The sequence below is a fragment of the Cygnus atratus genome, chromosome 2, assembly GCF_013377495.2.
Source record: "Cygnus atratus isolate AKBS03 ecotype Queensland, Australia chromosome 2, CAtr_DNAZoo_HiC_assembly, whole genome shotgun sequence".
NCBI classification, from domain to species: domain Eukaryota; kingdom Metazoa; phylum Chordata; class Aves; order Anseriformes; family Anatidae; genus Cygnus; species Cygnus atratus.
The window spans coordinates 121,491,582-121,563,670 of NC_066363.1; the positions used below are offsets into that span (position 1 = coordinate 121,491,582).

Here is a 72,089-nt window from a genome sequence, read left to right on the forward strand (position 1 = left end):
CCATAGACGCAAAAAAAACTTTTTTCACTATTTACAGTTCTCATTTTTTCCTCTTGCTTTTTGATGTTGTATAATTCATCAGTGAAAAGAGCAATAGACTGAAAGAGTGACAAGCATTTTAGCTAAGAGCACTCAGACATTGCTGGTTCAACAGACTGTTGAATACTTTTCTGTACTTGATCCTTCTGTTTTCAGCACAGGTTCCACGCTAACCCTCAGAAACTTTTTCTTACTAAAGTCTGACTCTTCTCCAACACAGAAATTTTAATCTGTTGAATGTACGATTTCTAGCAGAAATAAATAAACATTCATAGATTCCAAAAGTTGCAGTTCCAAAAAGTACAGTTAAGAAGAGGCCTGATTTGACTCTAGTCATTAGTATTGTATGTGCACCAAGCAGTAGGGAAGCATACAGTGAGATGTAGAGCCCTTTCCAAGGCTCCTGTTGTTATTTAGGTTTGCAAAAGATATCAAGGATATCTAGAGTAGAAACACAGGAGCACTTCCTAGTTTTAAAATCCAGGTTTCTTCTCCCCGGTTTCATCTTGACTTCACAGGAGAAATATCACCATATGCCTGTATTTTCTTCAAAAGAAAATTTAGTTGTGTAAATGGGGCAGGAATCAAGGTGTTATTGCAATGGTGCCTAGCCTGCATTATTCCAGGACTTCAAAATTGATTAGAAAAGGCTGTAGAAGCCTGTTCAGAGCTACTTGTGTTAGAAATTTTTGTATGTTTTCATTAGCTTGTGGCGCATCATAGAGGATATTGGTTATTAGAGACTTGCATACTGGGGATCTTCTTGTAACTGTAAACATTTTGTGCCCACAGATTCTGTGGGACCTATCCGTCCAGAAGGTTCACTGGATCCCTCCACAACAAAAGAAAGAATAAGAAAATCAGTGTGAATGCTGGAGTTGTCTCTCAAAAGTTGGCAAGAGATTATCTTTGGAAACAAGTATTATCTGAAGAGGTCTCTTTGCTTGCAGTAACCACTACATCATGTTAATAGCACATCATTAGGTTATATAATTTGTGTTTCAGTCATCTGCAAGGGTTTAAGATGATGCCCCTCTGTCCCAGAATGACAGAAACACAAACTGTATCAATTGTGCCAGCAAGAAGCTGTCAGTTTTGTGTTTCTACGAACATCCTGGACTCAAGCCCTTACATCTGCTTATCATCCTTATGTCCTACTTCATTTCATAATTTAATGTCTCTTTACAGAGTGTTTAATCTATATAAAGGCACAGATTTTACACCAGAATTTGATGTGCCAGTCTTTTCTGTATGCCCCTCCTTTTCCTTTGATTTAAAATCTACTTGATTTGACTTTTCTCTACAAAGTGATTATTTTTTTCTCAAAAACAATACAAAATAAAACAAAAACAGAAAACAGAAAATTGACCCACTAAAAAGAATCTTCTCTGAATAGATCCTGCTAGGAGAAGGAAGCTGAGTTAATTTGAGCGTTACTTGATAGTAGCCCTACAGTTTGGCTACAATAACACTCTCTCAGTATACAATGCCAATTCCAGGCTGTTCTTCTTTGAATAAGCACTGAAGTAGATCTCTGGGTTCTGTGCATTGCTTCTACCCTTCACTTTTGATTAGAAATGCAGTAGTAATTTAGGCTGCTATGACTGTTATTCAAGCACACAGATTATCTTCACTTCTCTCTGGATGAATGTACATAATCACTTTTCTCTTTGACTGTGCTTCCAGATTGTACTTCTGTTACTCACCAGTCATATTAAACCAGTAAACCCACAACAAGGTGTGATGTCTGTCATTCCTTTTCACCCAGGCAAAGGAAGCTACTAGAGCAAGCCTGATTCCCTAGAATTAGCTTATTCTCTCTCACCGAAATACATGGAATTCTGAGAATAAAATATATATAGAAAAAAACACTTGTGCACGTATCACTTTAGTATACTACTCCTTGGCTTGATAAGTAGCCTCTGCTTACCTCAAGTCCCCTTCAGTCTGTTGCCAAGTGAGAAAAGACTGCACCATTTCCTTCATTTAGGGCTTGCTTGTAAGAATCTGTGTTAATAGATTTGAGCTGTTCCTATAAGCCTGAGCTAGCTTGAACCTACTCTGTTTGCAGAAGACAAATCTAATGAACATCACAACATTAAAAGTATTAGAGGTAGACGTGAGGTGAAACCCCATGTTAGGGATAGTTTCATGCAAGATTAATATTTGTGCATGTCTATACAACCAGATACAAAAAGGAAAGAAGAGAAGAAAGAAGGAAGGAAGGCAAGAAGGAAGGCAGGAAGGCAGGGAAGGAAGGAAGGAAGGAAGGAAGGAAGGAAGGAAGGAAGGAAGGAAGGAAGGAAGGAAGGAAGGAAGGAAGGAAGAATGAACCACACACACAGGTCTCTCTTTCCTTTTTCCCCAAGCTATCTTCCAGTAGATCCTTTCATCTATGTCACAATGCAGTCTGTCTTACTATGTACTGGTATTTTTACTAATAAATCTTTATGCACCACACAGACTGTATTTCATGTTTTCAGTTCGTGTTCATAACTTTATACATAATCTGTGAAATGTTAGCCAAGTTAGCCAGTGTGGTACAATTCAGCTGTTACACTATTTGTAAAGAATATGCAATCAAAGAACACCAACAAACTAATTGACGTTATCCATTTCATCTCATCGAATCAAGAATAATCCTCTCTGATTGATGCAGGGTGATCTGCAATCACTTGTAATTGACTGGAATTCATTCGGTATAGAATGACATGTTGGGTAATTGCTACCAAGAAATAATGACTAATTAAAGCTAGTAGGACAAGCTTCAGCCAGTCCATATATTTTGGACATTTTAGTTAATTCAAACATATATGAACATTATAGGTTTTGTGTTACAGCTTACTGTTTGTATACACTGGAATTCAAATTTTGTACACAAGCATAGCCTTATATTTCCATTAAAAAATAGATAAGTATTATAAATTGAGGTCAGTAAAGGAAAAACTGGATGTGATGTTTTTCGAAATACTTTGAACCTTGGACAAACAGGCAGCATAAAACATTGATACATGCCCATAATAAACCCTTTTTCTTTTGGTGTTCACAATGAATTAAAGTAAGATTTTCTAATAGGCATACATAGCATACATTTAACACAAGCATTTTCTGCTTGTTTTTTAGTAGAAAAAGATGAATTCACTGAAGTTGATGAGCTCACTCTTTTCTAAGGTAATATTTTGGAGCACCCAGAGTTTCAGGGATTGTTTAGGAAAGATAGATACCATAGATCAGCAATGCAGGGCTAAACTCTCTTGTCAGTGTCTCTGGTGAATTCATGTTCTATTCATATGACTTGTAGCACTCAGATCTCAAATCTCAACAGGTTTCAGACAGCATATGGCAAAGTACTAAGCCAAAAGTTTGAAACTGAATTTGTTTTATCTTCATTTTACATAATATATTGCAACATATATATTCTTATTTACTTCTTTTATTTTTGACCATAAATAATTCATAACAAACTTTCATTTAAGATACCTTTACTGTATGTGTGCATGAGGTGATTTCCCCACAAAATCTCACATAACTACTTTATTGCATTTTCATTAATGTATGTTTAGACCACACAGCATATATCAGCCCAATACTGTCTTCTGTTGATTCCTAATATATTCAGCACCCTATAATAACATTACTATGTATGAAAAGTTGCATGATAGAGATTTCATTTATTTTCAATAGAACTAAGCCTTGAAAAATAACATCCAGCCAAACAGCAAAAATCCTGCACTTTTAATATTTATAAAAATTCCAAATCCACTCTGCTTGCAAGTGCCTCGCCTTCCATCTTCTGAGCATGTGGTTTACAATGGGACATTCACCTGAAACACACCATTCTGACAAGAAAACTCCATCAGAGTCACAAATTGCTTACCTTTTTGCCATTTTCCCTATTACAAGGCAATGTAATGGGGAAATTCCCTATTACTATTCTCTCTTTGTGTACAGGCAATGAACATATGGATTCTAACAATCTCAAAATTGTAACATAATGTCAGCAGTAAAATTACACACGTCCAAATTAGTAGACAGTACAGGGAATGAGATCATGAGATAACGCTGAGAAACAAATAAGACTGTGCTGTAATCTCATCCTGAACAGGTTTTGCACATGTGAATCACTTCAAAATTTGCCTGGAACAGATAGCTTGAATGGTCCAGAGGAAGAATGTGAAGCTGAGTGCCCAGAGTGTGCTTAGCTTCCTTGGCTGTCTCCTATTCCTCCCCAAGAGATGAGTTTGATATGGGCTGATACAGAAAACAAAGGGCCAAACTGATCAGTTCTGCCTTAAAAATCACAGAAAGGAAGATGTAGGGCCAAAACAGGATGAACTGTGGAAAAGAAATTATTTAGTCAAGAAAATTTAGAATGCCTGTGAGAGGCAGGCAGGTGACAGTAACAGAAGCACACCTGAACTCATAGAAGAGTATGGCATGTTGAAACACTCCAAATGAAACAGGCACAGAAAAGTGGCAGCAGTAAATGGTATTTTTGCAGGTAAAGATATCAGTCTCATGCTCCATCATGAGTTTCAGGCATACCTGTTCTACGCTTCCCTTTTGTGCTCCAAACCCCTCCTAAAAAGGTCTCTTCCCCTGCCTAAGTTGCTCACTTCTATGCAGTGGAAATGTCCTTTATAGCCGGCAGCTCCAAACTCACCTGTCGCCATTTTAACTTACATTATGGTGGTATTTTGCATTTGAACTCTAAGCTTTCTAGGGAAGAATTACTTTCCTATATGTAAGATACGGTTGGCTGGAGTACCAAGCAACAAGGAGGTCAGGGGACACAGAGAGGACACCTTTGAAAGGTGCTTTTGGGAGGTTCTGCAGTCCTTCAAAGACTGGTGCAAGAAAAGAGCCTGCCAACATTTCCTGCACTTTACTGAGTTATGGACTAGTCAGCTGCACTGAAACTAAATTTATAACAGTGTAGTAATTTTTCTACCCTTTCCATCCCCAAAACAATTCTTCTTTAAAGAGCAGAAGGACATTTAAGCTGATATTTTTACTGTATTTCTTACAGTACATCTCTATTTTATGGGGCCTGTGGTTTGCTATTGCCAGTGAATGATGACTTGCAGGTGCTAAATGGAGTTCAATGTTTCTTAATATTACATTTGGATATTTTTGGCTACTACTGGGATTTCTAGTCAACTCACTTATGTAATATTTTTATCTATAGGTGGATTTTTTTGTTTGCTTGTTTGTTTTTAAACTGAAGGGGTTAATGATACTTACTTTGAGATCTTGTGGAACGTTTCCAGCATAAAGCAGTGAGGTCTTTACTGTGATTTATAAAACTGTGTGGAAAAGTTTGAGCCAGTGTGATATAACAATATCAGTCTTCAGTTGATGTGAAACAAAACAAAACAAAACAAAACAAAACAAAACAAACAATACCTATAATTTATGCTACAGTATAAACACGCATGGTTTTCTAGTTGATGGTATACTGTATACAACAGCAGGGGTAATAATAGATGATTTCTGTCACCTTATGAAGATGATAAGGTACAGTAGATTTTGCCTATGTGAAGAACTCCTTGTGTTCCTGAAGCCTGTGGTATGTTTGCAGCAAAATCTGCTATCCCAAAGGAAGATTCATTAATGAAGCCAAGACTGTGACAGCTGTGAGACATTCAAGTTCAAAAGTTTTATAAAGTGGAGAGAAACAATTGCCTATACTTAGAGCTGAGATTTTCAGTTCATCTGTGATTAGACACACTAAGCATTTCTAAAGAAATGCTGCCTATTATAATACTTTAATACTATATACTAGATATGTATATTTTTCTAGGATATATTTTAAATCTCTGAAAGTGCTGGGAGAAAGGATATTTTGGGTTTTGATTGCTACTTCTAAATATCACTCAGTGCTAATTTCAGATTATGGGATAGTTTCTTTGGCATTTATGTAATGTAAGCACGAGAGTGAAAAGAATATTGTATAAAACAAAGAAACCTACTGGTACAGTTTATCAGTGTTTTATAAACTGAAGATCCTCTGGACTTTATAAAAATGTTATGACATCTTGTGTATTTCTGAAAGTGATTTTCAGTTCATAAGTATAACTTTGAATATTGATTTATATTGTTTTATATATTTAATACCTGTAGTTATTTATTTTTCTCATTTGGTTGCTTTCGTCTTGTATGCATGGATGTCTAAGCATAGTTTTTAAAATATTCTCAATGTTGATTTGATTTAAAAGTTTATATGGCTTCAAGAAGAGAATGAAGGAATTTAAGGTTAAAGAATTATATTGAGTTCTGAAAGCCCTAAGTTTAAAAATTTTAAAGTGTGTTAGCGAATCTATCATTGCCTACATTGGAAACAGGATGTGGGACTAAAAGTAGTTTTGATCTGACCTACTCTGTCCAGTCCCATGTATATTTAGACCGCATTCTCCCTCACCCAATCAGTTTTATAGACTACAGAAACATTGTTGCTTTTCTTACCAGGTCAAAATTGACAAGATGTAAAGTAAGAAAAGACTTTAAGAAAATAAGTTGGGATATATGAGGAGAGAATGGGTGTAGAAGTATTTGTATACATAAAAGTACATAGAAGTATTTGTAATACACATAGCTAGTTCAGAAAGGAATTTTTCTAAAGATATACTATATTGGCAGTCCAAAGAGAAGAAAGGAAAAGGAAGTACTGTGAAAGTAAAGAAGCATAACAAATAAGTAGTACTAAAACCAAAGATTGCCCTCAGCCTCTTCCATTCTCTACAAATCTCTTAAGGATCTTCAGACTCTTTAAATTCCACTTTAGTTGTCTGTATTGCACGTACGTAGGAAAAGAAGAATATCTGTAAAGTGGGAAATGTGTACTTTACTGTGGCCATACCCTTCTTCTTTTTTTAAGATTAAGATAGTGCATGCTATGCTACACTGAAAGTAGCCATCCTAATTGAAAAGTATGTTAAAATTAACAGAATGTTGTTAATTTGATGCAATGTACTAAAAAAAAAAAATACAGCTGTGTACTGAGTCAATAACTGTTATCTCCTCACAAGTCATTTCTTTCCTTATATGTTATGACTAGCTTGTTGAGGCACTGAGCAAACAAATGGTTAGCATGCAACTCCCATAGATCTGAACCACTTCAAGAAAAGTTTTCCTCTTACTTGTGTAAAAGGCTCTCCCTCCCTGTAGAGCTAATGCCTGTTGCAGCAGAAACTGCTTTGTTATGAGAGCTCAGGATGACAGTGGAGGATGGAGACAAGGAGGATGGGAGCCTTTTCTCAGTGTGTATATACATATATAGTGCACAGATATAGAGATATAGCAAGCATAGAATTCCTTAACTGGTTTAGGACCTTATACCAGTGACTACTACACCTGCTTGCTGCATCATCCTGTCATGGGATGCAGTGCAGCCTTCACTGAAGCTGGTGCCCCCCCAAAATGAGTCCTTGACTACCAGCTCCGACTGATGGCCTTAATTTAATATGAGTTATAAAAATAAAGAAGCAGTAGTCAAATTTATATGAAGCTCTTATTGCTGAGTTCACTTTATTTATTTTATTTATTTTATTTATTTTACTTTATTTTATTTATTTTTAATTTATTATATTTTATTTTATTTATTTATTTTTTTTAATCACATTTGGGGCAGGAAGCCCGGGGGTGAGAGAAAACATAGTGAGAGAAACCTTAGGTACAGAAGAAGTCAAAGGGATTGGTGCAAGGCTACATGACTAGCAAGGCCACTAGTGGCCTATGACATGAATATAATTTAGAAAGATAAAACGGTTAAACATTGTCTGTTGTTGAGAGAATGTTATATACAGATATGCAAGACCATGCAGAAGCTAGAGATTGTGAGGCACTGGCACATTTAGGCGCCAAGCAATAGGCCACGGACCTGGCATGTCACCAGGTGGGGAGAGGGTCCTGCTCCCCTGGGTATCAGCTGTACTAGTCTAAATGGAATGGAGGTGCAGAAGCTCTGGTTCATGTAGACATTTAGTATATGTTGTAGAATAAAAATTGCTATCCACCTGTCATATTTGTCCTGATAAATAAATACACTCCAGATTATTTATCTGTGGGTGTTGTGGGTCTATTCTTGAAGCCATCCCACCCCACTGAATTTCCTGGGGACTCTCCAAAATCAAATACATCACTGCCTAGGTGCTCTCTTGTTCAGTGGGGATGTGCAATCTTGCTGGATGTTCCTTCTCAAATATTCTCTCTCTTTCTGTTTCTGCTTATCTTTTCAAAATGTTAGTGGTTTACTACCTATATATGCATTAATTCTGTTTGCCTCCACATATGGTGGTGTACAGTGATGTATGTTTTTTATAACCAGTGTACAAAAATTTGGAAAGATGAAGAACTTATCCTAGTTTTAGATCAAAACTTTATATCAATCAACAGTGTTATATCAACAAGCTAGTTGCATATGCTGAAATTCTATATATCAAAAAAATATATATATATATATCTGCAATTCTCAGAAAAGCAAAGATAAATATTTACAGTTTATGCTGCAGATGGGTGAGCAATGAGGAAGCCCTTTTGTTTCAGAGATTTGCTGAGACATTTCTTGAAGCAGTTAAGATAACTACAGTTTATGTACTTTATGCTGGAAAAATAAAAGAAACAGAACCAAGGAAGGAAAGGACCTGTGATCAGCTACAAATATTATTGCTTGTCTTTCAGGAAAAATAATAATAATAAAAAGTCTGGCATTTTTTTATTTGATTTTTATTTTTGCTAAGCTGTGAATGATGATATAAAAATTACTCCTGGGCACATTGAGCAGAAATCATTATGCATTATGTTAAAGGAAGATATTGCATTAAAAGAAAAGAAAAAATTCATTTTAAATTACCAAACAAGTTTCATCACCGAGAGACAATTTACACATTTAAACATTTTTAAATGTAATGCTCATTTCTAATCTTAAACTCAATTACTAGATTTTTCCTCTGGCTCAGATCAAGGCTGAAAACACACTTTCTTCAAAGTGTGTTTGAAGTTCCCTGAAAAGTTGACTCCACTGACTTTTTCTGTTCAGATTTTTATAGTAATTATCATAAGATATCTGAAGTTGTTTCTAGTTGTAACATATCTATTTTCTGACAAAACCAGATGTTTAGCATTTCAATTATTTTCCTTAATGTTGGTTAGCTGTTCATATTTTCTCTTCATTGTTCCCCAACTTTCTAAAGATTTTAAGTTCAAAGTAAAAAGTTTCTTCCCCAGAAATGTGCAAAATATTTAATCTTTCATTTATCAGATAATACAGAAAAAAAAGGTCTCAGAAAATGACTCTAATTACGAGCTTTTTGGAGTGCAGTAGGGACAGTCTCTGAATGTGTGTACAATAAGCTTGTGTGTAGTTAAGAGCTAGTCAAGATTTATAAGCTGCAAGTCTAGTGCAGTCTGTTTAAGTGAGGACATTGTGCCAAAAATGAAGTTGAAAAGAAAACTACCCCTGTTTGCTCAAGGCTATAACATGAACATTCACCAGGCAGGAAAACATTTTTCAGTTTGCTTTCACTACTGTATATGTAAAATCAATTAGTTTCAGAAAAGTATGTTAGTTGCCATTTCTGAGATTCCATTGGACAGTGATATATTAATACAGATATTCTGAAGATGAAAAAATATGGTGTAACTATGAAATATCAGTTATTCTAGAACATTGCCTATTATATTTCTGGTTATTTTCCACATTTGTTGTCCATAATTGTGAGGAAAACAGCATGCTACAAAAAATGTCTGGTCTTTAAACTATATCAAACCAAAATAGTTTAATTTTTATCACTATATTGACCCAGTTTTGGCCAGAAAATACAATGACATCTTCTGACAAAAGGCTACACATGGTTGTTGATACCAAGTGTAAATTAAACCATGCCAAATGGACAAGCAGAGCTGGCCTACACAAAGGTTCAAGGCTTACCTCAATGTCATGTTTTCTGGCACAGAACATAACTGACATGACCAGCAGGATGTATAGGATCATAATCAACAGGGAAATTCCTCTTTCTAAGGTGGAGTTCCATTTTCTAAGCAGATTAGAGAAAGTGAATTTATAATAATGACACATAACAGCAGACCATAACAGCAACATCAGCTTCACTTTATTGACAGACGTTGCTTCAAATTATTCTTTGAAGAGTGAGCTCTTTCCAAAGCAGCAAACATTTGAAAAAATGCATATGAAGAAGCCACAGTACAATTTTGGGAGCTAAACATTTTTCTGTGTTCTCCCTGTCTCAATGAAACATATGCAAGGAAGTGTATGGCCACTAGAAGAGAGGTTGGGCAACATGAAAGGACTGCAGAGATGCTGTTTGCCATTGTAGGAAGAAAATTCATGTGGCAAAGGCACAATTAGAGTTTAATCAGGACAGTACCATGGGGAATGATATTTTATTTTATTTTTTTCTAAATATGTTAGCAGCAAAAGGAGGACCAGAGATAACACCGGTTCGCTACTTGATGAGGATGGTTGCCTCACAAATAGGGATATAGACAAAGCAGAGACATTTAATGCCTTCTTCACCTCTGTTTTCTCAACACCAGTGGTGGTGAGCTGGTGGACCATGACTGCTGTAATGATAAACTCCCAGGCAACACCAAACTTGTGTGAGATTAGCTGCTCCAACTGAATGCATGCAGGTCTACTGGGCCCAATGGGTTTCATCTCAGGTTACTCAGAGAGACAGCTGATGTCATCGCAATAACTCCCTGAATTATTTTTCAACAGTCTTGGCAATCTGGAGAGGTCCCAGTTGACTCGAAGTTATCAAATGTCATTCCAGTTTCCAAGAAGGGCAAGAAGAAGACCCTGGCCTGTCAGTCTCACTTCAGTGCCTGGTAAAATTATGGAGAAGATTATTCTGGAAGTTATTGAAAAACACATGAAAGATAAGGCAGTCATTGGTCACAGACAACATGGGTTCAAAAAGAGAAAGTCATTCTTAATGAACTTAATTCCCTCTTATGACAAGGTCACCCACCTAGCTGACCAAGGGAAGCTAGTTGTTGTAATATTGTTGGATTTCAACAAAACTTTCAATATTGTTTCTCACAGTATTCTTCTGGACAAAATTTCCAGCACACAGCTAGATAAATAAATAATATTATTGGTGAACAATTGGCTGATGGGTTGGGCTCAAAGGGTTCTAGTAAATGGGATTACACCAAGCTGGCAGCCAGTCTCTAATGGGGTTCTGTAGACCTCCATTTAGGGCCAGTTCTCCTTAATGTTTTCATAAATTACTTGGATGCAGGACTTGAAGGTAACTAAGTAAGTTTGCAGATGACACTTGGGAGGAACTGTTAACTGTGTTGAGGGCAGAGAGGTATTGCAGAGAGATCTTGATAAATTAGAGGGCTGGGCCATCATCAATAATATGAAGTTTAACAAGAGCAAGTGCCACGTTCTGCACCTTGCAAAAGGCAACCCTGGATATATGTACAGACTGGGGAAAGAGAGGCAGCCCTGTGAAAAGCAATCTGGAGCTTTTGGTCAATGGCAATTTGAATATGAGTCAACAGTATGCCAACCATATCCTGGGGTGCATCAAGCATGGCATTGCTAGCCAGTCAAGGGAAGAGATTGTCGTGCTCTATTCTGTGCTGGTGCAGCCCCACCTGGAGTAGCGTGTGCAGTCTTGGGCACCACAGTATAAAAAGGACACAAAACCATCCTTTGAGTGCCCAAAGGAGGGTAACAAAGATGGTGAAGGGTCTGGAGGGCAAGATGTATGGGGAATGTCTGAGGTAACTTGGTTTGTTCAGCCTAGAGGAGACTGAGGGGAGGCCTCATAGTGGCCTACAGCTTCCTCATGAGGGGAGTGGAGGGGCAGGCACAGATCTCTTTGGTGACCAGGGACAGAACATGAAGGAGCGGCATGAAGCTGCATCAGAGGAGGTTCAGGCTGGATATTAGGAAAAGGTTCTTTACCAAGGGGGTGGTTAAGCACTTAGAACAGGTTCCCCAGGCAATTGGTCACATCACTAAGCCTGTCAGAATTCAAGCAACATTTGGACAATGTTCTCAGGCATGTGGTTTGATTGTTGGATGGTCCTGTGTGGGGCCAGGTGTTAGACTCAATGATCCTTGTGCATCCCTTCAACGTGGGATATTCTATGATTTTATGATTCTGTGATTCTAAGATTCAATGTGTTAACCCTCCTGAAGTATGCTTAAGGTATGACTGCACTCTTGCTTAACTCTCAGCATTGCCCACTGTTAATACTTTGTGGGTAGGTACTGAATTTGTTTGTGTGCTCTTCTAGGAAAAGCATTTAAAATCTATTCTGGATTTTGCACTGTGAAGGAAGGAAAAGTAGATGTACAACAGTCTTGTGTTGTGTTTCTCACAGTTTCTTGCTATACATTCACTCTTCAAATACCAAAAATTTATGGTTTGCTTCAGTGTTCCTCATCATATAACTTTACACATGTGTTGAGGTGTTGCAACAGCGTGGAAAATGCCCACCACCAAATGTGTTGCTGTCTGGAAGGTGAGACACCACCCTCCAATGTCATAACACTAACAGATGCTCTGCTTAAACTCAAATGATTTACAACAGACCTGTAGTGGCCTGGGGTAAGCAGCAAGCAGAAGACAGATTCAGACTGCAAACACTTTGAAATAACTTCTCATATCTTAATTTTCAAATGCAGGAAATTCAAGAAAAGCTTCCCTTGCACATCCATGTATGTCCACTGGCAGATCCGTGAATGTCAACCTGCTGTCAAGGAAATTCTGGAACCTCTAATAGCCAGTTCTGTTCTCACAGTCAGTGTGATTATATGTAGGAAGCACTGAATTTTACAGCATGTGCTTATCCATCTTTGTTTCGGGTAGTTTTGTGTAGCATAAATAAATTTACGCACCCGTTCTACATGACCTAATTCTTCTAGGTCAGTACTGTACTGTGTTTATTTGCACTTCACTGAGCATACTGGAGTCCTCAGTCCTCTCTGGGTTTGTTAGACAATAATAACTATCATTATCATTATTATCTATCACCATAAAGAATATATGAAATTCGTCATTCTAACCAAAAATATAAAAACTTCGGGCAAATCAATTAAACAAACAAACAAACAAAAACACTACTGTGCAGCAAGGAGGCTTTTGATGATGTTGGATATAAATATTCTTCTCCAAAGTTCTCTGTCCCTTCATTCCAAAGCCCTCCACTGGAAAGAGTCAACAATGCTGGCTACATTAATAATATCCAATGGGAGAACAAGCATCACTAAAAGCTCAAAGTGAAAACCAACCTCAGAGGTCCTTTCTATGGTGCTTTATTTTCTACTTTATTTTACCTCTAGCAAAACACTTTCTTTTTGGATGAAATAGAAGTCTTAGCAAAAATACTAGGTATAGAGGCAGTTTCTTTCCCATTTTGCATGAAGCTAGCAATGAGGCAGAATTACAGGTGGTTTCATAAAAAGCTTATGTTAGAGGTACTTGAAAAGAATTTGATACATGAAGTAGGTACGCAGCAAAGAGTTGTCAGAGTCACAGACTTTTTGATCTCTGACTCTCCTGTGGGTATTATAATTTGGATTTATTTTGGCACTGTCAAAGATCTATGGAAATTCTGAGCTTCATATTATAAACACCAAAGTAGTCAGAATTCTTGTTTTATTACAACTTTTTAAAAAAATGTTTATAGGGAAAGAATGGAAAGTTTATTAAAAATCTCCTCTTGATGCAATCGCTGGCACGTTGGAAAGTAAATGAATGAATAATGATTAATAAAAGTACTGTTCAAGAGTAATGGAAACATACTCTATGCAATAATATTTATACTTAACATTATACTGCCTGTCACTTGTATAGAAATGTCTGTGGTAAAGAGTTCCTTCAGAATGAACTTCATTCCTTTGTCAAGACAGAGAAAATGTAGGCATGGCCCAAGCTTAAGGGTCCCTGGTGAGTAACTGATTTAAGTAAGCCTTCATGTGTTATATAAATTTTTGGATTAAATCTGCTCCTAAGCACCTGAACATTTAGATGTTCAAGGAAGTTACTTAAGTTCCCTGTGGGAAAGGCAAGCTGGGAGCATTTTCTTGTTCCCAAGTGTGTATATATGCATGTGATTGTGGGCTTTGACAGTATTTTGATATCATGTTGAAATGAATAGGTGCACAGCGTAACTCCCACCTCCCTGTCCTCACACCACAATATTCAACAAGTCCTGAAGGTGCTGTCTATTACTTTTCTTAATTCCCATTTGAGCTTACTGACACATTCTGCTTCCACAACATAGTGCTGGAATAGTACCTTCCACACCTTCTATGTTAGAATGCTCTTTTATAAACTCTTTTAAGTAGATCTTCAGCTGGTTTAATCATGTTCTCTTGTTCTCCTATTGCAGGACTTCAAGAACAACAATTCCACATTATTATCCACTGCTTTTAAGATTTTGTGAACCTCATTCATTTTGTCAACCTATCCCTGCACTACCATTTTGTCTTGAAACTGGAGAGCCCTGGCCTCCGCTCATAACATGAGCTCCTTTGCCCTCTAGGACATTCTAGTTGCCACATTCCGTACCTTCCTAAACCCTGCTTCCTTCCTGAGATGCAAGAACCAGAAGTACACATTGAACTCAAGATATGAGTTCATCATATTTTCATACAGTAGCAAAAAGATGTTCTCTCTTCTCAAGATCCTTCTAGATGATGGTAAACACTTTGTTGACTCCTACCCGTTAAATCAATGATTTCAAGAACCTGTCAGGGGCGACTATAAGATCTCTTTCCCAAGTTGCAGTTCTGAGTTCAGCACTGCAGTAGGAATGTTTTAGATTATTTTAAGTGTTTTATCCACACTGAAGCTCATCTGCCACATTTTTGCTCAGTCACTCAGTTTTATGGTGTCCTTCTGGAATTGCTTGACATTATCACATTTGAGTTCCCAGAAGAACTTAGTTTTGTCTGGAAACTTTGAGATTTCACATTCATAGGCTCTTTTCTTTTGGTGTCTTGGGAAAAATGATGTCAGGTAAAAACTGTGCTGGCATTGATCCATGGGGAACCCCCTTGACTCTTCTTCATCCGGGAAAGTGGCAGTAAGTCCAGCCTTTTGCTTCCTGTCCTTAACCAACCTTCCATCTCAAGTAGAAATTTTTTCTTGTCTCTTGCAATCTTGATTCTTAAATAACCTTTGAAGTGTAATCTTTTTGATGTGCATACTGACATCCTTGTGGATCTCCAGCAGGTTAGGGAGACAGTATTTGCCCTCAAAGAAACCACACAGATTCTTTCCCAGCTGGGGCCAGCCTGCTCTGTTCTTTGATACAGCCTCCACCATTTTCTGTGCAATGGCTACCATGCCAGTTTGTAGTGCCCAGGATCCTCTCTTGGGCCCTCCTTCTATAAGGGACTTATGCTGGCACTCCACCTGCCACCTGGGTGTTTGTAACCCTATGTCACATGGGTGACATATGGGTCACTATGTCGGGGGTGTCACTTCTGAAGTTTCACATGAATTTCATACTTGGGTGAATCCTACACAGACAAGGTGACTTGCAGACTTCCAGCCTACCCATTCAGTTTAATACTTTGTGTTATAGGTATTTCAAATGGATTTAGCTCCTCTGACATCTACTGCAAAGAGTACTTCAGATGTGAGACTGTTCCCAGTATCTTCATCAAGGAATTCACTGAGCTTTTCTGCTGTGGGTTTTTTTGTTTTGTTTTGTTTTGTTTTGTTTTGTTTTTCACCCAAGAGTTGTTTTACACAGTTGTCACAGATATTCCCACCAATTCTCCAGACACTGAAGTGCTGAAAGAACTTGTTTTTATCATCTAGAATATTTTTTGCAAGGTATATTTCAAATTATTTTTAGACCTCTTATTCTCTTCTTATGACCTATCATTTTCTTATAGAGTTCTCCCAATTTAGGCAAAGATTTCATTTTTTAAATGCTAAGATTTTTCTCTGTGATAAGCTTGTAAGATTTCCCGTTGATCCCATTATCCCCTTGCAGGTTTTTTGGTCTGCTTTTCTTTCCTTTTTCACACATTCTACCCTTCTTCCACTAGTGTTTTAGGCAGACTCTAGTCTGGAATGTTCCCTTTTGGATTTTGGCTTTTGGTTTTTTATTGTCTCCTCCTTTTTTTTTTTTTTTTATCCTTCTTTCTTTAAATTTCATAGCCACATGCTGTACTTATTTATATTTCTCTATCCCCTGCAATGTTAAAGCTAATTGTACTGTCATTTCTGTTACAAAAAGGCTCTCCCACTAGTACTTTCTGAGCTATGTTGTGTGCAATACTGACAACCAAATTCGGAACAATGCCTTTTCTTGGATTCTGAGACTAATATTTCTTGGAATTAGCCACTTTCTACATTCAAAAATGTTATTTCTGCATCTCATCCTAATGAAGCTTTGATCCAATCAATATTTAGGTAATTGAAATTTTCCACAATTAATGCCTAATCTGATACCAGTCATAATATCCCTTAATATATTAAGTATAGACCACAGGGCAAACTGTTATTCACATTTACACACACAAAAAAAAGGTGACTTCCACACTTACAGACAGGTAGAAATGTAAATACTTTCCTGTACTAAGGCCAAAGAGGACTACAGTAAGGACAGCTGTTGTGGTTTAACCCAGCCAGCAGATAAGCACCACACAGCAATTCACTCATCCTTATACACAACAGCCTATCACATGCTTAAAGATTTTAACCCAAGAAATAATATTCTTTTTTTTTTGAAGGTATTTCTGTATTTGAACTATGTTTTGGTAGTAGATCATGTTTTCTGGTGTGATTAATTATGCATTTTCAGTGGAGGACAAAGGCTTGCACGTTGTTTGAAATTGCCAAACTACTTTGTCATATTTTTTTCTTCTGTAGCATACTGAAACAATTCATTATTTATAGCTCTGAGATGACACGCTTTCAGAATATTTTTGAAACTGAATTCTCCATCTCTTTTGTGTTATATTAAGCCTTTTGTTGTAAGGGTTGTAAACAGGATTTATTCTCTTTCACTATTAGAGCTCAAATTCTAGCTTTACCCTCTTGTATTTTCTAATTACATGAAGAGGATGGCTTTTTATAAAAGTATTTTATTTAGGATTAAAGTTATTTGTGTAGCATCAGTGGGCAAGTTATATTGTTTCTGACATCAGGCAGCAACAAATTAGCTTCCAATTTGCTCTCATTCTTGTCAACGTAAGATTTACTTAGTCAACATCTCTAAAATCAGAACAAAAATAAGTCTCTGTGAGCTTGAGTAATTTAATACCTGAAACACTGGACTGGGCTTTTAGTGTCTTTTTACATCCTGCAGCTGTTGTTTACATATTCCGGATGTACAAGAGTCCACTAGAGGAGACAAAGAGATGACTGCAGCTCTAGGCTTTGTGTTGTTGGATGTAACCATTTCTATCACCATCTCTTCAGATCTTCTGGATGCTACAGCTAGATTTGATTTCACCCTAAGTAAAAAGGGAAAAGATGAGGATTTTGATTTGTTTCAGGTGAACTACCTGAAACTTAGTCTGACATATTCCATAGATAATATGGGCTTTGTAAGCTCGTAGGGCGCGTGGAATAAGAAGAAATTTCTATCCCATGATTTGGAGGAGCTTATCTATCTGCATCCCATTTGCTTCTTGAGGAACTCATTGACTTCTCTGTATCTTTTTAAACGTCCATGTGGTGGCAGTCTCAAAGTATATTTCATCTCTACTTGCCAGGAAGTTTTCAATTCTTTTTCTAATAAGGATTTGATTCCTTATCAGTTTATGAATGGACAAAATAGCCCTCTGAGAAAAGAAATTACTCTTGGAGAAGATGAGAAAACTTCAACATGCATGACTTCATAGCTGTTGGTCAATAGGATAGACAAAGAACACCCTATCCCTGTGGCAGAGGACAGACTCATGGCATTGCAGAAAACACTTTCTTGGGGAGTAGGAGCTGGCAAAATCTAAATGCATGCCAGGAGGTATGTTAACATCCAAATGCTTAGGAAACCTGTAAGACTAGTTGAAACAGTGTGCACATCTTCACTGGGACTGAACAGCCATCTCCATGTTTGATAAGTGGATGTTGATCTTACTGTTTGTTAGTATACTGAAGAGGAAAATCCCAGCAAAGTACATGAATTCCCAGTAGAGTTCTAAGAGACAGGATCCACTTGCTTTGTCCTTCACATCCTTAATGCATGCTTGCTATTTGAGTGATTGTCGTGATTATAGTATGATGACTGGGATGATTAAAATTTCCAGGCTTTCTGTGAAGTTGTGAGAAGAACATAGGTGTAAAGGCATTTTCTCAAACATTGGGCAGATTTTATAGTTTTGGAATTCAATTTGCTGCTTATTTTTCAGAGTCCTGTAGAGCAGTGAAACCCCTCTGTAGTTATGTTATTGTTTTTTGTTTGTTTGTTTGTTTTGTTTTGTTGTTGTTGGTTTGTTGGCTTGTGGTTTGCTTTTTTTTTTTTTTTCCTAAAAAATGTGTAGTTTGAAGTGGGACATAGATAAAGAAAATATTAGTTGTTAAATTTGAGAATTATTGTGTAATTATTTTCTAGTTATTGATACAAGATAATGTATTTTTAAGGACAGTTTTGGGGGCCTACAATGCTAGATGTATGCTTCTTATAATAGAAATAACCAAACAATTTAAACAAATTTTAGGAGGTGAAATCTTTCCTGTATTTTTTTCCCTGTATCTGAAAGACTGTTTTCACCTCATTCAGGCAGATGTAGATAAATCACGTGTCTGTTCACTCTGCTCTATTTGACCAGTAAGAGCTTTAAGTGATTTTCTGGAGCACTCAAAATGTTCTAGTGGAGACTGGAAACTGAGAAAAACCAATCCCACTTCCTAAGGTAAGTGGAAAAATAACCATAGAAACAAAACAAACAAATATAAAACCCTATGAATAGTATTACTACACAGGGAAGAATCTTGATGAAGTGTAAAGTATGATACAAGGCAGCTTGCTTGGGGTTTTACTGGTATGATTGGTATGCCTCTTAGTTTATTAGCCAGGAGTAAAAATAAAAAAAAACCTCTGAGGTGAACTACAGGGAATTCAAGCCACACTTTAAATATAGTCACTGAAATAAGGATTTAATTTAAACGTGTTAAAAGTAACTAGGATTTAGAAAAAAGAAAAAAAAAGTTTTGAGAATCTCTCTAATGAAATTTATCACCTATTTAATGTATATAAGGCATATAGTAAACATTTACTGAAACTTAGTGGATATGTCATTTGACAAATAATATTTTGTATAACTAAAACTGTCATCATATGTTTAATTACATGGTAAATCCATATTACTATAAGTGACAAGGGAAAAATTTCCAGCAAATTATTCAGCAAAGTTAGAGAAAATTAAAACCATCACAATAACATGCTCATACATGCAGATAAATACGCATATGTGCACATGGCCAAAATTTACAATAGTGACTAATGATTTTGTGTATCTCAGTTTATGGAAGACTGAAAGTTGATCTCATTTCACAGGATAAATATTTAATTTATTCAAAGCCTCTTTCAGACACCTTAGAATAGGCATCCTGAAATGTGTATGGCCAACATAGTTTACCATTTGTTCTTTAGTCCTGATAATAATTGACTTATTTTGCTGAAGTCTCTATTCAAAATCAAGCCAAGAATTGGAGAAATATGCAGTGGAATATTTTAAGAAAAAATAATAAGGAAAATAAATTATATAACCTTCCTGAAGAGAATTTGCTACTTGAAAAGCACTGGATAATGCCCCCAAATACCATATCATCAGTAATAGAAAAAGATTAAGGACATGTATTGCTATTTCACATTTTACTCTCTTTTGCAGACTCAGCCTTGACCATTACTATCTGCAGTTCTGCATATTTAATCATCTTCTGACTTTCTTCTGCAATTCAGCAAAGGCATCACATTTGAAATAGAATCTGACCTACTGGGAATCAGACCAGAAACTTTTCAAAGACTAAGTGAAAAAAAAAAAACAAAACATGAAACCACTACCGTCATCTCTGATAAATATTTTTAAAATATTTTTAATTTAAATTGCCAAAGCATAACATTCCTGATTATGAAAACTCTCAGTAATTTCAGTTTGAGTTTTTTTGAATTTAAAGTGAACTAAAATAATAATAATAATAAAGTTATTTTTGTCTCTATCTGTCAGAATCAATATTAGATACAGAGTCACACTAAGCATGCTTTAATGGAAAAATACTAAAATGACACACTAATTGTGCACTACTAGTAAATTTGACCAGTGTTTTGTTGTTGTCATGGTCCTGCCTCTCCAAAGGAATTCAGGAGATACCCCCCTGCCCCCTCCTCCAGACTGCTGTAAAAACAGCATGTTGTGCTTGGCAGCCTGGAGGGGGGAAGAGGGATGCTTTCTGCTAAATGAACCTTGGCAAAAACTAGCTGATTCACCCTGTCTCTGAAAACCGTGTCCAGTTTTTAATGTCCTATGGACGTCTATGTTCCTACAGAAATCAGTATGCTGCCTCTGTAGTCTTGGTTATGAATTCCATTGGAGATAGGTGCCAAAATACTTGTATTTTTATATACTTATCCCCAGTTGGTTTAGGTAAATTGCAATCTAGTCTAATATTTAAATTTTTAGTCCTTTCTGGATCTTAACTTTTTGGCAGCATTGAAGAAAGATGAGCAAGAGATCACAGTAGAGCAACAGATTATTAAGAGTAACAACAGTTCAGGATTGTCATGTAATCCACAGAAGTCCAGTGAAGGTTACTCAACAGAATCCACAGGCATTATGGAAAACACAACATCTGTCTCAGTGCCCTTTAGGGAAAGGAAAAAGAAGCTCCTGTAGATATTGCAGCAATATTTAGAGAAATAAAATGGACCTGTACAGTCATTCTTCACAGCATGGGAGAGACTTAAATGAAAGGGAGATGCAGTGGATGCTAAATTGGATAAATTAACCAAACGTGCGCATGCAACAGAGGAAGGAATAAGCAACACTGAAGAAAGGGAAGCTGAAACAAAGATCTATGAACGGAGAAAGAGTGTTGATTTTTTATGTTGAACAAAGCAGGGAAATAACAAAACAGAAACCATTGTACTCTTGCTGGAATAAAAGGTATAAAGCTGGACAGTATGGTGCTTATTGTGCAAAACTTATTCAATTAGTTTTTGAACATAACAGAAAAGCCCCAATCTGAGCTCCTCTGAATCTGACAGAAATGTTGAGATTCTGAGATAAAGATTATGTATTAGTCAAATCAAGTAATACTGGCATGGGGCAAGAATTACAAAAGTCTGGAAATCAAGATAAGCAAGTGCTGTATCCAAAGCCGAGTACTAAAATCTTACAAAAACAGAAAGAATAGAACTTGGTCAGAGGCTTATTGGTAAGAAAGAGAATGGAGCTTGAAGTGAGGTAATAAACTATCTGAAGACAAGAGAACCTCTCTTGATTCTTCTCAAGATTTATGAAATTCCAGTGTAACAGATTCTTTCATTTATTGTTAGGGGGGTTAGTATGTGTTAGCTTACAGAGCAATGGCTTGTGGTAGTCTGCAGTCTAATTGGACACCCAGTCTTGGACCAGTAAAGACAATCTTTCAGGATCCAGTTGCATGTTCAGTACAACCCATTTGAATATAATGCCCCCAATGCCTATATCAGTCAGTGTCCACTTGGATATACTGCAGCACAACTGTGGGTGGCTCTGCGTAATCTAAAGGATCTTCAGGATTGGTGTCTCTGCTTTTCCAGAGTCCATTTTTTAAAATTCAGAATCTTAATATCTTTCTGTATTCTTTGTCCATATTATTCCTAATAAATTCTACCAAAAAAAAAAAAAAAGACTTAATCATCCCTTAGCTTATGTCCTTGTCCTTATATTACTAATTTTGTTCTAACAAAGTAGTTCTAACTTTGTTAGAATACTTTACTAGAATATAACATTCAAAATAAATTGAATTCCCAAATTCTCTGCAGCTATGGTTGGATTCAAGATGTGATTTACCAAATAGAATGAATAGAAATTTGTTTTGTGAGTTTCCCACTTCAAAGGTGAGTTTGACACAGATTCAATGTATAGTTCAACAGTTTTCTAGCCTGCTATTGCTCATATCAGGCTGGAAAGGATCACATTGTAGTTCCAGGGGACTACCTTTGGCAAAGTGAACCACCTCCCCTCACTTGCCATTCTTGTTGCAAGTGTGTCAAAAGAGACTATGGCATTCAATGGCATTCAATCCCTAAAGCTAATGTTTTATTTAAAGAACAACTACCAAGCTAAAGCAAGGTAACTTGCTGAATAGGGGAGGCCTTAGAAGCACTGGACAAGAGGGATTAAACAAGATTCTTGGAAACAAGTCAGCTTCCTAATCCCTGTGTCTTTGCAGTGTTTATGTCTTCTTTCATATGGAGTTGCAAGCCCAAACCTCAATGTCTTATCAGTTCAAGGAAAATTCCACTCTCCCTGCAGCCCTTCCATATGGCTTCTCAGGAAATTCTCTTTTTTGACACTTCAAAGAATTAATTTGGGACTTCCCTTGCTGAACAGGCTACTTTTTCAGAGTCTCCAACTTTCTTTCTGTCACTGTCTGCTCTACTCAACACACCAGAAAGTTTTCCAGAACCAATTGTACTGCACTACTGCCGGAACAATCTTTCTGTTTCATGCTTTCCAGGAGTAAAGAATATTTCATGAAGTGTAGTAGCTAAGACAAAGATAATTATAAAGCTTTCCTGATCCCCTACATGACCTTTTTAACAGAATATAACATAAACCAATAGATGGGTAGAGACAGCTCTTTCCATCTGTAATAATATACAAAGTGCAAATAATTTAATTATAAAATAATTGCCTGACACACTTTTGAAATTTCTGTGTCTCAGGAATCTGGATCACCTAAAGTCAAATGGTAGACTTTCTCCTTGTTGGAAAGTTCTTCTGTGCAGACATGCATGTTTTTCTCTTTTTCCATCTTGAGTAACTGTAGCGCTGGGACTACAGATCTGTTTCTTACACATCTCATGCTTTTTGTCTGTTTTTCATGACTATGTGTACTGAGCCATTTGTTGTCAGCTTGCCTTCATTCAATTTCTGGCTTTCGTTGACATTATCCTGTTCACTTTAGTCCATCATGGCTACCTTCATGGTGATCATTCTCTTGGGAAACTGAGACTGCTGTTGTTCCACTAGACGTGCCTCTGTCTTTTGCTCAACCACCCTCCTAAGAAGTGAGAACTGTCTGTCCCTTGTGTGAAACTCCCTTTCAGACAAGTCTTTTTGAAATCTTTAGAGTTGCACATTGATGCCAGAAATCTGAACGTTGCAATACAAATATTTGCTTCAAGACCTATGTTGTACTCACACCTGCAAAAGTTGACAAAAGTTATGACCAGCTCAGTATAGTTCTACTGTAGTTATGCGTTATGAAAACCAGGTCATTTAAAAATTTGTTAAAAACGTACGTAAAACTGTCGACTTTAATTTTGTGTGCCTCAAATTCCCCATCTATAAACTGCTTGTTGCATAACTTCTCTCTTCTGAACAGGGCTTTTGTGCAGATAAATGAATTAATATTTGTGAGTTATTTCAATAGTACGGGAAGGATTGCTATGGTAGTGCTCCCAAGGGAAAAGATAATTATTTCTTCAGTGCTTGGTTTGTTCAGTAGATATTTAGCCTAGGGTTATGCCATGAAAAATGAGAAACAAACAGACAAATAAACAGAAACCGAATGCCTACTCATTAAAAGAGCACTGTCCAGCCTATGCACCGAAGGGGGCAAGGGTCTTGTTGGAAGTTCAGATAGTGGTTGGTCATGGAATGAAATATGGGATATGTTAATAAAGACAAATAATAACACCAGCAACTGAACTGAGGCTACCCAGGCCACAGTAACTGTGGCATTTCCTAATGGAAAACGTCGTGACTTAAAACCTAGGCAAAGTTTTTTTAACATAGATTTTGTGCAAAGTATCAAAAATGGATAAATGGCATGAAGAGGTCTGGTATTACTCAAGCAGAGTTGATCTGTTAATAACCCATGATGACACTAATAAAAAAACATCCCATGGTAGACCATAAAAACAATGTTAAACTAACTTCTTTTAATATTGTAATTGAAGCTAATACCTCTTGAACAAATTGATTCAAGCTGTATTGCCATTGTGACAGTGACTTGCTTGCCCCTGTTCTACTATCCAACTGTTTATGAGTTAATCAAATTTTTATAATCAAATTATACATATTATGGTATTTCAGTTGTTATTATGTGTAGTAATTGGTGACATATATCAACTTGTAAACAGTAGATATTGCATTGCATTTTGAAACCAAAAAAATATATATGATCAACGAATTAAATCCTTCCTAAGCTCCATAAAATTTAAGGGAACAACTAATGATTTTTATTAACTATTTGCTCAGAAATAGTCATTAGTATTTTTATGTGTTCTAGATTACATTATTATTTCTCACCATTACCTTTAACTTTTTAAAATGAATTATTTTATAAAACTCAACTACAATTTTTAAGAGCCTATGTGAAAAAATGAAAGAATTTAAGTCCTCTGTCAACCTTTCTCACTTTCTACAGAGCTGGGTGACATTTCCTGGACAAATTTTAATCAGTATTAATAGGAACCAGCTCCAAGTCCTTTTGTCAGATTGGCATGTGCATTCGGAATCAATTTAACAAACTGGATCAAAAAAAATCTATACCAAGATCTAAAGCTACAAGAGATATTACTCTAGATTATAGTTGACTAGAAAACAGTTAAATTTCACGGTTCATTTCCAGCCATTACTGATAAAATGATTTGAATGGGAATATTATACAACTAAATTAAGCTGGTTTTGGTCCATTATGATAGCAGCTCAAGTGTTGGGAAATTACGTTATTTTCATATTTGCAGGCAACAATGAATATTTTGAATCAAATGGTTTGAACACATGATTACTAAATATGTTAACTGACTACTTAATAGGAACAACTGTGATGAAAAATTAATTGATAGACAACATAGTGGTGTCAGTAAAATATCAAAAAAAAAAAAAAGAGATTCCAAATTGATGCAATTGCTTTAGAATTATGGAACCATCCCTCCTCTTTTTAAAATGTATATAGTATTAATATATTAATATATTTGTCAGTAAATCTATGTATTGCAAGTATGTCAGTAAATGTCAGGAAATGAATGACTCAAGTAAAACTCAGCATGAAAAGCTCTAAAGACAAATCCATACACAGGGGTAAAAGGGAAATATATACATACATATATATATACATATATATATATATATATAAACAGAGTTCATTTTTCACCAGGAGATATAAACAAAATCTGTATACATTTTTGCCAACAAGTCAAATGACTTAAAAGACTTTGAAAAAGAGAGCAAAAATTTAAAGCAAAGTAGACACTGTCATATATAGTAAATGGAATTCAAGCAAAAAAAAAATATATATGTATATATATTACTAGTGTCCGTGTACCACAAAACAGATTCTGTAACATAAATCAGGAAGTCAGAATGTTTTAGTGCAAAACAAAATTTTCTTCATAGGGGTGATTTTCTTCCAAATGGAAATATATCCGTATAGTTATCTAGAACTTTAGCACCAGATTTCCATGATAAAATATTATAAAGACTTTTGCAATCATACTCTCCTTGATATCCGGACTATGATAGCAAAGGAAACAATCATCTCTGAGTGGAAAGGTGAAAATTAGCAAAACGTGTTTTATCAAAAGTGTTAAATATTGTCCATGAGAAAAATAGAATTTACAGTATACTTCATCCTTATTGTTCATTTCAGGAACTGCAAGTTTGTAAAGAGTAAAAAAAATTCACCCTGCCTTCCCTAATCTTCCCAGGTTTACTCTAGTTCTCCTCATTAGATACTCCAGAATCCTCATCAGAAATTTCCAGTGCAATTCCTAGAATATGCTATGGGCATCCTTTTGTATATGCACTTATTATGAAGTAAATAACCTAGTGTAAACACCCAGCACACACTCCTTTGTGGTGTTCTGGGTCTAGGCAAAACAAGCCTAACAAAACAGATGAACCAAAATTGAAATATTCACAGAAAAAAATGTCTTTCTGTAAGGTGTTGAAAACTATGAAGAAGGTGAAATTTCACATAAGTGAAATGTAAGGATCAGCTGTGAGGAGAAAGAACTGTGGATGTTGGTTGGAAGGAGCGGATTCTGTTTCTCAGAGCCTTCAGTGCGGTATAGAATGATGTTGCGCAGATGAAATAGATTTCACCCAAAAGGAGAGACCATCACAATGCATGACTTTCTAAAGTGTATACGTCAGCTTCCTATTTGCAACCTAACTATTGCCTATCAATTATTAATGTTCAGGAAAAGGCGACTACAGTCTATCTGTGACGCTATAGCAAAATTAGATGAGAACTCATAAAGCACTTAGGATAAATAATAGATGATTAACATGTCATATAAATCAGCGTATCATGTTATTTTAATTTGTTTGCCTTTTCCTTTTTTTCTCTCCTTATTCTTAGTTTTTATCCTTATTCATTTTGATTATATTTTTTGACTCAATTCTCTTATGTATTAGGAGTAACTCCTGCTTTATTTATGAGCTAGGGTAGAGTTCAGTATAGAAGTTAATAAGAAAATTGCTAAGTGTTGTAATGCTGTGTCGTTCTATTGCTGACATTTGAAAGCTAAACAGCAGTATGCCAGATCTGCCTTTTCCTTATAGCTACCTGACAAAGGTCAATTAATAAAAATGTGTGCAATAAATCCATTCATTTAATTAAATGCCTTCTAATAAAGATTGAACTACTGTTTAATAAAATTTTATCATCTTTAGAACGTGGTAAGTATTAGTAATAACAATAATAATGAATAATCACATTCAGTGACTCAGAAGAGGTTTATGGCCCATTTTTAAAAATACATGTATACTTTTCACAATTTCACACAGTATGCTGCTGAAGTTGCTCTTATTGCATAGATCTCACATTCTCTCTTGCTTTGCTTCTGTCTTACCTGTCCTATCAGCCATGGTTGGTGGTCAATTTGCTCTCTTGTTTGATGAAATCTATATGTGACAACCCTGAAAGAAGAAGCAGTTACCTAACCACGTGAGTGCTTACCTGGCAACAAGCAGAGCCCTGGCAACAGTACAGTACAGAACAGTACAGGGTCTGTAGATAGCTTCCAAAATATCAACACAGTTTGCTACTACAAATATACAGACCTAGATTCTAACAGCAAAAAAAAAAAAAAAAAAAAAAAAAAAAAATCCCAGCTGCCATACTTTTGTATACCTGAGATGCTGAGATTTAAGATTTCTCTCAAATGAAACATTTCAGGATGCTTGATTTTCATGGTTGTGGGTAACTTGTAGCCACTAGTTCTGATGCATACACTGTTCCATTCACAACCTTAAAAAGTAGCTCATGGGAGACATAGTCCAGCTGATGAATTTGGCCATGGAAGAAAATTAGAACATTTGACTTGTGAATTACTTTCCTCATGAGGCTCTAGGATAACATTTTGAAGTTAAAATGCTTTGTTTTCATTAAACACTTCCTAGAAAAAAGAAAAAAAAAAAAAGAAAAAAGTAAATAAAAAATAGGAGTATCAGAGTTTTATTCTTATCATATATATTTGGTTTTAAATGTAGGTGGGTTTCGTAACAGAAATACTCCATGTAATTGGCATAAAAAATGCAAAGCCTGTGTTTATCCTAGTCTGGGTCCTCAACCACATCCAATTTTCTGAATGCTGATGGAATTTTTGTATTTTCTTTCATGAATCTGTCTTCTGCAGGTCTGTTCCTACAGTGCTGGAAAAGATGTTTGGTTGTGCATGGTGCTGCACAGTATTAGCAGCATTGTCTGTTCATTTCTTATTGGTAAGAAAGCAAACAGAATTTTTTGTGTATGAACTGGATCAAGATTGAACCATCAAACAGCAACTGGTTTTGCGCATCTTTTCATTGTCAGTGCAGTATTATGTGTTCAGGCCACATTAGTAACCAAAGTTATTGGTGTGTCTGAAAGAAAACTATCCCAATTCAACTTTAATTCTGTTCACTATAGACCAATTTTATTTATACATGAAATGTGTTTATGCATCAATATCATATTGCTGTAGGCACATCTGCAAAATTTAAGCAAATTTGTCTAAAACGTACCTTACAAATTAAGCATATAAAAATCTGCAGGAACTTAGAAAACTAAAAATTGCTACAAAAATATGCATTAAATATGACTGGGATTATTGATATGCAAAACAGTTTAAAAGCTATAAAGTCCAGTCCTTTCTAGCTTCATTCAGCTGAGAAATAAAACTGTATAGATGTGCTCTAGATTCTTTCAGTGACACAGAAACTAGGAAAAGATTCAGCATTTATCGGCATTTATAGCTCTCCACCCACATGCAGTGGATTGCTCATAACTTGGGAACTTTAAAGGATGTAGCTCGGCATGTGGCTTCTGGCTTGGGATCCATTTATGGTTCCAAATCTTCATGAGATGTATGCAAAATCCTCACCATTATAAACCCTGTCTTTCCAAGATTGCTGCAGTGGTATGTTTCATAAGGGCAGACTTGAAAAAATATCATTGACTTAATTTCCGTTTGTCACTTAGCTGGACAAAAGCCAGAATACTGAATGCAGATTTTCTGTGTTGGTCCAAACAATATCACCATTCTGTTTGTTTGTTTCTTTAAAAGCTGCAATTTCATAGCACAAGAAAGAGGTGACTTTCATAAACATATGAGACAGTGAACAAGCACAGACAAAAAGAAGCACATCAGAACTGGATTTTTTTATAAGCATATCCTATACTTTCCAGAGTCTTTATGCAAAGGTATTGTTTCTGTTTATCTGATTCCTAAGAGGCTTTAAATTAAAAATATGAATTGTTTCTGCCATGTTCCTCATGCACAGTTGCATATTGCTTCTCTAATTAGTTTAAATTAGGAAAAAGTTAAAGTGGGCAGATGAAAGATATGTATGGGGCTGAGTTTAATTCTGAGCAGTATAAAAGGTAATTTGCAGGTGTTTATGGCATGTTTACAGTCTTGTTTGAACACTACCATGTTTGTTGTGGCCCATCCTTCATGACCCTAATATTCACTTGCAGTACGCAAAATTTATATTAAATTGGAATAGTCAGGTTTAAAATCATTTTAAAGAGCCCTCAGAGTAAAAACCCTTATTAACAATATTTTGTGTGTGTCATCATGGTGGGTTTTCATGGTCTCAAATCACTCCCAGCTTCAAATTTATGTAGACAGACCATTCTTCCTTTAAAGGAACTTAACAAATTCCTTGATAACATCTGAGTCTATTTTAACTATTTCTTTTCAAAATTGCTAATTACTTTCTTTTTCCTCTATAAGATTGCTACCACTTGATAATAGGATGATCTTACATAGATGGTAGATCTAATTGTCATTTACAACAAGGTCTCTTTTATCTTTTTTCTAAAGAGAATTTAAAATGGATGCATACATTAATAATTCAAAATTTTAGGCCTCTCTACATTGCTAGAATGGAATAAAAAACTGCCTTTGAATTCAGAAAGAGGAGGTGCATTTCAAATTTAAAAAAGATTGATTATCAACTCCTGGAAGAGGAAGAAAGAATAAGTATGATGTAAAGAATGAATTATTATAATTAATATTATTTCAAGATTACAAAATCTCACAAGGTTGTAAATCTCCATTACCAAGAACTTATGCCTCAACCTTCTCAAATTTCTGCTACATTGATCTAGCTTAGAAACCTTTTTTTTTTTTTTTGCAATTCAGCATGAACTTTCATCACACAAGTAATAACATTTATCATAGTTACCACTATATATTTTTTTGAAACACTTCTTGAGCATTGACTAATACTAATTAATCCTTACATTACCCAAAGGGAGAATAATTATGATTTCCATCTTGAAAATGAGGAAACAGATTGTATTTTCATTTATACTAGTATATATCATGGAGCCCTCTACAAAAGTGAATGGAATTACACTGCTGAGAAATCAACATGAAATCACTATCAGATATAGGGAAATTGTTATAAAGTGGCTGTTTTCCTAAAGGAAAGAATTGGTTTAAAAGCACAAAAGTTAGTTATCCCTGCTTTTTAGCCCAATATTTTGACCATTACAAAGTACTGTCGTGCAGTTAAATGAAAAAAAAAAGGGGGGTTCTGAGATGGGTAGGTTTTCACTTAAGTATAGCTAAGAAGGGCTGTTTTCCTGCTTATAACTAAGAACGTTTGCAAGCAATATGTGTATTATGGCCTATTGGTGACTTAGAATCATAGAACCATTAAGGTTGGAAAAGATATCTGGTCCAACCATTCCCCTACCACCAATATTACCCACTAAGCCATGTCACTAAGTACTACATCTAACTTTTCCTTAAACACCCCTAGGGATGATGACTCCACCACCACCACTTCCCTGGGCAAACAGTTCCAATGCCTGACTACCATTTCTGAGAATAAATTTCTCCTAATTTCCAACTTGAACCTCCACTGGCGCAACTTGAGGCCACACCCTCTAGTCCTGTCACTAGTTATCTACAAGAAGAGGCCAACCTCAAGCTCCCCACAACTTCCTTTCAAGTAGTTGTAGAGAGCAATAATGTCTCCCCTGACCCTCCTCTTCTCCAGAGCTAAACAACCCCAGTTCCCTCAGCCAATCCTCATAGGACTTGTGTTCCAGGCCCTTCACCAGCTTTGTAGCTCTTCTCTAGCTCTAGACATGCTCTAGGGCCTCAATGTCTTTCTTGTAGTGAGGGGCCCAAAACTGTACTCGATGTGTGGCGTCACCAGAGCAGAATAGAAAGGGGTGATCACCTCCCTGGTCCTGCTGGTTACACTGTTCCTGATACAAGCCAGGATGCCGTTCGCCTTCTTGGCCACCTGGGCACACTGCCAGATCATGTTCAGGCGAGCATCGACCAACAGCCCCAGATCCTTTTCCTCTGCACAGCTTTCGAGCCACTCCGCCCCAAGCCTGTAGCATTGCCTTGGGTTGTTTTGGCCAAAGTGCAGGACCCAGCATTTAGCCCTGTTGAACCTCATCCCATCGGTCTCTGCCCATTGATCCAGCCTGTCTAGATCCCTCTGAAGGGCCTTCCTACCCTTCGGCAGATTGACACTCAACTTGGTGTTGTCTGCAGACTTACTGAGGGTGCACTCAATTCGTTCATCCAAATCATCAATAAAGTTATTAAAGAAGATGGGCCCCAACACAGACCGCTGGAGAACACCACTGGTAACTGGTTGCCAGCTGGATTTAACTCCATTCACCACTACTCTCTGGGCCTGGCCATCCAGACAGTTTTTAATCCAGCAAAGACTGTACTTGTGAAAGCCGTGGGGTGATGGCTTCTCCAGGAGAATACCGTGGGAGATCATGTCAAAGGCTTTGTAAAGTCCAGACTACACCAACAGTCTTTCCCTCTACCACCAGCCAGGTTACCTGGTCATAGAAGGAGATGAGGTTCGTCAGGCAAGGCTCACCTTTGATGAACCCATGCTGGCTGGGTCTGATCCACTGGTTGTCTTGTGCATGCTGTGTGATTGCACTCAAGATGATTTGTTCTATAACGAACAAATGAACTTGATAATTCCACAAAGTATTTAAATTACTGTTGAAATTATTCTACGGTAATAAAATAATAATAATAAATCAGAGACAAGGGTTTGGAAGGATCCATATTTTTGTTTATTCTTCAAGTTTTGATTGTAGATGGCTGCTGTATGATTATTGTCAAACTAAGACTCAGAACAGCATGTTTTCAAAGACAACTACTAGTAGTGGAGACCAACGTTTTTCTGGGAGTCACACTGCCTTCAGTTGAGCTTTGATATTCACTTTATATATAAATACTTATATATATACAAATTGATTTTCAAATTAAGTGAAAAATATAATTGAAATTTTACAATTTACAATTTACAATTCCATTGAAAATATTACATACAGAGCGTATTTAATCTGTTCAAGCCATTGCAGCTATTTACACACACACACACAAAAAAAAAATCGGTATAAGCCAATTTACAATCTACAAAGTCAAGATTGCTAGTTTCCTCAGTTCTGATATATTCTATCACTGACTGCTGATATGACCTTGAACAACATGTGTCCTTAAATTAAGCCAAGCACGTGGATCTACATGTTGGCTGCATAAAATGATGAATACAGGATTTCAGAAGTGTTGAATTGCTTATAGGGTGCTGAGTTCAAGAATGATCCCAAACCACGACCTGAGGGTACACTTCAAATAAATGTTTCTGGCTTCTTATTCCTTTTTTGGCTGTCTGAAGGGCAGAAGCAGCAGATTGATTTTGTGTGATATAGTTCATAATAACTTAGCTTAATTGCAATTTTGGGAAGAGCAGACACAGAGGGGAACATTTCAGTGAAAAACCTCTGTTAAAGCGTAAGTAGCATATCATAGCACTGAGGGCATGAGGGGAGCAGGAAGGCTTTAGAGTTAGTACCAATACAGCTATGTGATGTTCTTGGAACTTCAACATGATAAAGCAGTTTTTGTGCTTTTAACATGACTACTCTGTCTCCAACTCTAATTTGTAGCAGATGCACAATACACTTATATATAGCAAATTTTTGTTTACAGTAGGAACTCCACTTAATCCACAAGCAGGAACAGACACATAATGAGAGGAAAAGGTGAGGACTCAGCCCCATTCCATGGATCATATGGCATAATACTTGCAAGTCTTTCCTCTGATGCACTGAAGGATAATTTCAAAGATTTGTTTCATTAAATATGCAGAAATAAATGCAGCAGTGTATTAACTTGTTAGATTATTAGCAACCATATTTTCACTGTTAAAAACAAGGCAATGCAAGCATATATTTTTCTTTACATTAAAATCCTTAAGACAAAAGCACATACCACAATGGAACAGACCAATATGCATTCTCTCCAGTATTGTATTTGCAACAGCTGTCAGCATCATCTGTCTTACTAGAAACTTCTAGAAATTATGTCTCTGTCAGTTTTTACATTCAGAGAAGTTCTCTTCTCAATCCCAACAGGTAGGCTGTCATATGCTCTGTAGTATGACTTTTTATGTACTTTGCAAGTTTCAGTTTATCTTCATTTGAATAGGATTTGTATGCCCATGGTCTGGGATTTTTTTTTTTTTGTTCCATTGTCAGGTTCATACACACCTTCAATATAAAAAATCCTTGTGCACTTTTTACCTAATTTCTCATTTAATTTTTTTTTTTTTTTCCCCCTCAAAATTGTTGCTTTATTTTTCTGGATATAATTCATTGCAGACTATCAGATCTGTTCTGATATTCATTGATGTGTTTTGTATAGCAGGTATTTTGGAAGCAAATGAGTATGTAGTTGATACACAAGAGCTGGAGGATTAGGTCTCACGATAGTATCCCTTGCAATGTTACAAGAAACCCCAGTAAGGAACCAGAGCAGGGATGAAGGTGGATGATTTAAACCTACGCTAACTGTTCTCTTGCATACCTATTACATACTATGCCTATATTTTTGTTGTTCTTCCTTTTGAGGCTTCCTTCTTTACACCAAATACAAAGAAATAGTGTATGTGGGAGCTCTGCAGCTGGTGCTTTCAGGCATAAAGATGAGCAAGGAGCCCCAGAGCCCTACTTTGCTACCCAGCGGATTAGATGCGGTTTGAGATGTGAAGTACATATCACTGAAGTGGTGGTAGTGTGCTGTTGAGACCACTGCTTTTGGTTTGCTTCAAGCAGTGTGTGGCTTTCTTGGTTTGGCTGCTAGGTATATTAATCTAAAAGCACAAAGAAAGGGGGCAATTTGAAGACAGCCTTATAAGATGAAACTAAGTCATCCTGGCCACAGCTTCTATGTGGGGAAATACCAGCCTGTCTTACCATTATGCCTTTTAAGAGCATTAGAAACATTCATCTTCTGAATTACTTTCTTGCCCTTCTGTACTTTACAGTAACTGTATCCCTTGTAGTGGTGTTTTGGGTACTTTCAAATGTGCCAAGTTAACTGTAAACTTCACATAGCTGACTCTTTTCATCTGTGCATTTTTGTCAGCATCTCTGGCAAAATCCCCACTGATGCAACCTGGCTTATCTCCATGAAAGTCAATGGACACCAGCTGAGAATCTGGCTCTCTAAGCAGCTTTGGCTGTATGCACAAAATCAACAGCCCAGTGGAGACAACTGGAATTCAGCCACTGATTTCAATGGAATTTTTTTTTCTGGATTCTTTAGCAGCGAGGTAGAAAGTACAGCATAAATTTCTCTTGGCTTTCATAATCAGGTAAAATATTTTGGAAGAATCAGGAGACCTGTAGACCTTTGCTGCTACTGTCCATAGAGTCCATCTATAGGACACTAAATACAGAATATTTACATGCTTGAATAAACAAAGTCTTAGCTAGGTCCCTTGGCTGCACTAAACATCTGGAATTGTTAATCAGACACGTCAACACACACACACAAAAAAAAAAAAAAAGAAAGAGAAATGTTTATTACCTTCAGAAATGTCTTATAAAAACCTTCACAGAAACCTAGACAGACCATATACTGCTATCGGCACACTCTTACAGCTTCTTCTACCCAGAAGACACATGTGGTTCAAGATTCAAGACTGAGTATATGTCAGTTGATCACAGTGTCTGTATGTACAACTAAGGTTTTTTTGTTTGTTTGTTTGTTTGTTTGTTTTTTTCTTGTGGAGGCCAGCTGGCTCTCTCCATGTTCAAAGGTCTACCTATCCAAAGGCTTACCTCTGCACTGAGCAAATCTTTGCAATCTGCAGCAGGGTGCGTGCAAGCTATCCCTAACTCCTAGAATGTGTCTGAGAAGCATTTGTGGTACTTCTTAGTTGACCAAGGCCAAAACAGTGCTAGGGATTCTAAAAATTTAGCAATATTTTGTCCTAGTCTGGAAACTAATTTACTGATGTAGTCAAGAGTCCGAGGATCCAAGGCCACCGAAGGTGAGACAGGGAAGGCATGTGTAGTCACCAACATGAAGCAAAAACCAGTTCCTTTGAAAATGTGTATGCTTCTCAGTATTTCTGTCTATGTACAAGGTTAAGTGTTCAAAATCATCTGCTTTCTTAAATAATATGAAGGCTTGGGGGTCCATTTTATTTGATTCTTTTTTCTTTAATCTATAACATTATAGCCTTTTCTATAGGTTAAAACAACATGAGTTTTTTGTCTTTGTCGTTATGATGAATGCACTTGGTTCTAGGAGTAAACTGAGGCTGTGGAAGTTTTCATATTTCTTGGCAGCTTTCACAATCCACTAATACATTAGTTGCATCTTTCTGTGTGTTGAGAGGACTTAAAACAGGTCTGCAAGTGATTTTTAAAGGGCTAGTAAAAAAAAAAAAAAAAAGGCAATTATCTTATGCCCTTTTAAAGAAAATATCTAAGAAACTTTCACCTTTAAAATTACTACTCCATGTGTTCAGTCACTTTCAAGTCAAATGCCCTCATTAGTCAGTTTATTGGTGTATGGCTATTGGAAGACATCTTTTCAAAAAGGTGATGTTATTCCCAGACCTTGACTTGACAGAGGTTGAATAATACTGGCTCTGGGTTCTAAAGAAACAAAATAGCTTCTGGGCTGGATCTTTGTAAGCATCAGAAAATTATATTGGATGCTTGTAAAGAAGCGTCTCTGAAAGCCTTTCATTTTTAACCTTTTCTTTATTTTTATTTTTATTATTTTTTTTTCTTTCATTCCCCCCCCCCCCCCCTTTTTTTTTTTAAGCTACACATACAGTTTCTTTCAGGAGCAGGGATATTCAGGGACATTCAATCCTACAGAGGGTTGTGTTGATTTTTTTTTTTCATTATTTACTTGGCTTCAGTATCTTTCAAAGTACCAAGGTACTCTCAGCATTTTAAAAATGAGAAAAAAAAATAAAAAACCAATGTTGTCAGCATCAATAAATCAACAGCCAGGAAGAGTCACTTCCTATCAGGGTTTCAAAAGTGCTTCATGGTTTTCCGATCTCCTGTCTGTACTAATCATCTCTGATGCATCACATATGAATGGTTTATGATGCCAGGTTTTAAAACAGTTCTCCATAGCGAAGGAAGGAAGGAAGGAAGGAAGGAAGGAAGGAAGGAAGGAAGGAGGGAAGGAAGGAAGGAAGGAAGGAGGATTATTTATTCATTATTACATAGCATCCTGTTATATGTGGTGGCTGAAAGGATCTCTCAGAGGTCAGTTAGTGGCAGGCACAACCCAGTAGCAGATAGACAGACATATATATATAACAAAATAAGGAAAGCAAACTACCTTGTTTTCTGGATATGTACAGAAAGTTTATGTGTAAGTACTTGTGCAAGTATATAAAATAATCATACAGTAGTCGATATGACAGTATTATTATTTGTATTCAGATCAATATGCAAATGATAAATGCACAAACCTGATATGTTCCAATGGCTTAATGCTGTTAATGTAAGGCTTCTCCAAATACTACTGCCATCTGCAATGCAGTTGCTCAAAGGTACTGTCATTTCAATAGGAAGGGGAGGTGATATTATGCCAAGTTTTCCTAACTGTTCAAAAAATCACCCCATATTAATCTTCATTTTGCTAGTTAATTCAGCTTGTATATATTACTAAAAATAGGTAGAGTTTTTTATTTTGTTTACATAATTAAATTATTTTCTGGAGATTTCCAGCTCTCCATGCATGTTTTAATTTTGAGTGTTGCAGGGACGTGGCAATGTGGCAGCCATTTTCATTTCATCTTTCCCTTTCACTGCAATCAGTATTGCTTTAACCAAATGTTCACAGTATAGTTGCTGTCTCTTTCCAAAATACTTTACTTTTCATTTCAGACAGGCTTAGGGATATTTAAGAATAAATAACTTTTGGTGTTTTTCTTGATGTTATTTATAGCTGCTTGAACGGTAAGCATATGTGAATATGTCAGCCTTTTAAAGGTAAGTTCTGACTCTGGACACTTTAGGTAAAGATTGAAAATGGGAAGCAGAAGGCTTGAATACTAGAAGGCAAAACATGTTTTTCCATTTATGAGTGTCAAAATTTCATGACTTCAGGTAGATAAAGGGATCTGTTACTGCCTGCCAGATGCTTGAAGTTGCAGATGCAGATCTTCTTCCATAACCTGATCACTTCATGCTATCATTCAAAATTGTCATTAATTTTTGCTTTGCAAAGCAAACTTTTTGCTTTGGGGACATTGGCTGATTTTGATAACCTGCAGTCAGAATACAGACTTTCTGAGGATGAGGTTTCTATTACAAATTCACTCTGTCCACGTACTATCAACAAGATAAAAAGCAGCAGATCTGGGAGTGCTAAAGGGTGACTGGGTTGAAAGCATCGGGACTCTGTTTCCTCAGCCTGAAAGCTCTCAAAATCTGGGCTTGACTTTGAATTAGAAAGAAAACAAATCTTGAAGACCTTAATGAAGTGCAGTGATCTTTTTTTATCACTATAGACATTTCTACCAGTATAACTGGAAGAACCAGCACAGAGAATGTATGAAATGTTGCCAAATCAGAGTAGTGGCATTTTTATATATACTACACTTTTCTACACGGGATGTAAAAATGTGGTTGAGAACCAACATTTTATATGGCCCTGGAATAAGCACATCTAGGATGAATGCTGTTTCCTCAGCCATTTACTCCCCCTGGCTCCCAAACAAATTTGTCAGATTTCCTTCCTGCCTGAAACACCCAATCTCCTCCCTTGGAAACCAGAGCATGGTGCTGGAGAAGGGAGCAGGGAGAAGCTATGCAGCCATTCTGCCTCCCTGCATGTATGAGAATGAGCTGAAACACAGCCCCAGCTCCAGGGCCTAGAACATGCTTCTGAGGGCCACCATTTAGAAAGTCCCTCTGAAACACCACCAGCACATCTGCACTGTATCACCTCCTACAGGACCTCTGGTAGTTATTATCCAAACTTTGTACTAAAAGACATCTTGCAGAATGCTTTCTGTGCAATCTTAACAAATGTACATCATGTTTATAGAGTATTAATGTCACCACTTACCTTAAAACTCTTTCTGAGGAATGTACATGTTGCTGCCATAACCTGCCCAGGTAAAAATATACACAAAGTTGTCTTTAGGTGAGGTAAATTGGTATGGCTCTACTGTGTTTAGCTGAGCCAAGTGAGTTCCAGCAGTGGTCCTTAAGGTAACAGCAATTTTAAAACTGTACAGACTGTTTATCAAACTGTAATTAATGTTGTTCAAATGCCATAGTACTGAAAGAGGTGTAGGAAGACAGCCAGAGAAAGAGATGGAGACACAGAGACAGGTCTTCATGTAATATATACACCAATGCATCAAAAGGTTTCCTTCGTAGTGCTGTTTCTTAGAGTGATGAATACCAGGAGTTAATCCTCTCAGGTCACACCAAAATAAAATTGGTGTAAGAAGAGAATTGAGGCCATATGTAAAGATGTAGAAATAACATCTATGAACATTTTTAATGGTGCCCTATGACAGCCAAGGAGACAATATATGAAAAACAGTTTTAATGTAATACAGAAGGTTACAAGTGATCACAAAAATCAGTTGGGATTTTCTCACTGGCTTCCATGGGAGAAAGATCAAGACCTCAGTGATCTATTTTGTTGGCATATAATTTTTCACAACTGAGACAAATTTATTGTTCACTTGCATTACAACTGATTTTGAAACATGTAGCTGCATGAAGGAACAGCACAAGAGAGGAAGTGCTTGGTTTCTGCAGGACACAATGAAAAGTGTTATACAGATAATTGTAGAAATTAGCTAAGTACACTACACTTCCAGCATATGACATGACTGAAACATATAGCTGTTCTAGTATGTCATAATTTTTCACTTCTTAAAAGAAGTGTTGAACCTGATGAGGAACAGCTTGCATTGGGTCCCACTGATTTAATTTGTACATACTGTAATTTACTAGGCTGCAGTAAAAACAGTCATTTTGTGAGGCTATCATAAGCTCATTAGAAGCGTACTGAGAAAGCTTAATGGCTTACAACCCACAGTTTCATGCATCCATTTTACAGCAATCCCTTCCCAGCAAAGCCTGCCGCATGGTGTTCTATGCTGCTGGCAGTACAGTAGTTTTCACACATGCCCCAGAAAATTAGAGGTATTTGTGAATAACAAGATTAAAGATGGAGCCAACATTTCAGGAGTACTTGGAGTGCTGCTGGGACAGGGAAAATCTCATGTATTGTTAACCATGGTGAGGCTGGTTAGCTGTTAAGTACTCTATAGTGTAACTAATCAAAAGCTCTAACATCCCAGACAATGGAACAGAAATAATTACTCTCCCAGAGCTGCTATTGTTTTGTCCTCAGCCTTCTCTGGACTAATAAAGGGTTTAAATTTAAATTGTGTTATGAAATTGTCAGTAGTACAAAGAACTTCAGCATTCAGTTGCTCTGAACGCAGCATCAGGTAAAACTACATAATGGATTTAAACATAATGGACCAATGGAGAGTGAAGTACAAACAAAGTCTTTTTCTATCTCCTACTCCATTTGCTCTCTTTACAAGCCTGTAATGCGCTAGGATACAAAATAATAAGGGCACTTTGCCAAAAAAAAAAAAAAAGGAAAGGAAAAAATATGGACAAAATGAACAGAGTGTTCTCCATTCAATTAACTGAGTCTGGAGATGGGTAGATTTTTAGCATCAATGGGCTGATGCAATGATCTAGTCCCTCAGCTGGTAAAAAATCAGGAGAGCTCTGTACACGTCAGTGGGTCTATTCCGAGTTGACACCAGCTGATATTAAGATTCACATTAAGAGGCTTCTGTCTGACATGCTCTTCCTGAAGAAAAGAGCATGCTACTATCCTGTAAGATGCTAAGTACTGTGGCTGCTCTCCAGGAAACCACTTTAATCACATGCATGCTCTCACAGAAGTCAATGGGCCTCCTCTTCCATGTAAAACGTGTTGCTGGACTGGACCCACAGTTCTCTGTGCTCAGTGGGTTTGAACACAAAGCTGCCTCCATTATCATATTGTGACTGTGTGAGTTGAGTTACTTCTATCAAGAATAAGTTAATAAATTTCCTTTTATCTCACTTTTTTCATCTTTTAGATGCTTCAGTTAAAAATAAATAAATAAATAAAAGAGCCAAAAAATTTTGGTATGGATATTCAACCTTAATATTACAATAAACAGCATTTTATTTTTTTTTATTTTTTTTTTTCAGAAATATGTTTCCTCTCATCTTTCATGCAGTATTCTCCAATTGTGATGCTGTTCTTAATTGCATAACTGACTTGAAGGACATGCTGATTTTTCTGAGCAGCTGACAGAAAACTCAAGGCTCTTTGGCCAAAAGAAATCTTCCTGGGGGAAAAAGGCTGGCCCATGGCAGCAACATGGATACAAGACCGAGTCTAGCAAACCAGTATTTGCATGCTGGAGTGACTGAAATTATAAATGCACATAGGCATATTGATGCCTAAGAAGCTGACTGGCCTTTTGAGATGTCAATTTCAAGTTTAGTTGAATTCAAGTTTACAGTTTCATCTTCAGCAAGGCTGAACTGGTAGGTGAGCAACACCTCCAAGATCTGCTAGCCTTACCTTTATCAGAACTCAAGATATCTCTGCATTTTTGATCTTATTCTACACAGATTGCCTCCAAAATAGGCTGCTTCTGGGAACTGTGAGACTTGAAAATGCTGATTGCTCATGCTACAATTCAAAAGGCAGCTTTGTTAAAATCATTATTTTTCAGATGAGATTAACATTCTTTATTTGAAAATGAAAAAATAGTTTGGTATTATGTTTTTATTGTAGCTGTGAGTGTAATGTTACAGCTATAGTAGAAAGATCACATTCAGCATAAAATCTCTATTATTAATTTACTTCCTGTCCACTACATTCAAAATGTTTTTGTTATACTAAGTTCAATATGTTTGTGATCTAAATTCAAAGATCAGAGGTCACTGAAAGTAAAATATAATTTCCTGGATCAGAGTCTGTTGCGTACTCATATATTGTAATGTGAATGTCTTTTCACAGACACACATACACGAAAGGGAAAGGGAAAGGGAAAGGGAAAGGGAAAGGGAAAGGGAAAGGAAAAGGAAAAGGAAAAGGAAAAGGAAAAGGAAAAGGAAAAGGAAAAGGAAAAGGAAAAGGAAAAGGAAAAGGAAAAGGAAAAGGAAAGTAACTGAGGTTTCTGAGGTTGGCATTACAATTTTTGGCTAGCTACTTTTTTAGCAGTTTGACTAAGAAACAACTAAGGACTCTCTTTAGATTGTAATTGGGGCTTAAAGGAGATGCTGTGTATGTGGGGGTCTTTGACCTGGAAAGTCCCAGAGACAATATAGGAGAAACAAAAGATCTGGTCCTAAAATCTAAGACTCTTAAAATTGATTAACCTTTCTGTCAGTTGCCCCATTTCATTTAATGAAAAGAAAACAAAAAGAAAGGAGAGGAGAGGAGAGGAGAGGAGAGGAGAGGAGAGGAGAGGAGAGGAGAGGAGAGGAGAGGAGAGGAGAGGAGAGGAGAGGAGAGGAGAGGAGAGGAGAGGAGAGGAGAGGAGAGGAGAGGAACATGTATGTCTGTTCATATTTTTTTAAATAAATGAGATCCATTTAAATTTCATTTTAGTATTTACGTACAGATTTTCATTAGTGCAATAAGGAGCATTCTGCCATCATATATTTCTACTTTTAGAATGCATTTGACTATTCTCTGACCCAAGACTATCCTTGACTGGTCTTTATGCATGTACTTATTGGGCACACCGTGCATGGCATATCTGAACAACTATTTCACACAAAACTGCGAATTAGAGACACACAAAATTTTTGTGAACTGGGCTGTAAAATTTCTGATGTGGTATTCTCTATCTAACTTGACAGCTGGTATCTGATCTGAAAATAGTGTATTTTTCCGCAAATGCTAGTCATCCTGTTACTTTGCATTGCATAGAGATGAACAAATATATGGGTATGAAATAATCTGAAAAAAAGAAGTCTTCTGCTAGAATAATGGTAATTTTGTACTACTTTGGCATGAGCATACCCTGAGCCCATGATTGTCTGCTGACAAATGTGTTTTCTGTGCTGTGTGCTTAGCAATCCCATGGTCAGAAACAAACACGCTGGCCCAGTCTTGCAACCTTTATTCTTTAAACAGAAATTATTCTCTGAATTGTTTTTCTGGGAAAAAAAAAAAGAAAAACTGAGAAGTGAATCTGACGTGCATATGTTCAGTGGACAGTGGACAGAGGATATGTTCTGCAGCACTCCAGAGAGGACGAGCTGGAGTAAAGAATCTGAAATCTGAACAGCGAGTGGTCTTGAGAGAAAATGTCAGAGGTGGGAGATGAAGTGTGCAGTTACAGTTTCCCATGCCTTTACAAACAGTCCTGATGTGGTTTTGAGTCATGTCCCCATGCCAGCACAAACCTCACTGCCATATTTGTGGTGTGTGTTTTGGTACAGAGGCTTGGTTTTACTGGAGCCAGGAGGGCTCCCACACTTGCCACAGCACCTGTCAATTATTGCACATCTATTGACAAGGGAGATTGTATGGTAGCTTGCAATATCTACCAAGAGAGTTGTTTTCCTAGAGTAGTGTTTTCCTCTAAGAGATCACAGGTACTCCATCTTTTTGAATTACAGTGATAGAACGGGGAGTTGATGACAGGCTGAATTAACATGGTGCTCACCAACAATTTGTGTAGTCTGGGAGGATGTCAGAGAGACACCACCAGCCCAATATGGGTTGCTTACTGTCGCTGCTTTGAAGTGACAAGTAAGAGGTGATTTTCTTAGATATCTCTCTTACAGTTGGATGCAGTGAGATAGAGCCCAGCCTCCAAGGGAATTTGATTTGGATCATCATAATTAGTAATGCTGTTGTGCTGTCAGAGTACCCTTCATGTAAATCATGGACAGCAAACCGGTTATTGCATTTTTCAATTTGTTTCCAGCCGCTTTTCTTCATAATTACACAAAAGCTGACTACTGAATGCAAGGGTGCAGGCAGCATTATTTCTGGTGTGTTTTGGATTACAAAATGTCTGTTTGAATTATGCTGAAGGAATGTATGTGTTTGTTGCTGTAGAGTTGGTTAAATAATATTCTTAGGGATAAGAAGAGTATGGAATTTTATAGTTCAAAAAACAGTTGCGTGAAAAGCCACTTCTGTAAGGCAAGGGGGGGGGGGAGGGGGGCAGGACAAGAAATAGCTTTCTGGTCCCAAATAGCATCTTCTGTCAGCACCTATGCAACATGCCCAGTGTCCTGCCTTCTTTCCCACCCACCCCCCCCACCCCCCCAAAAAAAATAACTTGTTTCAGTTCTTTTTGTAGTTTTAGGATTGAAGGATTAGGGCTGTTCGACCCTGTATGCACTCCTTCCCTTGTTTTCTTACCAGCATGCATTCCCGTGAGGCAAATCCCTCCTAACAAACCCTTCTGTGAAGCTTTGTCAGTGACTGCCAGCCTAAGAAAGAAGAAGATGATGAAAACGTTCCTTCCAATAATACGTGCAAACAAGCAAACAAAACCACTCAAGGCTGCTTTGAGATTGAACTCTTGGAGCTACTTTATGTAAAATTTCCTGTTCAGTGTGTTTTGAAATGAATGTCCCAATTCTTCAGGGTATGAACCATACTTTCTCTGTTCTATTTGTAACGTAAGCTGTATAAAATATATCCCATTTTTGTAAAAGTTGGAAAATAATGTAATAACTACCCGTATCTATCTACATCTATGTCTCTGCCTAAAAGCCCAATAAATACAACTGTTATCATATCTACTGCCTTGTTACAAATAAACTCTGACACTGAGAAATATCACTGCCTCCTCTCACACAGCATCCTCAGACTGTCTGTCTTCTAATCTGCAGGATTCTAGGACAAATAACTTTCTGATCCTGTGAGAATTCATGAGGCCAAACATTTTTCCAAGCTCATTAGGTATAAAAGAAAGGGAATAAAGACAAAAGAAACCCCACCCTACTGGTGCACATCAGTGAAAATGCTTTCCTGTGTACTCATAAATAAATAAATAAATAAATAAATAAATTTGGATTTTTATTTTTCTCATTTGAGTTGTCTAAAGTTGTTTAATGCTTGCATTTTAACAATTTTTCTGTTCTTTATAAATAATTCAGGTGGGATATTCTGACAATTTCAAACTTTTCCCATGGTTTCTTCTTTTTTTTTTTTTCTTCCTACCAAACAGAAAATTGGTTGGTGAAAAGTCTTTTTCAGGAGATTTTTCTCTTAAGAAATCAACACTTCTTATGTTGTAAAAATGCTGAAGGATTCCTTCTCTGTCATGCAGGTCCTCCTGCACTTATCAGGATTCCTGTTCTCCCTGAGAACTGTATCCATCATCTCTGTCTGGTGCTTTCAATGAAGTGATCTCAGAGGAAGATTGTTCTTTTGCTTGGTTCTTTCATCTGGTGGCAGAATTAGGTCAAATGGTTCCAGGGATGGCTTATATGCTCCCATCTGCTAATGCTTTCAAAGAGTTTTTGTCAAACTCTGTATTATATTAGACATAGAGTGGCTCAGGAAAGATACCTTAACTCTGGAGCACTCTCCTTGTTTTTTATCTCCTCAAACCAGCCAGGATCTGTGTCCACAAGCATGTGTCCATAAATGACCAGTGACCTGCCATGTTCAGGGATTTCACATCCTCATTCAGACACCATGCAAAGGGAACTAAATGTGAAAGGTCCAGTTTCCAAGTCAGTTCTCAGGTCATTATCTTCTTCCTCTGGACCGTTCTGTAAAATGTAGTGTTGCAAACATTTCAGAAATATTCCTTAAATACAAATATTTCCCATTCAGAATTTACAGTGACATGTTTCATGCCTAATTCTGTGTCACAGGTTTTGCAAAGGGATCCATTCTGAGTAAATTCTGACTTAACCGCCAAAAGTCTGGCAAGGTGCTGAACTGGTAGAATGTATTTACTCTGCTATTTGTGTACTCATTTATTTGTTTGCAGTCTTCTTTTACCAAGCATGCTGTCTCCATGAGACAATTAGTTGAACAGAACATTGATAATTAAATTGCTCATTGAATCTGTCCTGGATTTTAATTTGTTTTTAAGTTTTGCATAGAAACCTTATTTTTAACAAAACTAAATGGCAGAGAAATACAGCAAACATCCAACAACAATTTATTTTAGCATAAAAAGACATGTAAATACTCTATGATTAGTGGCTTTTGAGACATTTCCAGCTAAATTAAAATAATGAGTATTTGTTTAGTACGCTTGCTTTGATCAAGTTTCTGGCTTATGAGATTTTGCACAGAGGAAGGCTTTATCATACTGTTAAAAGCAAATATTGATGGCACCCTTGTCAATTAATTCAGTAAGTAGACCTTCAGGTTTGCTGTGTACCTAGTGACTTCTAGGAAAGTAATTAAAAAGTCATAAGATCCTTAAACATGTGCCACATAGCTGTATGAATTGGAGCATAGTTCTCGAGGTCCAAGATACATATTTCTTATCTTGAAAAATTGTGTTGCTGTAACAAGTTGCTCTTTATTCATTCATTTATATTATAGCAGTACCTAGAAGTGCCTCCCCAGTCATGGCTACCACTTTTACTAGACAGTCTGCACCTGCCCATTAAAACACACTCCTTTGCAATTTCAATAATGCAAGTATGAGAGAAAAGGAATTTTTTTTTTTTTTTTTTTTTTTTGCGGCGGGTGGGGATTGTCAAGGAACTGAGGCATAGCCATCACTATAAGAAAGTATTTAAACTCAGGCTAGAAATTGAAGTTTGCGAGTAAGTACTTGAATAATTCTTAGGATTTTAAAATTGCCTCTATAGAGAAATAAGTTGCATAAAACAAGACTGTACTGGGCTTGGAATTCCAAGAGTTATAAACATTTGTCAGATAATGCAGCATTGAGATGTTGTATTACTTATGACTGAATATGTTTATGCAGACCTTGTCCTGGCACAGAGTAACTTTCCAGAAATTGACTTTGCAAATGTAATGTTCTTTTAATAAGCTTCTCATATGTAATCTAATACTGAAAAAAAAAAATGTTAATGCTGGCAATAGAGTTTTTATAATTGGTTAAATTCTCCTTCATTTACTTAACAAGGCATTTACTTGTTTATATTAAAAAGCTGCATCCTGGCAGAAGACGTCAAGTGAAATTTGAAGCCCGGGGAAATGAGGACATTTTTCGCCATCGGCTTCACAGAGACCAGGATTTACACAACAAAATTTTAGATTCCAGAATTAGGATTTCCAATGACATGAAGATATCAAAATTAAATATCTGATTCCTTTAAAAAAATCTCATCTCTGTTAAATAAAAGAAAAAGGAAACATAGAATGAAGCAGATTGACCTTATGTTTTAAAGAATCAATTGTCTAGAAGTTCCTAAAATCAAAAAATTTGGTCCTTAATGTGGCTGAATTTTAATTGTGAAGCTTATTTTTACTCTGAAGTTTCATCTCATGCATAGAGTCTATCTATATGAAAAAATATATATTTTTTAAATCTGTGATACTTAATTTCAGTGGACTTTACTTAAATATTAATTGCCTCACATTTTCTGAGTATCTGTACTATTCCTATATGTTGCCTTATAATTGCAGCTCCAGGCATATACTTCTAGTTCTTCATGATGTAACTTCAGTTACAACTTTTAGACGGCATTGTTTTTGGCAGAGCAAACCTGTATTATATGTAGCCAATAATTTCTATATAAACATATTCTGGTGTTTGAGTGATCTCATCTAGAGATACCATGCAAGGCCTTCTAATTTGAAAAAAAAAATCACTTTGTTAAGTGACGGATAGTAATTTATTACGATATTCTGAAATTAGCATTAATGTTGAAGGACTTGAAGAACCATTACTCAATCTGTGGCAGATATTATTTTGTGGAAAAGTAGTTTTATTTAATGACTCTATTCTATAATCTATAGACATACCACATTCTGCATAACTTTTCCTAATTCATCTTTCTGTATTTTTTTGCTGGCTTATCTGTTGCATTGCAAACCTTCCATTTATTAGTTTAATATCTGCTTAAGTGAGAAAATTTTAAGTGAGTTTGGGCTCATCCCAGTGATTAAGACTTTGACATTGTGAACATGTCAGGAAATCGAATGGAAATATCAGGAAATAGTATGACAGAAACAACATAATTTATTGCTCTATTTAAGAAAGTCACTTAGTTACCTTCCTTATCAAAGTATTCTGAGCTCTCTTATTCTTCTAATATGGTATTATGGTATTATGATCAGGAAAGATAATGATATCCATCTACTGGCTTCTCCACCCCAATGAACAGTAGGAGTCTTTGAAGTCAGGCCAACCATGTGCCAAAGCAATTTTTCAGGAATAATAAAAACACAATATAATATGTAGCAACAGATAACCAGATGAAAGCTGTACTGGTCTTAAGACTTCACAAAGTCTCCTCAGAAGAGCCATATTCCTGTGAGTGGGACACAAAAAATGTGTCTTTTCTCGTGTAATATATAATCACATTTTCAAACTCATTTAGAGATGCAAATAAGTGGAATTATTGCTTCAAGCTTCTCTAGCTGTGCATACCCTTAACTGAATTGTGGATCCTAGGGAGATCCTGAAGCAAGTGGCTGCCCGTGCCAGACTCTGCATAGCTTCTTAGGAATATAAAAAATAATAAAAAAAAATAACAAGTGGCACCAGGGCTCTTCAAGCAAGAGTCCTGAGCAGCCTTGGAGAAAACAAAGTGACAACTCCACAAAGACAAATGAAGGAGGTAGAGGCAAGTGGAAAAGGTACAGACAGGTAAGCTCATCTTCCAAACAAGTATATGTGCACTTCAATATGTTCTGAAAACTAGCAAGCCCAACAGCAACCTCTTTATAATCCATCCTAGAAGAAAAACAATCTTATTTTGTTCTATTGGAAAAACAGTTTTGTTTTTGTCAGACTGTGGGTTTTACAGTTGTCAGTATTCCTTTTCCAGGAGCTGAGAACTTTCTTGCTGTAAATTGGATGATTGACAATATTTAGAAAAAATTCATGAAGTCAAATTTTCAGAAACTATTCCTTTGCCAATGAACTGTTTGTATAGGACTTTCTGAACATAGTTTTGCAAACACAATGAGAAACATAATGTGAGTTTTTCATCTGGGTACTGGGTAGTTTAGAACAGATGAAAACAATTATAAGCAACTTGGAGAGTCAGCAACAGGCCCTGCTTGAACCCATGGAAAGGATTTAGCTAACTGGGAAAGACTGAGGGATTAGAATCAATAATATAAGATAACTTATAAGAGAATCTAAAATGAACATCCCCTTTCTTGCTGTTCACTTTCGAACATCCTGTTTTATAACTTCTACTGCCTTTCAGCTTGGCAAACTGGATTGCAAGGACATAATGGGGAGATATAACACCTTGGGAAGAAGACTATTTTGCATGAAATCCTGAAAGCTCTGGAACATCATTATAGAAGCTGTAATATTTGTTGCTGAAGCTTCTGTATGTTCCCTGCACCCAGTGTCTAATAAACCCCTCCCCTCTACTTCACTTGAGTGTGGTAGTGTCTCACAGACTTAGTTCTCCTTTTCCACTATAACTTTTCATGTCTCATAGGTTATTTTATTTTATTGTGGAAGAAAAATATTTCTAAATATTGTTTCTCTTTGAAAGGGGAGCTTATCTCCAACATTTAGATTGGCGGAAACATTTAGGGAATCATGCATTTCTTGTAGAGCTCAATTTTCGTTTCTTTTAAGTGTATTCAACTTGTTCTCCTGTTCTTCCACATATTCTAATGCATAAATAACATCCTATTGTAATTCTTTTTATCTGACTCTTCTGTTTACCTCCTGCTGCATGTGGAAATCTTAGAAAAAGCCTATGGAGTGGAATATGGTTTTATCTCTATACCATATTTAGTAGAGTAAATAGGGGGAGATGGGAAGAGATCAGCAACAAATAGAAGCCTTAAAAGAGAGGGAGAATCAAACATGCCACTTAAATGGAGCTTTTACTCTCCAGTGCTTTAATGAAGAGGCCCTTTAGATACATTATTTTAATTTATCAGGAGCAAATGGTTTTAAAGCTGAAGTCAGATAGTTCCACCTTCAAGCAAATAACTTAAAAGTGTTTGAAAATCATTAGCAGTTTTGAAGACAGCTGATCCTCCAGGTCAAATAATTTAGGATCTTTGTGGACAATATGTTCAAGCACAATTAAAGAGACAGTTCAGCTATAAAGTGTGAATGACAAGGGAACAGGTTTTGAGAAGACAAAGATATTGTGATATCTCAGTTCTTTACCCTCCATACCTGGAAAAGGAGATATGACTGTGGGTCAAAACGTGCATGTGCAACATTGTTTTGCAAGGCTTGTTGCTAATAGAGCTACTTTAATGAACGACCTTCTTTTAACATTTCTGCTTTCTATTTCAATAGTTGACTGCTTAGGCAATACTGATATTTTAACCTCTCTGTACCTAAGGAATGCCTGGGACTTTCAGTTGTGAAAAAAATAAGGAAGCAAGTGCATACCAAAGTGTTCCCTTAGTAACAGTGCTCATCCAGACTACAGACAGGGGAAAAAGAGAAAAAAAAAAGAGGTATGGTTGCATCCCACAGCCTGTCTAAAAATTGAGACTTGTAAAATGGCAGTTTAAGTCTGAGGTGAGCTGAATTGCTTCCTTGACATACCCATCTCACTCCATTCTCTCCAGTGGCAACCTGAAGATAGGAAAATCCTGATTTGATTTTGCTTCAGTGTATACAATTCAGTTGAATGAATACAGACATTTGAATGTTTCAGAGGCAGAAGAAATGTTCAGAATTACTTCAGAAATGTTTTATCTTCTACAAATAGCCAAGGATCAGCAATATTCACAACAATTTGTGTCCCTGCAATTCAGAATTTGCATGACCAACCAGTTACTCATAGTATTTCTGTGGCATGCAATATGTTGCAAATGATTCTCACAGAAAGATGCATGCCCTTTTTTTTTCTCCTCTTTCTTCTCATCTGCTATTCATTTTTTTCCTTTTCCTCAGTGTACCTATTCTAAAACTTGCTACAAAAATTGGGATGAGTGGACTGCTCAGTCAGCTGTAGATCCTAGTCAGGAAGTACAGAAGTGCTCACTTTTCCACAATGTAGCATCCAGGATGAGAATGCAAGATATCATAGAAACGCCAGATTGCTGGGACATAGTGAAGGGTGTATGATCACTGGAAATTACTCTCTAGATGCCCTTGGCATACTCACATCCAAGTTCTACTGTGACACTTCACAAGTAATCTCTAAATGTATGGATGGCTGCAACAGGAAAAACAGTCACTGAACTAAATGCAAATGTGACTCATGCAATGCAACTAAAAGGCTGATTGCTCTGTCCTGTATGATATCCATTTGCTCTTTCTTTGCTCTTTTACATCATTTGAAATGAAAGCAATTTAGACTTTGCAATGTGTATGTTCTCCTAGGTAAACTCTGATAGTGAAATAACACAGCAAATCATAGCAAAACTATCTTGCTACAATATAGACTTTTAAGAGATATACCATTTATAAAACCAGTAATGGAAGATTTAAAACCTACCAATAAAAATGCACAGCAAGCAGTTTTAATAATTTAAGGTATTTTAAAAGAACAGTTCAACTGTAATTTGCTTGAATTTAAGATTTAGATTTTTAATGCTAAAAAAATGTGTATGTAGCATAACTAAAATATCCACTTGAGCATTCAGGGTTTTTAGGATCAGAAAAGGGAAAAGACTGTGTTTAATCCTAAACCAGTGGGCTTTCTGTGGGCTTTATCATTAAATGCATTTCCTTTTCTCTGATGGAATGGCAAAGGGAAAAAAAAAATCCAAAAACATTAACAAGTAAAGACAGGGTGTCTGGAAAAATGCTGGCAACTAGCAGTGGTATGCAGGATTTTATAGAAGTTACCGGATGGGAAGCATAGAAAGTTTGTATAAGTTGGAGGAAGAAATTTGAGCTAAGATCCCTGCAAATTAAATACCATGACCATGTAAATTTAAAGTAGAAAGAGAGGCAGACTATGCTGCTGTAGTTTCCTGGAGCTCTTTCTTACTCTTGCATGGCTTAATATCCTCCAAAATGTTATTCAGGATATATCCACATGAGAGCAAGAGAAATAATAGTCAATGGGAAAAGTGGCAAGATAAAATGCGTAAGACAGAAAATTGCTCTAAAATGTTCCTCAGAAAATGATTTTTAATATCAAAAGACATTTTCAATCTATATTTTAATTCGTTTTTCTTCTCTATCTCGGGCAATTTGGATGAGGTTTTTAAGGCTTGCACATCTGTTTTAAAAATCATCCAAATATTGTTTGGTAGAAAATTCTCTCAGGTGCAGAGGGTCATCACAAGGTCTTTCTATCATTCATGCCAACATCCACCCTTAGTATGTTTTAAGTGGTGCAGGAAAAGACAAACAAGAAGAAGAATTTAATCTAGGAAAATGTTATCAAAGAATCTGCTCAGGTTTTGAAACACATTACATCATATTGGATCCTTGTTTCTGTATGTATTTGGTTTGCATATTGTTCAAAGTAATTATTTTTAATGTAGTGGGTAATATCAACAATGCTTTGCTGAATAATGCTGTGCTCAACATCCGCTGAGAAATTCACCTCTAATATTTTAGAATTCCTATACATGCTTAGTTATGATGATTTTTTTTTCTACAGTGTTCCTAATGAGATCGCACACAATGGCAAAATTAATTAATCTTCAAATTAAGAGGCAAGCAATGGCTCCATATATCAGCATTTTGTAGGACAAGAGACATCAGGTATAATTAAAAGAAGGGACAGTGGACAGGTGGGAACTTTAATTATTGATTAAATTCTCTCTGAAAAGAAATTCCATTATAAGCTTTTTAGCAACGCTATCTTACTCTATTACTGCGACTCATGTTTTTATCACATACCCACCCATATGCAGATGTGTCTGGTGTTTAGACAGTGGAAGGTGTTGGCACACAACCAGCAGGCTAAAATGTCTCAAGGTTTATCAGTTGTCAGCACGGGACCAAGTCCAGGGGATCACGTACTGCCCTGGATGAAACAGCTTCTCTCCTTCACAATGCTGTGTAGGAGGAAAATATTCTATAAAATGACATCAACACTTCTGAAGTGCTATCACAAGCAAAGACTTAGCCTCCCAGGGCATTAGCAGCTCAGAGAAAAGTGTAGACGTTCACATTTCTATCACAATTTGGTGTAGATGCCTGTCTTTTTTAGTGGCTTATGCTACCTTTTTGGAAGGGGACTGCTTCTTGAGACTCAGTGCTTCTGATTCACCTCCTTCTCAAGGGAAGCTGGGAGTGATAATCCCATAAAAGCAGCATGTGTTTAGACACTCAGTGAAAGGAATTGTTTCTACTCTAAAACTGACAATCAACACTGAAAACTGTGGGGTGGGGGGAGAGGGTTAACACAGTCCTTTGCAGGATGGTAAATCTTGGTAAATGTCTTACATCTTCTTTTGTAGGACACCAATTCAATTTACTATCTGTGCAATCAGAAACTCATAGAGCTTACAGAATGTTTCTGGATTTTTAATTAAGTGGACAAAATAAAGTTACAAAGCTGTGATTTCTTGTTCTGTATTTAAATTTCCTTCTGCCTGTTCACGTTAGTTCAATTCATGTGTCATCTGGAAAACCAGCAAGAGGCTCCTTCACTATCTAAAGTTTCCAAGGACATCAATTAAAGAATCTGTCTGTAGAATGGTAGGCAGTGCTGAATGCCATGTCAGAAAATAGGGATGGACCCTTAAAGTCTGGAAATAATGTTCATTGCAATTAGTGGAAATTTTAGGTATAATCCAACTGGCAGATATGAGAATCTCCACCATAGTACTGTTGCATAAGAAAATATACCTTAAAAACTAGGTTAATTTCAAACATATGGCTTTCCATATGAATTTTTCCTTCCTTCCTTCCTTCCTCCCTCCCTTCCTTCCTTCCTTCCTTCCTTCCTTCCTTCCTATTGCATATAAGTACCTGTGTATTTGTACCTATACACATAAGAACTGAGAATGTAGTTAAACTGGAAAAGAAAGACTGATCTGAGATCTGAAAAGAGAACAAAACAATAAGCACAAAGTAATGATAAATGGAATGCACTGACTTGGAGAACGTCTAGTGCGGAGCAAGCAGGATTGATGGTCAGTGGAAGTTATTTATATTTGTTGTTAAGTCATTAGTAGTCAGGACTATTAGTGAAATTCAAAGACTGGAAGAAGTTTAAACACCTCTGAGGCCAAGGAGAAATAAATGAAAAGGACTGTGCTCCGTAACTGTATAAACAGAAGAGAAAAAAGTAAATTTGACATATATATTATATCTATAATAATATTTGGCAAACATAATGCAAGGATGTCAGTCTGATGAAGGAGACAAACCTGGGAAGTAATAATGATTCAAGAAACACATGGGATTAATTGTGGACAACAAAGTATTCATCAATTTGCAATCTGCAACAGCTGCCAGAAAAAGGGCAATACACTTATTTTAGGCTGCATGCACAAAGACATCATATGGTGAAGAACGTAAGTAACAGTATCTCTACAGCTCCTATGTCATCCTAGTTAAACTGTTACATGGTGGGTTTTTTTGTTGTTGTTGTTGGGTTTTTTGTTTGTTTGTTTCTTTCTTTCTTTTCCTAGACATTATCAAATAAATATATTGAGAATCTGGAAAGACTTTTAAAGAACAACAACAGAAATGTTGAGTTGGCTGGAAGGATGGGTACCTTGGGAGGAAAAGCATATTTAAAGAGATGTCACCATTCTGAAAACTGCTCAGTTTTTAATAGTAATAATAATTTTTTTTAAAAAAAAGGTAGCTTCAAGAAATTTTTCCCTTGACTCCTTCGACCAGACTCTTTTTTTCCTCTAATTTCTTTCAGTTATGTCTTCTTTGACTTTATACATAGTATGACTAAGAATATAAAGTGAAAGGACATTGAAGGAGAAGCATGTTTCTACTAAACTGACAGTGTCTATAACTACGTATAGTTTAGTTAAACTGTGAATAAAAATGAACATGCAACTACAAATATATGTGTTTCTTAGCAGCAAGACTTAATACCTTTTTTTTTTTTTAATTGTAAGGAAACATAATTAAGAATAATAATGTGAAATTAAGAAATGGAAATTACATTGAATACCTGGAATCAGTTCTCACAGCACATGATATTTTGATTAAAAAAAAAAAAAATCTTAACTCTTAGAATCTGAAAAAAATAAGCTAAAGAAATTTTATTAAATGTACATTTTATTAAATGTACATTTATTAAATATAAAGGAAGAGTTCTGTAATGTCAACAAAGTTATTAGGCCTTAAAACATCTCTGATTTTGTTTATGGTTATGTGATCTCTGCTGCTGCACATCATTTGTCAACATTTACAGTGGATCTTCTCAGAGACCAGACATCCTTCTCTTCCTCTTTCTCACCCACACATACACACTGTATACACATTTAATATATACAGCAAAGAAAAATTTCCAAGCAACACAGACAATGTAAACATATACTGTCCATTAACAGTAATGAGGCATACACATTTAAATTCTTAGTTATCTGGGGAAAGTTAGATAACCATTAATTTATATTTTCCCCAAGCATGAGCTAAAATTTTAAAACTTCTGGTTTACCAAAAAGTATAAACACTAAAGGAATAAGCTGCTAGTAGCACTTAGTAGTGCTCTATTAACAAACTAAAGGTTTGGCTTTATTCAGTATTTTGCTTTATTTTTTCCTATTTTCAATAAAGACAAAAAAGACTGAACAGTAACTGTTAGCTGTGGGATACAGTTGTCGACAATGTTTAAGAAAAACTCTAGGGGAAGTCTGTTAACAGCTCTTTAAACTGGAAAATTATTCACTTGTATGGAGGAAATACAGTATGTGCATTTACATCTATGTGTTATGGGATAAGCAGAGTTAAGACCATGTAATGAATGAGCTGTGCTGTTTGACACAGTTGTTTTGGGGAGCAATGTGACTGAAACTGATGCCATCAGTCACCAGTGAGTGTCTTGATATTGCAGCAATAGTCTACCATGATGGTCCTCAAATCCACATTAATACCTCAAAGCACTGCATAATCATTCATGTTCTTTCTCAGTCTTCCTGCCCCATTACCCATCTGCTTAACCATGACATTTCAAGAGTCCATCCCTTCCTCTCTCTGGATTTTGTTCTCTACCGAAAGTCTCAGTGCTGAACAAATGCTGTCCTAACTGGATAGTGGGAAAAGCTGTAGCTCTAACAATTCTTTCAGTGAAGCAAGTAAATCTGGGGTAACACCAATGAAAAACAATATTTTTTTTTGTAATCAATATTCATATTTTAAATGTGTTTGTATCTCAGAGTATGTCTATCATTTTTTTAACATAGATGGTGACTGTTGCTGAGCTTAGGGACAAAAAGATAGGGACAACAAGAAAAAGAGGAATTTATTTAAATATTTCCTTTGCAAACAATTCTAAAAATCCCCATTAAAATTACATTGCTCTCCAGAGTTATTGTTCCAGATTTAGAAATTCAATCTTTAAAATGATAAAAAATATGGTTTATTTCTGCTTCATAAGCAAATCTCAATGTTTCTTCTACCAAGTAGTGCCTACTTCTATATCTTAGGAGATAATATTGTGAAGACATTTATTCTGTCTTCTGTCTTCATGCTACAAAAACACTACATGAAATAGCATATGCATACAACAGGTTGTGCATATGTGTATGGACATTCATATATAGGTAAAGCATGCAGACATTATTTTAGAATTTAATGTGCCATCTTTTGTGTCTATGGTAGACTTTCGGTAAATAAAGTATTAATTAATCTGCGTTGACCACTTCTTTGATATTGTGTTGTTAAATGTTTTTACATTATTTAAATCATGAACACTATTTTTCTAGCTAGCTATCTATAACTCTTACGAAGTATTTCCTGTGAACCATATGTTTTGCAACAGATCAGGTAAAAGGAGTTGGCAGCATGGTGTCAAGAATAAACTTTAAGAGAGCTCTCTAAAAGTAATGCTTGGAAGGTATTCATTTGACCTTCAGTGACAGAGCTTATGCCTTGCAAATTGATTAATATAGATACAATATCAAATCATTTTTCATACAATTTTTTAATGTTTGTTAAATGCTGGAGCAGTATGTAAACAGAGTATTTGGCATTTTTATTAGGCTGTGGAACTCAGTCATTTCCTTTGCAACAACATCTCATAAACTATTTTGACAGTCTAATAAACTATAAAAAGCTGTGGTAAAAACTGGCTCTGAATGTTATAACCGTACAAAATGGAAAGAGCAAGAGAAAACATCTATCACTGAGATTATTATCACTGTTGCCATGGCAACCTGGTTGCAATGGCAATATCTCCATGGTTCTGCTGTTTGTTATCATCTTTCTTGATTTTACATCATTGAAATTGTAGTAATTACACTCTGCCTGATGAAAAATGTATGCTGTCATGGCAACTAAGTCAAATATTCTTAATCATTTCACCTCTTCAATCTAAAATGTAATTGTTTGTCAGTAAAATAGGTTACACAGAAGGCTTCTATGGACTTACGATTGCCTTAAGTGTTTTGCGAAAATTGTGCTTTTAGGCTCAAGACCCTAAGCTAAACTAATAGTCTACAATGGTAAACAATGACTCATTAGAGAAAGTAATCAGGTCTTATTAATTGTAGAGTAACTGTTCTAGTGTGATAGAATAATGAAATATAAAACATATTACTTGAAATCAAATGTACCAGAGAACAGTGACAATATTGCTAGAATGTTGAGGTAAATTTTATGTGATTCAGATTCTATATTCATTTCATTCAAGCCCGCTTGCCACTTACATCTCAAGAGTATCCACCTGAAACTTAAAACACATTTTTTGTTATATTCATTGACTGCTCCATCACCTCCACACATATTTTTTCTTTGTAAGTTCAATATTGAAGATTTAAAACACTGAATATGATCTAAGGAAAAATAGTAATAAACACTTCAAAATTTTGAACATTATATTAAAATTCAAATCTCTTCTTTTTACCTCTGGTAATACTTTGGAAATACTGTGCATCTTTTCAAATTGACTGTAAACCCAATTTGCAAAGGGCTTTCAGTCCAGACAGATAATTGGGACAACCATATTAACTCTGCCATATATCAGGAACGTTATCTTATGAGGTATCAGTTGCAGGTACAAATGATGAAATTCATAAATATAGTTTCCCAGATTGTGTATTTTGTCTCCCAGAAAATTGCTTGCTCTTCAGACTACCATTTATACTATAGTTAATTGTTAATTCAGTAAGCTATTGCCATTAATTGCAGGGTCAGATATGTTGAGCATTTTTTTAAATTGTTCTCTTCTCTTTGCAACAAAGTGAACTCTACTGATACTTATATCACCTGGGTTTGCCTATGAGCTCTGCTTTGTGGTTTCTCAAGTCTTTTATTACTGTTCATGCCTGAGCAGATGGTTCTAGTTAAGTTGAGGCACAGTGTCAAAGTTTCTGCTTCAAGCACTATTGCTTGTCTTATTGATATTTTGTATACACTAAGATTTTCAGCCATCTGGGGAACATGGAAGAACATTTCCTCAATGCTCTGAATCAATTTGGGATTTATTATGTTTTGTTTTGCACTGGGAATAATAGTGTGCATCCAGGTGCCCAGCCCTGAATTATTTCTACTTCAGTAGGTGCTGCATTTAAATACTTCACAAATATTAATGAACTCTTCTGAACATTTCTATGAGAGAAGGAAGTATTGCTGATGGTTAGCTGAGACACAGGGAAATAAGGAGACTTAATAACAGCCACTCAAGAGGTTATAAGATATCCTGGAACCAAACCCAGATTTTCATCAAGGTTTTACCTAAAAGATCACTCTTGTTTGAAGGCCAAATCATGAACTATTCACCCAAAAAACATTCTCATTGGAATGACTGTGACCTTTCTTCTTATGCGAATCCTCTTGCAACTCAATGGTGACTCTACTATGGATGGAATTAAGGCTTAGGGAAACTGCTAAAATGACTTGCCCACTGGGAATGGCTGAACCACTGGCAATTATGGCCCAGTAGGGAGCGTGATTTCTCCCACAAAATTACTCAAGTTAAGCCACAACTCAAGCTGGGTACAAAATTTGTCCTTTTGTAAGAAACATCCTGCTACTTTTAATTTAGCTGCTCCTTTCTCCAGAAGAAATTAAAAGCTACATATGCCCAATTTCCCCAAGAGGGAATCATGCTGTCAAGCCCCATTACCTTAGGGAAAAGAAACTAAATTAAAAAAAAAAAAAATTAAAATTTACCCATTGCGCACACACACACACACACACAAAAAAAGCTAACATAGTAACAATTTGAAATTGTCCACAAAATGCAAATATCAGTATTTAAAGCACAGAAAAAAAGTATACTCAGTCAGTGAAATAAACAGCACAATTGGATCAGATCTCAAAGATCCAAAATGTGGGTCTGAACTGTACTGAATTTCTGCCCATGATTTGCTGTCTTATGAATCACTGGGGCTATGTGAGAGGGAAACATTTTCTTTTTTCCTGTTGACTGGAATCAGGTTTAAGTTCCAGAGCTGGATAATGTTCTGTCACTCATCCTATATTAACTTATACATCAAGTTTCTCAGTGGAATTTCTCTCTCATGTTTATCGTCAACAGTTAGGTCTAAGTTGTGGATGTTTTATTTTTAGGAACCCCAGAACCTTTCCATTTCTTCATCTGATCTGAGGTTTTCTGTATAGGTATCTTCCTTTTGACTTTAATCGGCTTTGCATCAGACTGTAAAACCCTGTTTTGGTTTTAAATTTTCCTTTACTAGATTTTCACTCAGGGTACTGCTGCCTGTGCCCTATAAGCCAACAAATATGCCTGGTATTCCTTGGTCCATTTGGGCCTCATTGTTGGTTCCTTTGGGCCTTCATTTCAGTTGTGCTGAAATGAATGTAGAGCCTCCATTGAGATAACCTCTGCCTGAATCTGCTGTTTCTTTCATTATTGAATTCCAGAGTACTGATGGGCTGTGCTGGGCTTCCCCATCCACAACACAGCCTGGTTGTAGTCTCATGGAGATGGGGATGGTTCCTGGTCTTCTATAAACCTAAGCACTCTCATTCCTCCCTCCAGCATATATACTCGCACACATGGAAACAGGCTTTGGATTCACAATGGAAACTCCAGCATACAGAAAGCAAATATTATACTTTTAATGTATGAATTAACAGAACCCTGAGAAACAAAATAGCTGATGAGGGAGACATTTCTTAAACTTTTATTCTGGTTAGTGTATCCTAACAGACAGTGGAAAGTACAACTTTCACTGATAAATAATATAGAAAAATCCAGATGAGCATGCAATCACTCCTAGCAAAAATGTAGTCAGAAGGAATAAAATTAACTAATTGATTAATTAATTCTTCATAACTACATTCTCTCACCTCTACTATGTATCCATGTATGTATCCATTGTGTCATGACTATTTGCACAAAAAGGATGTGGTCTTTCTGCTGAAGAACTTACAGTAGCATTTCAAGCTTTACCTGTGCTGGATGGAGGACCAACGCAAAAGGATTAGCAGTAGTCATATCTCTGTGCCATAGACCCTATTGTGCTAACAGATAATGGATTTTTGCTTGCTAACAAGGAGGTGCCTCTAGAGTTTTCCCCATCTAGTGTGACAAAACAATATTTGTGAAATTTTTGTTGCTTAAGGGTTTCCTTATGATTTTTGAGATTGGAAGACACCTGTGAAGCTTAACATGTACAATACAAATAAAAAATGAATACTGGTAGTGTAGATGTATATACACAGTACCACATAAGGTTGTTTGGTAGATAACTTTTCTAGCTCTCTGTTGGGATTACTCTTACAAATAATCAGGTATACTTTCTCTTCTCTAAATAGTACCTATAAATCTGTTAAGCAAGAACATCTGTTACCTGTTTTCCTGGAGACAAGTGGTAAGTTTTATTTCTGCAACAAAAATTACTGTTATAATGCAGAAGTACCATGACTTCTCATTCTCATCTTTTAGTGAATACATGTGCCATTTGAAAATATGTATATACAAACAAAAAACTTGGAAGATACTTTCATAATATAAAATAGTTTTATCAGAATATTCTCTGTGATTTCTTGATATATTTTTGATCAGCTGAGCAACATAACTGCTCAGACTTAGATAAGTAAATATGTGTTGAATGAGGACACAGAGCATGAAACAAAAATGCAAGAGAAGAAGAAACCAAGTATGTCTCTGTACTTATGGTATTTATGGAACTAGACAGATCCTGTAAGGCAATCTCCTGTAACGTATTGACAGATAAATTTTTGCTGCTCCTATTTTTTTCCAGCAATTTCACTAAACATTACATCTACTGTTGCTTTCATTCTTTCTGATTCTTTGCTGTTTTATTTGTATCTATACTCAGAATCTCTAAAATAAGTACAGAAGTGGCTAGATTCTTTGCCACAGAATTTCTTTGTGCATACTAAGGAATTGCACAGGACTTTTCCTTTAGGAATAAACATTATGTTTCAAAAATCTCATTGTAGAACTAGAAGAGGTCCAGACTATAGTCATTTAGTTTAAAAAGAGATCTCAAAAAAAAAATCTTTTTGTTATTCTAAAAATCAATATTAAATATTTCCACAGATCCTTAGGGCAGAAATTCTACTGTTAACATGAAGAAATATGGCAAAACCTTACATATCACCTTTATGTCTGTAGGTCTTTCATTTCGTAATGCAATCTGAGCTGTGAACTTATACTCTTTGTTTTAAAACTTTCCCATAGAAGTGTTATGGGTGGACTAATAACTATTTTAATAAAATGTGCACTATGTAATGTGAATCCAGAACATAAAGTTAGCCAAAGGTGCCTGAAGATGTCCATCAGTTACTACTTCTTGTGAAATATTATCTTACTTAAATGTCTTCTAAACTAGCCCAGTGGGTTGGGATAACAACTGATGTTTCACTGAAGTGGTGGCAAATTTGCTGTGTTGGGACTGGTTTAGGATTAGAGGGTTCAGTTAATTGTATATGTTGCCATGAACAGTGTCAGAAGTCTGAGTGGATATAGTTTGCAACTAACTAGTAGAAGCTGACCTGCTTATCAAATTTAATTTCCTTTTATGACAACGTCACCCACCTAGTTGACCAAGGGAAGCCAGCTGACATAACCTTTCTGGATTCCAGTAAAGCTCTCAATAATATTTCTCCCAGTATCCTTCTAGAGAAAACATCCCACATACAGCCAGATAAATAAATAATATGATGGGTGAACAATTGGCTGACGGGTCAGGCTCAAAGTTTCTAGTAAATGAGGTTATATCAGGCTAGCAGCCAGGCACTAGTGGGGTTCTGCAGGCCTCCATTTTAGGGCCAGTTCACTTTAATGTTTTCGTAAATGACTTGGATGTAGGACTTGAAGATAACTAAGTAAGTTTGCAGATGATATTAAATTGGGAGGAGCTGTTGACTGTGCTGAGGGTAGAGAGGCATTGCAGAGAGATCTTGACAACTTAGAGGGCCAGGCAATCACCAACAATATTAAGTTTAACAAGAGCAAGTGCTGCATTCTGCACCTTGCATGGGGTGGATATAGGCATGGATATCGGTACAGTCTGGGGGATGAGAGGCAGCCCTGTGGAAATGAATCTGGGGCTTTTGATCAACAACAAGTTGAATAAGAGTCAATAGTGTGCCCCAACTGTCCAAACTGAATCCTGGGGTGCATCAGGCACGGCATTCCAAACTAGAGTAATGTGTGCAGTCTTGGGCACCACAGCATGAAAAGGACATAAAACTTTTAAAGAGTGTCCAAAAGAGGGCTGCAAAGATGGTGAAGGGTCTAGAGGGCAAGATGTGAGGAGTGTCTGAGGTTACTTGGATTTTTCAGCCCAGAGCAGAGGAAGACGAGGAGAGGCCTCATGGCGGCCTGCATCTTCCTCACGAGAGGAGCAGAAGGGCAGGAGGTGAACTCTGCTCTCTGGGGACAGCGACAGGACCTGAGGGAACGTCATGGAGCTGCGTCAGGGGAGGTTCAGGTTGGATATTAGGAAAAGGCTCCTCACCAAGGAGATGGTCAGGCACTGGGACAGGCTCCCCAGGGAAGTGGTCATGGCACCGAACCTGTCAGAGTTCAAGCAGCATTTCGACAATGCTCTCAGACATGCGGTTTGATATCTGGGTGGTCCTGCATGGATCCAGGAATTGGACTTGATGATCCTTGTGGGTCCCTTCTAACTCAGGATATTCTGTGATTCCATGATTCTATGATTCTATAATTTTGAATTGCAAATTCAAGTGCTGTAGGTATTGACTCACAGCACATCTATTCAAATCACGGGACTCCAGGACAACTTGTACTGATTACTGATTCCACTTTATAAAAACATCAAGCAGCAAGGTTCTGTGTTTGTGTGTGTGTGAAGCAGCAACACTTGAATTATTATGGGGTATTAAAAGACAATAATGATAATTAAAAAAAAAAAAAAAAAGTAAATGTTGGAGGGGGAAGAAAAAGATAAAAGAAAATGATGTGGTTTGGTTGGTTGGTTGGGTTTGTTTGTTTGTTTTTGTTGTTGTTGTGTGTTTTTTTGTTTGTTTTTCTTTTCTTCTGGTCTTTTTGAGGTTGCTTTTCCAGAAGCACTGTGATCTGTGAAACTTCATTTGCTGAACCAGAATTTAGTAATGGACTTAGCATATTAGGACTGATATATGAAAAGGTAACATACTTAAGGACCCTCTTCAAGATTTAGACTTCTATAAGGTAATAATAAAACACTGACAGTGGGTAGTTTCAAATTACTTTTTCTTCCTAATTGGCAATTAGGTCTAATTAACTTTTAGTTAATATTCAGTGATTTCCTTTAACAAATGGAACCCTGATGAGATCACATCTGTTAAGACCACTTGGCTTGTATCTCCATTTTCTGCATATTTCTATAGTTTATAATGAATTCAGCATCAGACTAAAGAAAGATCATGTATCAGCTGGAATGAAAGTATGCATTTATCTGAAGTTACCGTAAGTCCAAAAAACTGAAACAGTAGTTTGAGAAATAACATTTCTATGTAATCCCCAAGGTTTGGGATGTAAAACTTGTAGAGATCAAGCTGGAAATCTGAATATATTGGAAGTTTCTTTGATACTATCTGTATTCTTTTTTGTGATATGGTCTATAATGGTGCCCTGACTCTCAGAACCAATGGATAAAAATTTAAAGAGTCATGTCTTCAATTACTAGCTTTGGTGAAAAAAAAGGAACTGAAGTGCTCATTCAAAACAAGCTGAGGATTCTACCTCAGTGTATATATACTAAATATATTTTGCAGATGAGTTCTAGAAATTAATACCTAGATTTATTTGAGTGTCCCAGGATGAGGAACTGGATTCCATTATATTAATGAGACATGAGCAAGCAAATAAGTATACTTAAATCTTTTAGGAACTCAGCTACAATATTTTATCCTTACATGGACAGTCCAGCTGACAAAAAAAATAGAGCTGTTTGCATGAGCAGAAAACATTTGCCTAAGTAAAGGTTTGCAGGACAACTGTAAGGCACATTTTGTTCCCTTAGGTTTCCAGGCACTGATTTCATTCGATATCTATTTTTGTTTATTGCTTTTTTATTTTCATGCATAGCCATGATACTTGTCTTGGCTGGATTTTTTTTTCTACTTACCCTATATTTTTCTTCGGTTTCTGACCCGCTTTGAGTGTGTCTTGTGTGATTTCTCAGTAAAATAGTATGCAAAATCCTGCAAGACTCTCTAGAGTCTTTCTGCTATATATGACTCTGCTAACTTGTTTTTTTGTGTGTTATTTATTTATTTACTTATTTTATTATTTTTTAATTCAGTATTTAGTAAATATGGAAGTATTGTTCATCTTGTGCAGATTAAGGGACATTTTGGGCAGTAGAGTAATATTTCTCTATTTGAAGAGAATTCGTACTGTACAAACCACAAAATTAAAGTTGTGGCTTAAAGCCATTAAGTTATGGCTATTTTTTTTTATTATTTTTTTTTTGTACTTGATCATAACATTCTGTTTCCTTCACAGAAAACAAAAATTTTAAACTTTGGTTGAAGAAACAATGCAAAATAAAAATGCGAATGCACAATATTTTTGTAGTTAAATGAGGTGTTAAAGTGCAAGTCACAAGAAAAATTTACAGTGGAACAAAGCAACTTAGAGTATCTATATGGAAATAGTTATTATTCTTTGTATAAACACCATATATCATAAAACTTTATTTTGGCTTAAATAGAACCCTTACACATCAAACTTGCCACTTCATTTTTGCAATTCAAGATTTCTTTTCCTGCCTTTTGAATTGAACTTTAGTCTTTTTAATGAAAAAAAAAAAAAAAAGAATTTCCTCAGAATTGGTAAAGATTGTTACTATCTCCTGTCACATTTCACTACCTAATTCAGATCACAAATTTCATGTTTCCCTTGGTTGTGTTAGGCCTGGCTCAATTCTCGTTTGCCATGGTTCATGCTGACGTGACCACAATGATGTTGTGGAACTACGTTTTTATCTGTGACAGTGAACTGAGAATGAGGGCTGCTCAGTCTGCTGCCAAACTCTTCTGTAATGTAATCTCATTAACTTCCAGAAGTCAAGACTTGGATAGGTGGGTTACTTCCAAAACTAACCCCACAAGTGCTCAGGAAAAGAGTAACTATATGACTATATATGGTTTCATCAAAAAATACTTGAATATATTTTTTAATGTTTAAGAGTACTGTACAGGTTCTGTATTTCCTTCTTAAAAGAAAGATCCTAATATCTTAGGAAAATTTAGAACATGATAGTATTTTAGGGTTGTTAATTAGCTTTAATGTTTTCCTTAGAACAGGCTTTTCTTAATTAAATATGCCTAGGTTAAATATTAATGGTTAACATTTATAAAGAGCTTTGCATTTTTTTTGAAGTACTGACCAAACATAAACTAATTATATGTCACAATATCCTGTCTAATTAGGTAACTGTGTAATTTCCCCACAAGATACATGTTTTTCACTTCCTGTCACTGAACTATTGTGTAGTATTGCTTTACATTGCTAAATGGTTTCTTTCCACTCCAGGAGTGATTGAAGTAGAGGAAAAAAATACATGAAAGCTGCCTGGGAAATTTCATTTTCTCATTGGAAAATTCTAAGCTTGCAATTTGTTTGAAGGAAAGAGTCAGTTTTGCTGAAGCTCCTGAATTAAAAAAAAAGGGGGGGGGGGGGGGGAAGGGGGAGGCGGGGAGCTCTTTGTATGATGTGGCAATATCACAGATGGTGTTTTCAATAAGAAAGATTTGGAAAGCTTTTTGCACCAAATTTTTGGTTGCTATATACTAAACATGAAGGAAACATACCTTAACGTGTCACCATTTGCAGGAACCTTTTGAAATCTTTTGTTGTCCTGGCTCTTGACCTAATCTATCCTTGAATGCTGGGAAATGTTTGCAACTCTTATGGTATATATAGCATTAACAAATCTTCTGTGCATCCTTCTGGACAAAATATCTGTTGCATTTGATATTAACGTTACCAAATAGAATGTTCCGATATACATCTATACAATTGTCTCCCTATTTATGTTATGCATTCTTAACATTTCTAAAGGCATCAGTTCTCAAATCAATCTGGAATGGAAAAAATAAATTTTTATCTTGGAAATTCAGGTCACACCATAAAATCAAGAATACCTTAATAGTAGACTACCTTAAATTATCTGAGCTTAGCTTTCTTGGAAATGGTTCTTTAAGTGAATTTTGCTACATTTGCTATTCTCTTTCCTTTGTCACATGAATGCTGAGATATGCCCTGTGAAAACTGACGTCACTGCTTTTGCTGAATGGCTTTTTTTTTTTTCTGTGGAAATGTATTATACTAATGCATGAAGAGTGACTTAAACACAGATTTCAGATTTTTTTCTCTCTTTTAAGTCTTACCTACAATGAGACATATCTTTTAAGAGACACCAATCTGTGATATACCCTGCCCCCAGTGAAAACACTCAAATTGCAGCTTATATGGTAAGCTTATTCATCTGCCAGATCCAGGGTTTGTTAAGATACTGCTAATGCTACAAGATTTGCTTTTATTGTTTTTTATTTGAACAGGAAACATCTTGAGTCCAAAATTTTCCATTTCACACTGTAGTAGCATCTTGGATACTGGGGCATGAAAAGTCCTTTATGCAGTATGCAGCATGGGCAAAATGAACAGCCTTTTTCTTTTTCTCTCTTTTTTTTTTTTTTTTTTTTTCCCTAATGCCTGGCAAAGTTATGAAGCTGTCAGTTTTAGTTGTTGCTCACAGTTGTCAGTTTGCCCAAGCAGATCCTTGGCACCAGGAGGGGACATGGCATCTTTCACCGAGGCACTAACAAATAAATATATCTACACAAGAATGTTTCTTTTTTAAAAGAATGAGTAATGGTTACATTCCTCATCTGTGGTTTTTAGAAAGAGCTATAGCAATGAAGTACTCAAATCCCACTGAAAGTCAAACATATTAAAGTCTCAGACACTTAAATGTTAGTTCTTCCTGTTCCTAGGACCTGACAACATAAAAATTGTTGCCCAAATTAGAATCTCTACCAGACTAAAGCATTCCTAAAAGTTAGGTCACTTATTTCAATATTCAAAGAAGGACCAAACTACAGTGGCAACACCTACCCTAAAACATTTAGGTATTTTGTTTATGCTACCAAAAAGACTCATCTTGAGTTTCCATTCGTGCTAATCTTGACAACATAGTTAATTCACCTTTGCTACTTTTTCTGAAAAAGAAGGGTTTCAGTCGTTGTATAGTTTGTTGTACACATCATGTATGGGATGAAAAGAAAAAGGTCAAGATCCATCTGTGCTCCTCACAACAGCAGCTTCAGTAAATGTAGAAACATGATAATCTGAAATTTGCTTTTAAAGGGAAAGGTAAAGGAAAAAAGAATTTCCAAAGCTTGATGTCCTAGGGAAGCTTTTCTGGAGTAATTATGCTAATCTATTTGTTCTCTCTGTCCATCTGATTTATTAGAGGCCTTAAGAAAGCTGCATCTCTTTCAGGGAGTACTCCCTGCTGAAGTTACAGCTCTTGGGTTATATAGACCCCCCCCTTCTTTCACATTCAGCCCCTATTCATGTTATGGAATCTCTAATTCATAAATGGGTAGTTTTTCAAGGTTACAGAAAATTTCAGCTGCAGTGCAAACATATATATGAACATTCCCACAGCTTTAGAAATATAGTATTACAGCTCATGGAATTTAATAGAGTGCTATGCATACAGTTCCTGTGTCACTGATGTTATTATACATATGTCAGAAATCCTATCTGAAAGGTACATGTTACTTCAGTGGCTTTTATTCATCACTAACTCTTTAGAAAGCAATAGGAGTGGGATTTTTCAAAAGTATATGCCATGGACCTAACTTTTCTCAAGTTCAAACAACAGAGAGTTTTATCATTAACTTCAGTAGAAAATGATGTAGGGCAACACCAACTGCTAAAGAAGATCCAATCTGTTATGCTTATTAAAAGAAAGACTACAGAGGGACTCATTCTAGATTGAAGTCAATGGAAGCTTTGGATGTGAAAGATATTAATGACTGGCTCTTGTGAAAGAAACAGTAGCTCAGCAATAGGACTTCAGAAGACAACTTTGGCGTTGGTCACAAATCTAGACATGTTGACATGGGTTCCTCAACTCAAACAAAGTTTCTAGGAGTATATGCATTGGCATATTAACTGTCCTATTGCAGGGTTAAGATCTGAAGAATGTAAGAATGAGCTTAGTGCCATTCCTTTTGATTTCTGATACCTAAATTTCCAAACACTATTACACACTGTGGCTGTAAGTAATATTTGAAAAGGCAAACGGAAGCTGAAATGTTGAATGGGTACCTTAAAGCTAAGATTCTGCTAAAGGATAACAAGTGAGAATGGCCAAGTGAACACTTTCAAATCTCCATAGACTATACAGCATTTACAATAACAAAGAATTAAAGATGAATCTACAGGACATCAACTGGTTTTGTATCTCACAAAAGTCTTTGGGGGATTGTAGGCTTTTTGGAGGTAATTCAAATTCACATATAGCCCTGATCCCAGAGTGCATCTTGAGTGCAAAGTAGATCTAAACCACTACTGGCCTCTTTCTTAGTTATTCTAAAGTGCCTTTCCAAAGCAAGTTAATAAAGAATTACTTAAAACTGTTTAAAGAGTTACTTCTCTTTTCTAAATATTCTGGAGAAATAAAAAAAAATAAAAAAATAAATCTTAATGCAGATCAGAATCAGACACTATCATTTTAGTCTGATAGCTTTTCACATCACTTGTAAAGCTGATTGACTACACAAAGTGAAGGGCAATAATGAACTGATATGCTGCTTCAAGCGAGATTAAATTTTAAACAAATATCTGTATACTGATGAAGAAATATAGAAGAGTCTAAGGAACAGAAGTTTGATATGCATTAACACAACAATACTCTACAAATCTTCATAAGACCCCCAGGGTATCCACCTTATGTACAGTGCATTAGTATCTAATTTTACCTGAGAATTCTTTTCTTTGTTATTTCAGTCCTGTTCCAGAGCCCCTTGGGATATATTTTTCATGGTATCTTGTTTTTATCATACTATTTCAATGTATTTTATTTGTTTCCCTTTGTTTTTCTCCTTTTCTGTTGATTACTTTGTGGAGGTTTTTTGACTTTCCTGAGATAGTGAACCAAGAAGACCTGGAGAACAGGTGATGCAGTATCTGTGTTACATTCTAGTCTCAAAACACAAACCATACCTCTAAAATTAAGTGCTATGCTATCTTTGCTTCTCTTTGATAACCGTAGTTAACTAGCATTCTCTTCAGTGATCCAATAAACTCTTTCTCCATTACAGAAAGTTTGGGGCAAATGTTGTCTGTGGTCTAGCATCCTGCCCCAGCTAGGGTTTCCAGTATTTCTTCTGAATAGATATGGCATATATGTTGTGGGGCAAAGTGCTAGACTATGTTTTATAAGCTGTTGAGGGTGAAGGGGGTTGACTTATCAGCCATGCATTTAGCCCTTAATTCAGCTTTGGGCCATACCAAGGGCTAACACAGGAAAACCTAAAATTCGTAATAGCTCCATACAGCCTTTCTGTGAAACGGATGATGACAAAGGTTTGCATCTGACCTTAAAATATAAATCAATGTTATGCTACTAGATTTACCTTGACAACAGAAAGCAAGCAGGCTATCATTATTCCAGCACTGAATATTTTTATTTTCGTAAATTATAAATATTACTTTTTCCTCTCCACCTTCAGTCTTAAGAATGTGGTTTCACATTTCATTTAACGCTAAATGGTTCATTACATGGAGTAGCAACTTAGTTCTCTTATTATGGTGTTATCTTTCACTTTGTCAAAATATGTCTACTTGATAAGAAATCTGACAGAAGTTGCTTATGATGGGATCACTAACAGCCATCAGTTTCTCCCTAGCAAATGAAACTGTAACCATGGAAACGGCCTTTTTTTTGCCAGAATGAAAATGAGACAGCACTCTGCTGCAGCCATTAGTAGAATACACAAATGTCCCTCAAGGCAAACATCTAAAGCAAATGGACTGCAAAGTAAGGAGCACTAATTTCTATTTATTTAGGATTTGTAAACCTAGCAGAGCAAGATATTAACAAAGGAACAAACAAAGGGAGGTTAAAAAAAAGATGTTTGTATTTTTCTTTCCATTTACAAAACTTATTTTAAATAAAAATAATTTATTCAGTTTTTATATGTATAAGTTTAAATAGTACTATAACAATACACTTAAATAATGCTGCGGTTTGATTGTGCCTGTTCTATGTAGAAAATAATAACTAAAAAAAAAATACATGAGAAACAGGATTTTTTTTTTCAGTTTCTGGAAACATGCATTTTAGTGCAAAAGTATTAAAAATACTGAGTGTAAGATTAATTTTTTTTAATACACTAATTTTCAGACAACTGCATTCATTCTGATAAGAGACAGCAGGGCTGATAATAAGTCTATTCTAAACACTATCAGCAGTCGGCCACAGGCTGTCAAAGACCTTTCAAGTATCAGAGTCTTCTTACTGTCCTCTTTATTCACTACTATGCCCATCTCACTACAAACTACTTATTGAATGCACAGCTTCTTTTGACAGACTCAGATTAGGTGCAGGGTCTTAAACCATCTACAACATAGATCAGTAAAATATATCGTCCCTTGTTTGCCTTTCCCTTTCAAATCAAAAGTATTAGCTACTTTGGGAACTGCAATGTCTAGCCTCTGTTCTATTTACAGGTCACTGGATAAAATAAAGATACGGTTTTCCACTAGGGTAATTAGTTTGTTAACCAAAACTTTTTTAGATATTTATTTCATAGCTAATGATGGATTGGAATCATAATGCCGATTACGTACAGATACCTTGGCGTGCTTCAGATAGCTGTGTGCCTGTAAATATGACAAAGTGACATGCTGTGACAGACACTTTCAGAGAGCTGTTTCCTATAGTGTGATTAGAAATACCCACCGTTGTTCTGATATGTTTCACATAGGTCAGGGTTAAGCCATACTTACAGAGAAGTTGCTTACTGCCAGCTTAAAGGTTGAGCTGTGAAAAAATAAAGAATGGGTAATGATAAAGTAGAAATACTAAATTGAGAAGGCTCTAATGGCAAAATGTTCAAACGTTTATAAACTTACACTCCTTGACCTTTCTGGCTGTGTAAGTGTTAACCATGTCACAGACAAACTATAAAAAACGTGAGTAATTAAAATGACATGATAAAGACCACTGCCTTGAAAGTTACTTGGTTATCCTACCTGCAAACTGTCCTTAGGACATTCCCTCTCAAATGAAAGTACATGTTAAAGTAAACATAAAAAAGGGAGAGGTGTGTTGAATTTTGTTTTTGCCTCATATTGTCTTTTAATTGTCCTAAGCATATGTTCAGCCATATGTGTGAGTATATATGTATACTCACACACAAACATAAAGTAAAAATAGTAAATTAACATTGCAGGTAAGTTTGCAGAAAGCTTTTTCAGACTCAATTAAATATCTTCTTTAATAGATGCATGTTTGGGAAAAAGTGAGAAAGTAAACAAATTTTTGTACATTGGAAAACCGGGAGAAAAATAAAATAAAAACAAATAGCTTTATTTTCTATGTTCTATTATGAAAGCATAGGACTGCACCAACATTTTAAGGTAATGAACACTAATTCAGACATAGCACTAGTTAAGTGCAGCACTTACACTTACTAGTATGCATAATATTTAATTAAAATTGGCAAAATTTCCAAGTAAATAGGTTTGTTACTGGCTGCTAAACACTGACAGCTGGAGTTACAATTCTATTTAGTCCACACATCCAAAAAAGCTTTAGCTGAATATTTACTAACCTAGTCTGAAATTCCATCTCTAGAAGAATAAAAAAGATGAGTTGCTAGATGAAATGTATAGTACCAAAACAGATTTAGTGTAAGAGGACAGAAAATAGATAATGTTTAATGACCAGATTCTCACTATTTGCATTACATTTCAAATTCAGTCACCTTTATCATCAGCTAACACAGTATCTGTGCAGCCCTTTGCTGGTTGTCCATGACTTGTTAATTCCTTGCAGGATGGTGAATTATGCCGCTAATTATATCAAAATAAGCAACTACATGCAAATATTATGATGTCTAAACTAAATGTTAAGCAAGGTGGCAGTGATATTCCATTGCTCGAGTAGATTGTTATTCCTGTATTATTGGCATACTTTCAGTGGAGACTATGCAGTGGGTAATTTGGTTCTCAGCTCTGGATTAAACATTTGTATCTGTCCTATATTCCTAAATTGATCCAATCTATGTAGGGCAACTAAACTGAAAGAATACCTTTTCTTAGGCTTCTTCAGTGTTCAGTAAGAAAAGAGAGACTCACGTAGAGAATGATTCACCCCACCTAAAATAT

At 36.2% G+C, this 72,089-nt stretch overlaps 1 long non-coding RNA gene across 1 annotated transcript; it reads right to left on the reverse strand.

The window, feature by feature from the left end:
• Positions 1–10,260: 10,260 nt before the first annotated feature.
• LOC118251273 (uncharacterized) lies at positions 10,261–27,467 on the reverse strand. Its single transcript, XR_004779734.1, has 3 exons — positions 27,342–27,467; positions 27,061–27,127; positions 10,261–10,884 (listed from the first exon to the last, which is right to left on the reverse strand). It is a non-coding gene; the product is annotated as an uncharacterized LOC118251273 (long non-coding RNA).
• Between the last annotated feature and the right edge of the window lie 44,622 nt (positions 27,468–72,089).